We start from the raw sequence: 63,043 nt of genomic DNA, 5'->3' as shown, positions 1-63,043 counted from the left end.
GAACAACATCAGAGCTCTCTGTCCAGAAGAGTGCAGTGCTAGGAACAGCTAAGATACTGCGCAGAACCCTCAAACTCCCAGGCCTTTGGTAGAGGACCCAAGGTTGAGGAAGACACATACCACCCATAGGGGTGAGAGGGGAATTTTTTTTTTTTATGCCAGGGGTGGGCAAACTACATCCAGACCTTTTAATCTGGGCCTCAAACTCCAGCTGGTGAGAGGGGTTGGGGGCTTGCCCCATTCCACGCGGCTCCCAGAAGCAGGGGCATGTCCCCCCTCTGCTCCTATTTGTAGGGGCAGCCAGGGGGCTCTGAATGCTGCCCCCACCCCAACCGCCGGCTCTTCAGCTCCCATTGGCTGGGAAGCATGGCCAAAGGGAGCTGCAGGAGTGGTGCCTAGGGACAGGGCAGCACACAGAGCTGCCTGGCCATGCCTCTGCATCAGACCTGGAAGGGGGGGACATGCTGCTGCTTGAGGTAAGTGCTGCCCAGAGCCTGCACCCCTGACCTCCTCATCCGTGGCCCCAGCCCAGAGCCCGCATCCCCAGTGCAGAGCCCGTAGCCGCTCCCACACCCCAACCCCCTGCCTTAGCCCGGAGCCCCCTCCTGCACCCTGAACTCATCCCTGGCCCCATCCCAGAGCCTGCATCTTCAGCCAGAGCCCTCACCCCCTCCCAGATCCCAACCCTCTGCCCCAGCCTGGAGCCCCCTCCTGCACACTGAACTCATTTCTGGCCCCACCCCAGAGCCCGCACCCCCAGCTGCAGCCCTCACCCCTTCCCACACCCCAACCCCCAGTTTCATGAGCATTCATGGCCCACCATACAATTTCCATACCCAAAAGTATGCCCACCTCTGAGATATGCTTTCTGTTTTGTTAGACCATGCATCTACTTGTTTTTCACTGAGTGTTTCTGGAAAAATACTTCAAACTGTGTGAAGAGATGCTGTTATCAGGACATTTTGACATTCTATACTTAATTCTCGCACACTGTGAAATTCCCTATTCAGTACTCCTCATCAAATTTACTCAGTTTACAGGTTAATTGACTGTTTCTCTTAATTCCAGCCCTGCAGATGTAGCCTGCAATCTGAAAATGTAGTTATTCTTTCTGCATAAGATGTTATCATATGGTAGAGTTAGTATTATTGGCTATTTTCTGTACATTTGACCATTGTTGTCTGTGAGGATCACAGAGTGGAATGGGGGTGATGTGCAGACTGTACCTCTCTCAAGAAACTGGCAGCTCACCAAAGAGTAGCGTCGCAGAATTAAAGGTGTTCTTCATTCCTTTAGCAATTTAGGCAATGGATATGACATTGTAAAAAGGGGAAATTAGGACTTCTTATAAAGGGATGTATGTAAAAACCCTGTGAACCTCACGTAGACAAGTTACCATATATCTTATATCCATTTTCATTCACTTTGTCTGGACGGTGAATGAACAGAAGATTTATGTTTGAAAAAATATCAAAGTATGAATTTTGAAAATAGCTGGTATACAAACCTCCTAGGCTGTCTTTCTAGTAAGCTAACATAGAAAGGGACAGTGAGAAGAAAAATGGAAGCAAACAAATTCATTAAACAAAGAGGAGTCATGGGATAGGGGAGCTCAGTGCCACAGAATCACAATTGTGGGGGTGTTTACTCTCCATGGCTCTGCTAAATCCCAGATGGTGACACTAATTATCATAGCACCATTGAGAGCTGCTCGCCTAATGTACAGACCATGGACCATGCAACTCAGGAGAACTAGATTCTATTCCTGGCTTTGCCACTGGCCTGCTGGGTGAGTCACTTTGCCTCTCTGAACCTCAGTTTCCCTATTTGTAAAATAAGGATAATGATACTGACCTCCATTGTAAAGTGCTTTGAGACATACTAATGACAAATGCTTTATAAGAAGTAAGTATTCTTATGTTTGTTTATTGTTGGAAGACAATACATAGAGAGCCTATCAGCTGATTTATCTACACTTCCTCTTACAGAGACAGGAAAAAGAGACATGTCTGACTACTTCTCAGAATAACTTCCTGAACTAGGACTCCTTCCCAAATAAGAGAAAGTTCAACCAGTTGAGGGATGTTGGTGAGTGGCACACCTATGGCACTATAGCACAAATCCAGTCAGCACAGTATTTAGTTTCCTGACCTTCAGAAAGATGTATCAGAGTGCAAGGCTCATAACCTTTACGCTTGTTTCCCTGAATGACCCAATCAAAAATTTGATGAGTATCCTTCTATCCCATTTCATATATGATGAAAATTGTCCCATTTTTCCTTTAAAAAAACTACTCTTACATATGATTTTACATTAAGGTATTTCATCACAAGATTCCAGACTACTGCAACAGAGGCTATTTACTAAACAGCACAATACAAAAAACCCTATACATTATGGACTTTTTTTTAAAACCCTGGCAGGGCCTGATAAAAGTCCATTTGTAATGCATAGGCACAAGAAGGCAGAGTTACGGTTGCTGTGGGGAACTGTACTCTGAATTTCCTCATTTTGGTACGATTTTCGGTGGCACTGTTTAAATTTCAAGCTGCAGCCACCCAGCTGTTGTATAGAAAACCCGTTTTGCACTCTGTTGGTCGGTCTGTGCCGCTGTCCTGAGCAGGTGAGTGATGGACCCCCGCCGCCTGCAGGGAGTGAAGTAATCTGGGGTGAGAAACCTTGCCGAGAGGAGCGGCTGTCTCACCTCCCGGCCAGCTTGGGACGGGGCTGGCCCCGTGGCGGGACGCTGCTGTGACGCGGGGAAAACCAGGCTGGGGCCGGCAGCCGCTGCTCAGAGGCCCCCCCGTGGTAGGATGCAACGAGGACGGGGCCTACGCGATGTGCGCGTGGCGGACAGGGCCCAGCTTCGCCTTTGGGGTGCTGCTACTGTCTCAGTAGCGGGGGCGTGCACTCTCCGCGGCTCTGCCGAATCCAGCAGGGCGGCCACGGTTGCCATGGCGGCAGCGCGAGTCATTCACCCAAACGAAGGGCGGCTCGGGTTTAAGTTCTGAGGGCAGAGTTCAGCGCAGCCAAGTGACGTCATACCGAGGCGTTGGGAAAGGCGGAAGCCAGGGGGCTGCGGAGAGCTACGTAACACCGCTGGGACGTCTCAGGGCGGGTTTCGCGCGCCTGCCAAGCCCTCTGTCCGCGGCGCGCGCATGTGGTAGCTCGGTAGTCGCCGCCCCGCTGCGGCCGGAGCTGGAAGTGCGGCACCATGAGCAGCGGCCCCGGCACCCCGGGGAAAGCTGCGGGATCCCCGCTGCCCGCCGGCAGGAAACGGGACTCGGTGGGGCTGCCGGCCCACCCCATTATCAAGGGTAAGGAGGGGGCCTGCCCCCGCCCCTGGGGTCTCCGCCTGTCTGTGTCTCCCGCCCGGGCCCGCTGAGCGCCGCGCAACGGCCACTGGGCGAGCGCGAGGGGCAGTGTGCGAGCCCCCCCCGTAGCGCCTCGAACACTGGCGGCGCGAGAGTCTCTCCCTACCCTGTAGCACATTTCGCCCCAGGAGTTTGTGGCGCGAGGCTGAGAGCTCGGCAAGATCGAGGGAAGGGTCGGAGGTGTGCGGCTAAAGCGCACCCGTGATGGCATTACAGAGGGGAGGAGGTGCACGTATTTAACAGCCATGTCTACACTCGAGTTTCAAGCCAGAAAGCCGGTGCTAATCGCCTCATGTTGGGCAGAAACTTCCCTTATGGACAAGTCATTACCTAACTTTTCAGTACAGCGTTTCTTGTACCTTCCTCTGAATTAGCTCATACTTGATTGGTGGCCATCTAGTCCTGTAGCCTGCCTCTGATAGCAGTGTAATCTGGGACGGCAGTTTTGATTATTTAATTTTTTGTATAACACTTGTTTTCTATCTCTTCCTCCTGGTGTCACTCTCCTCTTCTGAGGTTGTCCTATCAAGGATAGCATTGTTAATCACTGGCTGGCATTGCTGCCTTTTCATTTTCTTTGTATCTTCTGCAGCTCAAATGCTAACAATTCATAGACCTGCTTCTTGCCTAGTAGCAAAACCGCTGTGATGGATGGCCTGATCTGTGTCTGATCTCATCTTCATGCCTTTTCTTGCATTGCTTTCCCCCCCTGAAATGACATGATGTTTCTGTGAGGCCCACATTTTCAGATTTAGGTGTCTAACTTTAACTTTAAACCTCTTAATAGTAATTCTGATTTTCAGAAGTGCTGGACACTTACATTTGCTTTGAGTAAGTCAGTTAGAATCTTGGGAGCTCTACACATTGGAAAATTGAGCCACTTATTTAGACCCCTAACTTTAAGCACCCATATCTTCAAAATTTTGATTTAGGGATCCTTGCTCCTCTCCTTTCAATTTCTCTTTGGAAACCACTTCTTTTGCCTTCCTCTACCATGCTGTCCACTATTCTGTTTTTTGTCCTGCTTCAATTTATATATTAAAGTATCCGAACTTACATGAGTCATTCAGTGATACTCTTTTTAGCATTTTACCATACACTCTGTATGTGTTGCGAACTTTGTCCATCTTTTCCATTTTCTCAAACATGAAATAATCTACTTATCTGTGGCAGGTAAGAAGTTTTTGTAGGTGAGTTCCATCAACTGCTGAATCTAAGCTTTCATTTAAGAAAAATATATTTGTAGGCATTATAGTTGCGAAGAAAGCCTTCCAGACTAGTTCTAAACTGATGTAGTACAGTCTTCTAGAGTTGTGGATGTGCTTTCACTGATGTGTATAGCTTTCCCCAACTGTTGCGGAGTAGAAACTGACAAGAATCAAGTTAGTTTCACTCTATTCTGCTTCTTGTCAGTTATATGGAGCAGCAAAGACAAATACTGCAGCTGTCCTTTGGGGATGAGGCCTCCAATAGTGGATGATAGGTGGGGGAATGGAACCCCCTCATGCACCCTCGTAGCAGCCAGGAAGGTCTGGGATGGCAGAATATTCTTTTTTTGTGGCATTTGTTTTAAGATGGGTTTGTTGAATTAGCCAGGAAAGCCATCTGATACTATCATAGCATTAGTTGAAATTTTGTATTAGCTTGCTTGTCCGTTGGATAATGGTGTTTTTTTTTTACTTTTCCTCTTTTTGAAATATTCAGTGCTTCACTGTGTTGTTTTTTACCTAGTATGAATTGTGTTTTTAGAAAATTAAAACTTTGGATTTCATTACTCTTCTAGACATTGGAGAAATTCATTCCCGACTGCTGGATCACAGGCCAGTTATTCAAGGAGAAATACGTTACTTTATTAAAGAATTTGAAGTAAGTATTTGTTTTAAAAGAGAAGATCTAGTATAATTATGAAACTTCATTTAGCGTGCTTTTATATTACCAGTGGCCTGTTATATATACACACTGAGATTTGAAACAGTTTTTTAGCACTTCTTCGAAAATCTTGTTTGACATGCATTTCCTGCCCAGAATAGATGTATACTACTACTTCGAGTGATATCTCTATGGGTGCTCCACTTGTAGGTGCGGCAGCAGCCCCCGCACCTGGGATCAGCGATCTTCATCAGCAGTGCCTGTCAAACTGCACATGCATATCTCCCTGCTCTCACACTGTGAGCAGGACATATAGTGAGAGCTGTGCAGTCCGGCTGCCCCCAGTTCCTTCTCTACCGCCTTTGGTCTTGGATGGAATCTGCAGCCGAGCTGGTAATGGATGGCTACTTGCAGAGTATTCACTGTCTAGGAGAAGGACACATCCCACAAAATTATTCCCACTGCCACGGCCTGACAGCCAGAGCCAGAAAAGACCGGGACATTGAGTTAAAATTTTTCCTCATGGGGAAATTGTTATGACCTGCATCGGATCTGGTCCCGGACTCTCCTCCTGTGAGGCCCTCATGCTCTGCCAGGTTGTCTGCCAATCCTCATTCCCCACATCCCTTGAAGAGAAAGTAATTTCTTTCTTGCTAGGACTAAAAGAAACGGACTCCCTCCTCAAACTTTGAGGCACAGCCTGTCAGAACACAATCCCCTGTGAGGTCAGTTGCTTCAACATCATTCGACAGGAGACATAGCTCCAAAGCCTGTCCAAGTTCCTCTGATAGTGATACGAAGAAATTGTCCAAAGACCATTACTGGGCAGACCTACGGTCCTCAGCCCTGTTTCTCAGCTCTGACCAGCTTCAGGAGCTACAGCACTGACAAAACCGCCGGCACTGGCATTCTGTTCGACACCAGCCAATTCCTCAGCACTGGCCACATTGACACTGACCAATCTCTTGTTCCATCTACGGTATTTGTTGCTATATAAAGAACAAAATAACTTAATTTTCCAGACACCACCAAATGTACAAGTATACTATAGGGTATTATAGGTGAAGTACAAATATTTTATTTATTTATTTGGAAATGTACGCTGGCACTTATCACCAGTGCATCTTAGTCACTCTATATCAATACAAGCAATCAATTAAAAATGATCAAAATATATACAAATATATACAAAATATAACAACTGCTCATTTACAAACACGCACATTCACTGTTATTACAAAGGTCTCTCAAAAGCTTTGGCTGGAGTATAGTGCAGTAATCTAGTCTAATGTTACAAAGTCACTGATGTGGATGAATCATCAGAGGAATGGTTGCAGCCTCCTGGTTGGCTGTAGATGGAAAGGCTCTGTATTGCAGCAGATATCTGAGATTTCAGGAGAGCAGTGGATCCATACTGACTCTGAATGCTGTAAATGAAGAACTTTTTTTAAGATCTAGAAAGTAAGTAGTAAATATATATAGTACTATCGCATTCGTCTGAATCTCCTGGGAGACATATGGAACTTTTGGATGTCTGGGCATTCAGATAAATAGAAGTACTATTTTGAGCCTGGTTCTAGCTGTAGACTGGGAGGCAGTAAACAGCTGGGAAGGGCAGCCTGAAAAGTCACTTGGGCTTTGCTTTACCCTCAGTGATGATTGCAACATCGGTTACATCTCCACCGCACTTTTTACTAGGAAGGGCCATGACCCAGGCTGCGAGGCTCCGTGATGGAAGAGGAACACTGATTCAAGATGCAGCTGTGGTTACAGCTGGTTACAGGAGCTGTGCTTTGAACTGGACACAACTTTGTGTCATGGAACCACTGTGTGAGTGGATACATTGTTATACTGGTGTAGCATGAATGACACATCATGTTTTTTATAAACGGAAGGATATGTATATCTGTCCTTAAGAATTTATTGCTTGTGATTGATAGGGATACATGAGGGATGTGTGGATTCGGATAACTAGGATTTTTCGATAAAAGGAATTCAGATAACTGGGAGTGTAGTGTAGCTGTTTAAAAAATGTGATTAGATCAGGGGTCGCAACCTTTCAGCAGTGGTATGCTGAGTCTTCATTTGTACACTCTAATTTAAGGCTTCGCATGCCGGTAATGCATTTTTACGTTTTTTTAGAAGGTCTTGCTATAATCTATACTATATAACCAAACTACTGTTATATGTAAAGTAAACAAGGTTTTCAAAATGTTTCAGAAGCTTTATTTAAAATTAAATTAAAATGCAGATCTTATTAGTTTAGTGTGATCCTTGCCCTTGCTTTTCCTTGCTGAGTTTTCCAATGTCTGGCGCGTATTTGGATACTTTAAGCTGCACACAGGCTTCTGAGTGATCACTTGTTAACTGGCTCCAAGAGGGACAGAGGACAGATTTCATGTATGAAAATACCTGTTCACACAGGTATGTGGATCCAAATGCTGAAAGCACTGCAAATGCAATTTTCTTCAAACAGTTAAATTTCACTGGCAGAGATGTCCAGCAGGTCAGAGTAGCGGTCCCATGATCTCTCTCGGTGGCCTCAAGTGCGCTCCACAGATCCACAAACTTTGATGTCCACAATTCTGAGCTTTTTAACTGAATGAGTTGCATTTTGAAATCTTCAACACCCATCCACTGAAATACAGACAAATCCAAGTCGCTTTCGTTGAACTTTTCAGGTTTAATTAGAAAAGAAAGCATTGGGCCAAAAAGCTGGAAATCTTGAAATCTGTCAGAAAATTCTGATTCCAGTTCTTGCATGTACTTTCCAATCTCATAGACATTGACAGTGCAACGTGTCGATAGCTCTTTTATGAGTTGGAAATAGCGGAAAGTAGAAGTTTGAATATCCCTGGAAAAAACTGCTAGTTTCACAGCAAATGCTTTCCAGGCTTCATAAAGATCCAGAACTGTTTGCCCTGCACCTTGGAGACAGAAGTTGAGTTCGTTTAGGTGAGCGGTGATATCAGTTAGAAACATGAGCTTACACAGCCATTTGTCATCCAGTTCGGGGTAGTTTTGTTCTTTTTCCGACAAAAAAGCCTTGATTGCATCAAAACAGTTTACAAAGCGCACCAAAACCTTGCCACGACTTAGCCGCCAAATGTTGCTGTGAAGTGGGATGTCATTATAAGCACTGTCCATCTCTTCTAGCAGTGCTTGAAATTGTCCGAGTCAAAGCAGATTGAGCAACAAGGAAATTCACAATTCGAACCACTGTATTCATCACATTATTAAGCTCTGAATTAGAAATTTTAGCACACAGGTTTTCTTGGTGGATGATACAGTGAAATTTGACTGTTGGATGGCCAATTTGATCTTCAAGCAACTTTACAAATCCCTTCTGTTTTCCGACCATGGCAGGAGCACCATCTGTTGTCACACACAATATTTTTCTGATACCAACTCCTCGTTTTTCAAAATGGTTTACAAAACTTTCCAGTATATCTTCCCCCTTTGTTGTGCCATGTACGGGTTTTAGGCAACAAAGTTCCTCTTGGATTTCATCAGAAGCACAGTATCTTGCAACAACAGCCAAACGTGGAACATCGTTTATATCCACACTCTCATCAACTGCAACACTAAACACTGCTGTGTCTTTCAATGCAGTCGTCTGCTTTTCCTTAATGTTTTCTGCCATTTCACTTATGCGTCTCTCAACTGTTCTGGCAGAGATGGGGAATTCTTTTTTTTTTTCTAGTTATGATTGTATCTTTATTTGGCAAATCATTGAACAAAATCTCCGAACTGCTGAGAAAAACTTTTTATATATTCCCCATCTGTAAACGGCTTTCTGACTTTTTTGCAATGCACTGTGCAGTCTTGTAACTTCCTTCTGTAGCTTGATTTTTACTTACACTTAAGCTTTTAAAAACACTACTTTGCTTCTCATAGGCTGCTACTGCCTTTTTTGATTGATTCAGTCTTGTCTGCTTCATCAAGAAAAGTTTTCTCGTGCTTCATTTCAAAATGTCGTCGAACACTTGACGTGCGACAAACAACACTTTCATAACAGAAAGCACAAATAGCACAGTCCTTCTTTTCAATAAACCCAAATATGTCTGTCCAAGCAGGCTGAAAGGATCGGACATCTAGCTTCACTTTCTTAGGAGCTGCCATTTTGTCAAATCCCTTCAACTCTCAGTGGGGAAAAAAATGGCGATAGAAGGCAGGCACAAGGTCAAACACTGTGGTCTGAGATAAGCAATTCTAAGATGGGGGTGTTGAGCTGCACCCTCTCTTCCCTTGCGTGCAGCCCTCACTGTCCCAGGGTGGAAACAGTGGGCCACAGCAGTGAGGCTGCAGAGCAGTGATCCAAGGCCAGGAGAAGAGCCCAGGGTGGCCTGCAAGGACTCCAGGCCAGAAAGCAGGCTGAGCAGGGCTGGAGATCTAGACCGGGCTGGCAGGAGGTCAGCAACTGGAACCCCAGATTGGCAGCTGAGGTGAGTGAGCTGGCCTGGTAGGGCTGAGCAGGGCCGCAGACTTCGACCCTGTCTGGAAAGGCGCCTGCACAAGGTAAGTGGAGCTGCTGCAGGGGGACCCCGGCTGGCAAAGGGCCAGCAGCGGGAATCCCAGAGCGGATGCGGGCTGAGCAGCTCAGCCCGCTGCCGCTCTGGGGTTTCAGCCGTGGGCTCCTGCCAGCTGGGGTCTCAGCCCCCTGCCAGCCTGGGGTACCTTCCCCCCAGCTGGCAATGGGTGCTGAGTGGGACTGGCAGACAGTCCCCGGCTGGCAGGAGCCGGCGGCAGAAGGCGCCAGAGCGGCGGTGTGCTGAGCTGCTGAGCCCGCCCCACGTGCCATTAAAAATTGGCTCGCGTGCCACAGGTTGCCGACCCCTGGATTAGATCTTCTTTCTCCTCCGTCAGCCTCCCTCTCCCCGCCCCCCCTCCAAAAAAAAAAGTTTTTGAGAGAGTTGGGGAGTGAATCAGTGAGTTTTCCTTGATAGTTTGTGCTCATAACTCCCAAACAAACGAAAAGTATTCAATTTATGTTTGGCACATAAAAGGCTATTCTCTTAATGTGTACATCTACTTTTGTGTGCTGGTTAGATCCATCTAGTTATTCGTTTGGTCTAATGGCTATTTAAAAATATCTTTGCACTAGAGTGTGCTATATTTAACCTATGCATAACACCTCATGCTGTGGTCTTACTGGATCTCAAGCTAAACAGGGTCTGACTGGGCCATTAGTTCAATGGAGGAATGTATTGCTAGATAAGATGCAGTATATGACAACCTTAATTCATAGCATAATTTTATGGGGATCATTATGAGAACTAAGGTGTTGAGCCTTAAAAATAACATGAGCATGTGTTGATATAAGTGCTGCAAGATCTTTCAATATTGATGAAGGAGTTAGTTCAGGTATCCTGGCAGAATTCCAACTTGGTTAACTGCTTCTGTACACATACTAAACTTACCCTGCAGTTTTCAAAAAGTACAGTATTCTTTACTTCCAATTCTACTCTGTTGTACAGGTGCTGGTGATTGTTTTTAAACAGCTACTAGTTTCATTGGTGGGTGATATTATCTTGGTTATACTATGACTTATTTTGCAAATGAATCTTTGTGGGAGGACCTCTGCACCTGGTGGGGCTATGTGCCTGTGTGGAGCCCCACTGGTGTCAGTGGAGCTCTTCATGAGTGCAGGGGTCTGTCTGTATGGAGCAGTTTGCAGGTTCAGTGCATGAATATATTTATGAATCTTTCATCATGAAGGATTCCTGACATGCTTTACAGAGGTATTGTGTGTGGAAACTGGTACAGAGCCTAGCTGCATTATGATATTCTAACCAATGCTTTTAGTCATAATTTGACTGGCCATCAAATTTATCTCCATTTTTAAAAAGAAAATGTGTTTTGAAGTAATTTAGTTGTTAGTGTTCTATGATGGAAATGTACTTGTTACTTTCTGTGGATTGTTCGATTTTAAAAACAAATCCAGGCTTAATATATTGTATAGTTATTTATTTGTTTTATGGATGTCAACAATATGATTAACTTCTTGCAGAATACACTGTTGTTGATCTTTTATATTTTACAAAAGGTAAGAGAACAGTTAAAGAATGATGACTTGTATCCAGCTAAGAACAAGGTTGATATATTGTTGAAGGAGAAAATTTTTGCCAACTCGGTTTTGAACGAGTGAAAAATAATTGCCACAAGATGGCAGCAAAAGTAAATAATATTCTGTATTTCTAAAAGATCAATTCTGAGAATAATTGTTTTCACATATATCTAGATTTTGAAGGAAAAGAGTATGGCATTGAAAGGGTAAGATCAACATCGGATTAGGCTGATATAATATGAAGACTTTCTTTAATATTTTTGCTCAATTTTTCCTTTTACAAACATTGTTTAATACAATAATGAAGTTGTCAAGCTGTCTAGAGTAACTAAAGCATAAGCGCCACCTTCAGGGGAGACTGTCAAGGATCAGAGCACAAATCCTAAACTGGTTGTATATGTCCTATAATTAGATTTCTCCAACCAGTTAACAAGTGTGAACTCCTTATGCACTATAACAGCCTTAAGATAGAGTCACAGACAGTCCCCTTTGGCAGTCCAGTCTATCTTGCCATCCACACAAGCCTGCCTTTGTGATAGATGGTCCCTTACACCAAAAATCCCAACTGATCCCCAGTCCCAAAGGACCAGTCACTTTTCCCAGGTCAACTGAACTTCAGATCTCAAAATCAAAGACAAGGTGTGTAGACAACCTTATAATATTAACTAAAGATATATTGAAAAAGAAATATGAGTTATTTTATTTTACTTCTGGGGGAATTCTACGCCAAAAAAATTAAAAATTCTGTGCATGATATTTTAAAATTGTGCAAATTTTGTGTCAAAATAACACTACATAAGCATGCCAGTTTCAATTATTTTGGTAATTTATTTCAAAATACCTGTCAGCAAGTATGTCTGTAACAATACAGACACACACAAATTCCGTCAGGAGTAGAGAATTAAAACAAACCCCTATGACAATCCAGTTCCTATTTCTCTATCCCCTCCAAGCCAACTGGGGGACCAGACATCCACACCCCCTTCTTCCCAGAGCCAAGCCATGGGGGCATCCAAACCCAGATACCTGCACACACACCTAGAGCCCAGCTACAGGGATTCCCCTTGCCCAGATACCTGCAGCCCTTCCCCCAAGAGCCCAGGGATCCAGAGGGAGAAACAGCCTGATACTCAGTCCCACCTTGTGTGGCATTTCCTGCACACCGCCTTCTCCTTCCCTCAGGGCGTGTGGGATCTGTAGCTGCCAGGAACCCTCTAACTCTCTCCCCTGACAGTGTCGTCTATGTGCGAGCTGGGCTCTGTCTGGTCCAGTGGCTCTTACTGGTGACCAGCAGCACTGCAGCCCATTTCTGTGGGGAAAAAGAAATTCTGTGTGCACAATATTTTCTGCAAAATTCTGCATTGCGCAGTGGTGCATAATTCCCCTAGGAGTATTATTTAAACAGTTAAAGTAGGTAAACATACTCACAAATGAGATACAGTTTTCGGTTCTAAAGGGCAACAGTAGCTGCTGTAATATGCAAGCTCTGTATGTGCTTTAGGGTTAACCCAAGCCAAGCAGCTTGGGGATCCCTTTCTTATATTTATAAGTATTGCCCTCTCCAAATTCCTAGCAGCACAGGGATTAAAAATTGCTTGCAAGAAAAATTATCACCTTCCAATAGACCTCAAACTGATGGGACTAGAGTTTATGCACACACCTGCTAGTATGTGTGGAGGGGCAATCAGTCTTTTTTGTTCACTGATGTTCCACAATAGCTTGTCTGATGTCTATTGGCCTTCTTTTATTGGGGAGGAGATGATACCTCTTGTGATAAACTACCCTGACTGTGGGGGTTTTGCAGTTTTCGTTATATAGTTACAAAGCAAACGTGGAAATGTTACCTTATAACATAGGATACAGATATTATAAGTAAGATTAATATATGCAGCATTCTGCAAGCATTTCATGAAGTCTGAACACATTCTTATAACTCTAATATCTATTTTAGCAATACTAAAACAAAGCCGAGGCAGACTGGTTTCCAGCTATGCATATGTCAATGTTCAGTGAAGCCGAGGGGCCTTAGCATGAGCTGGCACCTGGTCTGCCAGCATCACAGAGGTGGTATGCCCTTTAACTTTTATACTCTGATGGAAAAACAAGATGCCATTTTTAGTTACGTTTTAAGTGTATTTAATTTCTCTCCATGCTAGTTTGATAAGGCAAATCTATAAATTTATATCCATTTTTCCTGCCAGGAGAAGCCCACTTTGCTCCACACACACATTTTAAAATTGCTTTTCACCAAAGTTAACTAATAACTATTGTCTCTAATACATAAATATCCTGCGTAGCTCTTCAGAGAATTTATCACTTCAGTTTAAGTTAGGGACTACAAGGATAGGGTGGACTTTCCAGCCTTAGGGCTTGGTCAGAAGCATACTCAACATAGCTGTCGGATTACATCTAAGGTTTCATTGTGCTAATTTCAAGTATCCTTAAATTCTTGCTGGAAGGCTGATTTTTCCATCACTCTTATCCTTCTAGTAAGAATCACCCATTCTTTTATCGAAGCAAAGGATAGTTTACACTTTCACTTTTACTTAAAGCGGTAAGGCTTAGACGTAGGCTATGTCTACACTAGCTCTTTTGTTGGCAGCATAAGTTATGTTGCTCGGGTGGGGGGGGGGAGAAAAACACCTCTGAGTGACATAAGTTTCACCGGTATAAGCACTGGTGTGGACAGAGCTGTATCAATAGGAGACGCTTTTCCGCTGACATAGCTACTGCTTCTCGTTGAGGTTGTCTAATTATGTCAATGGGAGAGCTCTCTCCCATCAGCATAGAGTGGCTACATGAGTGAGCTCACAACAGTGCAGCTGCATTGCTACAGCTGTGCCGCTGTAAGTTCACTAGTATAAACATGGCTTAGTTTAGAGTTTCTCCTCAAAAGCTGACACTTATCTCTAGTTTTGCAGAGTGGTCTAGTGCTTCAGGTGTGAGGGGTGTTTTCTTTAAGTGATAAACTAGCATATGCTAAATAGTGACCTTTGGTGAGAATACTAACATCCCTCTCTGATAAGAGCTTCATATTTGGAGGGATTGTAATCTAGTGAATATTGGACTAAGGATGAGGAAATCTGGTTTCTATTTGTGATTCTTAGAGCAAGTCATGTAACCTGTCTGCATGTCTGTTTCCCAATCTTTAAAATGGGAATAATTATGCTTGACCACATTTATGAGGTACTACGTAAGAATATTATTAGTTGCTGTATTATACTTTATTTTATAGACTGGTGATTGGCAAATTACTATACAGGGATGGTTACTTGCAGTTCTACCTGCCAAAATGTAAAGACCAAGCTACAACAAAGTCCAGGATAACTTTATGTATTTTTGATTTCTTGGGATAGTCCTGTGTTGCAGATCAAGCATAATTAAAAAGAGCAAAACACCATTGGAATAACAAGGCGATAGTGGTGCGGTGTTGCTGGAAGCATTATTTTAAAAAGCTTAAGCAGTAGAGCCTAGGCAGCTCAACTAGTAAAATCCCATTAGCACTGGATTTGCTGATCAGCAATGAGTTCAGAAGGGATGCCACCTGTTTAGTCATTAGCATTACATTATCCTTTAGTTTTGATTTCACCACTGTACTTCAGTGTCAAAATCTTATTTGCCTTGATTTTGGCCCTGGATCTTTGTCAGTTCATGTATGCTGCCAGTATTATCACATTGCTAAACTAAAAGTGAAAGCTATCAAAAGGTAGAACTATTATCATTTAATTGGTCTGTAATCTTTTATTAATCAAATCTGTAAGTGTGATGATTTCAGTTCTGTTGCCCTTATCTTGTTATACCCAACCTTTGTTATAAATCTCAGATATCTAAGTTACTATGTTTTCTCAATCCATCATATGTTGTTATAAATAACTTCAACATTTGTTTCAGGGAACAGCAGTGTTGCTACATTGCACAAGAAAGAAGGGCGCTTTCACGTTTGTTAATAAAGCTTCTTTCATCTGTAGTATAACAGTGGTAAATAAGCAGATGTGATGTTTTAAGTGGCAGCAATCTCTCTCATTCACTGTGATGAACTGTGCTAAACTTAATAGTTTATTAACTTGGGAACCACATTATACTTGCAAAATGGATTTTCATATTAACCCATGATTGCCACCTAATTATCCATTTGATTCCTGTTTGTTTTGTATGCATCACATTAAAGCTAGTGGGGTCTCCAGCTGTAGGTTACTCCAACTAAATAAAATGTTTGAGGCATATTATAGCTATTTAAGAACAGTGTGGTATGTTATTACAAGCCTTAAAAAGTCCAGTTAGAGCTAAATAATTACAAATAGCTTCATATGAGTATCAGTTAATGAAGTATGTAATACATGAAGAGCTTTCCTTTTTCACTTTTCCTAACAGGAAAAACGTGGCCTCCGAGAAGTGAGAGTTCTTGAAAACCTAAACACCATGATCTATGAGACAAATGACCAAATTCTCCCTAAATGTGAGCAGGTGATGCATGGCGATCTGAATGAAGTGTTGAAGAGATGTAAGCAAGAAGCCATTGTGGGTTTTTTTTTATGTAGTATTTTAAAGGAATAATTTGGAATAATTTGAACTCAAAATGATCCTTGCTAAAATTGCTATTGTATAATAAGTCTTAAACATGCAAATGTTTAATTCTCAGCTCTGTGCAACTTTAAAAAAGACTTACAGAACTTTTGGTCTTATCCAGTTACCAGTACCTGTTAATGTTACTTTATAGCCTTTCCACTGACTTTTAAGTGGGCGTTTTCAGATCCTAAGGGTGCAGCCCATCCTACTATGTAAATGGAAGGCAGTGTTGCCTGGTAGATAGATAAAACACAGGACTGGAACTTCAGTGCTCTGAGTTCAATACCAGGCTCTGACATCCTGTGGGATGATCACAGGAAGTCACTTCACTTTTTTATGCCTCATCTTTTCAATCTTTAAAATGGAGATAATGATCTCCTTTGTAAAACAACACTGTGTGTTTATTTTTTAAAAAAAAAGCTCTTAGAGCACTTTTCATCCATAGATCTCAAGGTATGGTTTTACAAAGGAGCCCATTATCTCCATTTTAAAGATTGGGAGATGGAGGTTCAGAGAGATGAAGTGACTTGCCCATGGTAACCCCGCAGGCCAATGTTAGACCCTGGAATTGAACTCAGGGCACTCTTCCAGTATTCTGTCTACCAAGCTTCACTGTCCCCCATTTGTACAGTAAGTTTGGCTGCATTTTTAACGTCTGAAAACTCCCACTGAAGTCGATGGAAGAGCTTTAAAGTAACATAACAGGAATTGGATAGGGCCAAAATGCAGCAAAAATTCACTTTTTGTTTGCAACTTGTTTGAGATGCATACAGATGTGCGCGTTCACATTCTCTCTCTCTCTCTCTCTCTCTCTCTCTCTCTCATATATGTAGATATATAATTATGACAAAAGATCATTTTTGTATGTGGGATACAGTGCTTGTTTCCTAGTCATAACCATCCAATTATATCTTTTTATGGCATAGACTTTATGTAATGTGCTCTCTAAGGTCTATATTTTACTAGCTTTGTCAGTGCCTCTGTATTTTATACTTTAATTTCAGCCAGCAGCACAGCCTTTCTTAGACACAAATTGAGATTAGGTAATTAGGTACAAAATTCAATCTAGCTGTAAAATTAGGTAGTTTAGATATGTTAATAATTATAACAAAGTGAAATATTAACTTGTAATATGTATAAACATGGTCTCTGGCATATACAGAGTAGTACACAGAAGGAGATACTACACACGTGTAGTAAAGATTGTAGAAAAATATTTATCCTTTGCATTCTTTGAGTAGTAGTATACAATCATGTAAGCAAAGCCTGTATCCAAATATATACACACTAGGGGGCATAGCAACCTTGGAATTGTCATTTTCTGACTTCTGAGTGCTTGGCTGTGTAATCTATACAGTAGTACTACTGCTTTAATGATTATAAGAATAAATGAGTGATAAATATTTCAGAAAACTAAGTTTTGTGTTATTAAATGCAAGACACCTGTTGAGGGAAAGACAAGTCTGTTCTATTGTGCAGAGCATGTATGGAATACGATGTCAAACAAGTCTGAAACTGGCTAGAAATACAGTTACCACTGTTGCTAACACATTTTCATAGAGGTAGGATCACAATGTGAGGAGACTAGCTCCAATTTAAAAATGTTCTCCTTGTATAATTTTTTACTAAATCATTTATATTTGGGAAAAAAAAAAAGTAAAGAAATAACCAAAACTTAGTGTTCACCCCATCTGGTTCTAGTTACTGGTTTACAAGACTTTTAGATCATTTCTGCGGTGCTGAGTAGTGCACAGTAACTTGTCAGCAATATTATGGAATATGGGCACAGGAGGACTTGACTGCCTTTCCTGTTTGGCTTCTGGAAAGCCCAAGGGTGCAACTTAGTGCTCTGTGTCCACATCGTTAGCATTGTAGAGTGCTTCCTACAAATACTGGCAAAACTTTTCAATCCAAAGGTAACTGACCCCAAAGGGCAAAACCCACAGTCTTTTTGCATACAGTGATAGTGTCCCAGTAGCGTCATGCGTTTTAAGCCTCTTTCAGTCAGGCTTCTCTTTGAGCTAGGGCAGCTGATTAATAGGGTGCAATTTGTTTGTTTCAGTGCAAGCAGCCAACCATAGGATCCTCACACTCCAGCAGAGGGAGCAGGAAGAAAGAAAGGTAAAGACAGATGGGTGGATTTATAGTTTAACCTAAATATAAGACTCTCAAACTCATCCACAGCAAATCTGCTGGCTACCTAAAAATTCTTCAGTAAAACATGATTTAGGAATACATTTTTACTGTCATTTGCTAAAAATGCAACTTTCTTTGGAATGACATCTGCATATGTAAGAATGAGCTGAATAAAGCAGCCAGCAGTCCGTGTTATAGGAGCACAAGACTGATAGAGCCACCAGCTCCTCCCTCACTCTCCAAACGTATGGAAATGTCTTAAAATTTCTTTTTCAATATTTTCCCCCTCTTTGCTTAGAGTGGTATTTGTCACAGGAGAAATTAAAAAAACAAAACAAAAAACCCCCACCATATTTTCTGTGGAACAAAAAACACTCACGAATCTACCAGAATGGAAATGTAAAGCTTTCCTGGTTAGCTGAAAACAGTGAGCATGTTATTGCTTGTTGAAAAGGAAGCATTTCATGCTTGTGCACTGGTTATTTAATGAAAGGCCATATTATAGGAATATGTGAATCATTGGAATCCCTCAATGGGCTGCACTTTGCTTGTTTGAATTACATATACTCTAAACCTCAAATTTGGAAAATTGTACAAGAAATTAGTTTCCTATGGTACATCTGCATTTTCCCATTTCACCTTTCATGATTGTATTTCAAAATGGTACTTTATAATTCTGTGGAGATGCAGAAAATGCCAGAACTGCCATTCTGGCCCAGTCGCATGAACTAAAATGTGCAGTGATGTGTATCAGCAGGTGTTCAGATTTTTCCTTCTTTTTCCTTGCAATATGTCATGCTTTTCATGATCATCAGAGAAGGCTAATCTAGCTGCAGTAGAGTACTGGCACTGTGTGAATAGTATCATGTCATGGGCCCTGCCAACATTTAGGTTCATTGTATCTAACGCTGAAATGTAGCTAGGAAACTAGATAAACCTACTGCCTCTTGTAGTTCTGCTGTTCTGTCTGAAGTGAAATTGAAAAAGGTGGCTTGCCCTATTTCAGAATGTTCATATTACTGTATCTCCCTAGTCAAGTATCAAGTTTATAGCTGGAGCACTAATCACAGCTACAGTTAAGGTTGTGTGCATGTTTCTTTTAAGGTGTGGTAAAACTTTAACTTCTTGGGTTGAAACTTCCCAAGTCTGCAAACTGTTTTGGCTTTTTCTATCGCTCTAATGTCAAAATGGCTGGTGGTAGCAACTTGAAAGTAGTTGGGGAAATACTTCTCATTGAGGAGGCAAGTGCACTTTGAGTGTTCCAATGAAAACTGGTCTTGTTTGTGGTATTAGAGTTTGAAAATACTCTCTCCACTTGCACAATTCCACTTAGCTGCTATTATGAAACTTCTAAATGAAAGAGTGCTGTACTGTGCATACATATCTGATTAATTTAGGTGTAGAGCAATTTTTTGTGTGCCACCAAAGGTGTCCATTGTACAAGGTAGCGCTATATGGGCTCTCATCCTCATCTGTAACTGGTGGTCTAGTCATATAGTTCCAGGTTGTGGAATGTGGTGTGTTTGGTTTTTTTCCCTGTCCTCAAAGATAGGTAGGAAACCATAAAAATATTCATTAAAAAGTTTTGAGAACATGCCTGTGAATTGCATAATTCTTTTTTCTTTCTAATTTTTTTTTTTGTGTGTATGAGATGGAGCACTGCCTGTAGATAAGGTTACCTAACATTTCCAAGTATAAATCCCCATTTTCAATTGCTTTTAATTTTAAACATTGGGTGAAATTTTCCATGTTTGGTCTCTGCCTTAGTTTGAGTCTTTTTAATAGTTTCAACAAAAATAGTTCAACTGTTTCGAAGAGCAAGGTTAGGGGAAAATGAGTATCTTTGCCAAAGTGTGGGTTTTTTGGTTCATGGCTTTTTTTTCATGTGGTGGTGGTTTTGGCATTGCCAAAAACGTAACACATTCAGAACATGTATCACATGTCTCAACGGTACTCTAGAAGATCTCGATTTTGCTGCTGACATAGCTTTGAATGACAGTTCAGCCAATATGCAAGTGAAGACTGTCCAGCATCGCATAAAACAGGGTTAATACTTACTTATGAAAAGTAAATCTGAGAAACTCAGCAACACCCAACTCAAGTATTTGATTTATGAGGCAAAGGAATACAAGAAGTGAGTTGATTTTCATACCTTGATAGTAAAGTGCAAATCAGTGGCAATGCCCACAAGGAAATAACATCAAAAATTGGCATGGTGGAAGCTGTGTTCACCAGTTTAAACAAGATTTGGTCATAAAGAACAGACTGAATCTTTAACTCAAATGTTGGTTCCATCTTAATGTAAGGATGTGACAACTGGAAATCCACTAAATGGTACAGACAGATATCTAAATGCCATGCAAAACAAATGCCTTAGAAAAACACTAGGTATTAAATGGAATCAGTGTGTAACAAATACCATGATTTGGCACAGAGTTCAGCACCTTTTTATCTGTGAAGTTCCCAGAAAAAAAGATGGATATGTTTGAGACATGTTAAGAATGAAACCAGAGAGTCTACCATGTCGTATGTGCTATTGGACAGCTGGAAGAATATGCAAAAGGAGTTGACCAAAGGAATGCCTCAGGACACCACTCACAGGGAAACTTATGGGACTGAATGACAGCGGACATGCAAAGAGTGAGTCAGGATAGACAGAAATGGCACAGCCTTGTTTGGCCACTAAGCAACGTTTGATGGTGCAGGAAGGGTTCAGAATTGTTAATAATTAAGTGTTTTTTGCAATGTAGAGCAAAACTTAAAATTTCATAAGGGGATAACAAGGTACCTTTTGCTATCCCTGTGAAAATCACTCCAGATTATGCCAAATTAATGAACAGCCAGGAGAAACTGCCATTTCTACAGCATAGTAGAACTTGTTCAACCTGGGTGAAAGTCTATGACCTGTATTATGCAAGAGATCAGACCAGATGATGGTCCGTTCTGGTCTTAAAATCTATTAAAGTATCAATTTCTTCTCTAATGGGTGGTCCACATTGAAGATAACCTATTACTGCTGTCAGAGAAGTTAACTCCTTTAGTTTAAGTGGTTAGAGGTCTATGTTGTTGGTCTTGAAATCCTTTGTCTGAACCCTGATGATGAATGATATGTGATGGCTATTATGATTGCACACAACAGAAATCCTGAGGTTTTTAAAGTTATTTTAATAAATTAAAACTAAGAATGAGGCAAGGGTCCTACAAACAGCCTAACTGATTATGCAACCTTGCATCAGGAACACGCTATCTTAATTCTAGAATTTCTTGTCTTCTGAGTGCTTGGCTTTGCAAACTTTAATGTTTTTATAGTATTTGTTTTATATGGAAAAGAGATATAGATATAACCTCCCTTATCCCATTCATTGCAAACGTTTTTAGAATATGATTTATGTATTCCTCTATTTATTTATTTGCCGATTGGATCCTTATGCCATACCTGTCACTGTGGTACCCAGTCATCTTGAAACCGTGATATCGTCTATGTACAAGGAGCCATAGTGGAGTTGCATATATAACCTTAACTCTGATTTATCTTGACTTCTGAGTTTCTAACAGTGCAACCTTACCACTCTCTTAATGTAGCTTTGCTTATGGAATATCTTTTTCATGTGCCAATGTAGTTGCATTGGTGTGGCTTAATTCACTTCAGCTTCAGAATTTAACAAAGGTCATAACATGGCTTTCTGTTTTTAAATGTCATCTCTTCTCTGCCACTGTCTCTTAAACTGCAAATGGTGCTAATCCAACTGTTTTGGATATTAAAAGACAGCTGAGGATTATTTTATTTAAAAAAATTGGACTTGAAAATTCTTACTCATTCCATCTCTGCGTAAACAAAATGCATCTATATTTTATTCTTCTTATGAGTGTCATTAATTTTTCTGCAGTGCAATGTCACAGAACTTACATAAAAGTGTGTGTCTAATACATTTTCTTTTTAAATGGCTTTTTTCAATTTTTTTTTTTTAATTTTTGCCCAGTACCACATTGCCATGAAATGCTGTGGGCATATTTGAACAGCAGGAAATTATTGGCTTGTCTAATACTTAAGACATAGATTCTTAGTTATAGCTAACCAGGAGTTAAAATATGACTTTGCCTAATGATTCCTGGCTACATATCCTAGTACAGTACTATGAATTATTTAAGACTTCTTTTCTGATCAGGTGTAGTTGTGTGTGCATATATGAACTTGCATTTCAGTTCTTCCACATGTAGGCAGGCATTGGCATGTCATGTAGTATTGTATCCTTGTGTCTAAGATGTCAACACACAACAATTTAGGTCAGGATGCTACTTATTACATATATGATGATGCATTATACTGTGGCCAAATAACATCTGTAAAGAAAATCGTGGAGCTTCTGGTGTGTGGATTCTTTGATCATTGGATTGTGATTAGTAGGTAGTGCCGTCTTATATTTACTTAGGTCTGACTTAATTTGCTTTTTGGAACACTAGAATGTACATTAAAAAATTGGTAAGCGTTCTATTTTAACATGCATTTTTAGGAACTAAGGACTTAAATTATAGAACTTTTTCAAAAAGTTTTTTCCATACAATGAAAGAATTTCTGTACAGGCAGTCTCATGCTGTTGAATTAGGATTGTTGCACAATGACAATACAGAAGTGAAGAGTTAAAATTAGATTATACTTTGAAAAACTACTCTGTAAAAAAACATTAAAGTGAGTTCATTCTTTGTGTTTCTTATCCAGTGTCAAACATTGTCAGTTTTCAAGTTAAAATGTCTTTTCTAACTGGCAGTCCTGTGAACTTATGGTGAGATTTGAAAATCAAGTTGGTTCTTTTTGGTTTATTCATCATTATTTGCAATCCAGAATCTGCAATTGGAAGTTTTTAGAGAAAAAAGTTTTAAAGTACCCCTACTGTCCTTGGGGGGGGGGGGGGGGAGTTTATTCTGCTGGTTGTGTCTGGGCAAGAATATAATCAAGCTCACGTTCCAATAGCTGCATTGGTTCCACAGTGCTAACAGAAATATAAAGTAGTAAAAGCTTATAGAAAAGTAAATAGTTGTTACTGTGACTACATATAAGGAACAAATCTGAGGGTGAAAGGTACTGTTTTCATAGTCACTTTTATTAGTATAACTGCACTTTAAAAATGTAGGCGTCATTTATAACTTTGCAGTAGCAAAGGCTTTGAATTTAACAAGTCAAAAGACGTTTTCTCGATGTGTTGACATTTTTTGAAGATTACAGAAAGTCTAATCCTCCTAGCTCCTAGTACATGACTATGAATTTATTAAAAATGCATCAAGCACTTTGAGTTTTAGTTTTGTTATTTGTAATAGACACTTCACAGCTGGAGTATCTATATGGTAAAGGAACTTCAAGCTAGCAATATCCTAAGTTTTGTATGCTTAGGAATGTGCCACTTCTAATTATCTGTGGAAGTTCCCTGCATTATTATAGACGAGAGTGACTTCCAAAATGCAAACCTCTCATGTTACACATAATTCTGTGATCTGGTGACTATAGATGTTTCAGAAATTACATGACACAGTAACATTACGCACCTCAGCTGGAGAAATAATGAAAAACTAATATGTTTGCGTTCTCATTTACTTCCGCTCCCCTCCAGTACCCATAGCGATTAACTACTAAATCTAATAACTTCACTGCCTAGTAAATCAGTCTGCTGTGTATTAAGATTTTCAGGTACCTTGCCTATATAAAGCCAGTATTTTTATGGTATATGTTCATATTAACATTTTAGAACACTAGTAGATTTTCATTTTTAATTTATTTCCCTTTCCTTTCAGAATATATAGGCAGTGGAAGCGTAAATACCACAACCTTTGTGGGAAGCTGCATGTTAAGCCTGCTCTGTTTTATTATTCTGTGTCCAGAGGCAGCTGAATTTCCATCCAGATCTCCCAGTCTTCAAATATTTATTATCCCTTAAGACAGGAAGAATAAGCTTTGGAAAACATTGGTTTTCATTTGGGCAGTCTATATTTACACATGTGCAGATTTCCATAAAGATCTTTTGGTTTGTTGTTTGAATTTAAATATCTGCAGAAAAATATCAAATGCTTGGGTTATAGTAAATATTTTCGCTTCTGTGGCACTTTAGAACAGATTATAAATTTGTCTATCTAAATTTAACTTTAGCTTTGTAGAAGAGTCAAAAAATAAAACTTGAAAATTCTGGAAACGAAGTATCCAGGATATTTCTTGCTCGCATTGCTGAAATTACAAATTAACATTGTAAGGCTCCCACTCCAGTACCCCAGTTTGTTCAAAGCAGAGATTCCAAAACTGTGGGGTGCACCCTCCCAGGGGGGCACAGAGGAACATTTGGGGGATGCATGGTGGTTGGGCCATCCCCCATTGGAGTCAGAAAGGGAGCGCCATACTTCCAGGCCAGCTCCATCCCCAGCCTCGCTCCTCCCCTAGTCCTCTTCAGACCCCAGTCCTGCTCTGCTTCCAAGCCTTGGCCAGCCCCCAAGGGGCCAGGGAGGGAGCGCAATGCTCCAGCTCCAGTCCAGCTCTGCCCTCATTCTCTCTCTGCCCCTATCCCCGGCTTCTCCCTCATCCCCAGTTCCACCCCCAGCTCCACCGCTGAGGAAGCCTTGGCTGTGCTGTAATGGAGGGGAGCACAGACAGATTCTGTTACTGGTGAGGGAGTAGAGGGAGTGTACTAGAAAAGTCTGAGCACCACTGCCCTATGATATCCACAAACTTCAAAGAGTTGATTTCCACAGACATAAACCAGATTAGCTGAAAGAGTGCTGTGAGGAGCTCAAGCACATGAAGAATGTAAGAGTGCTGTTTTTACAGTGGTTCTAGCTGCTGCTGACCTGAAATGCCTGGCCACCAGACTGCTAGGCTAACGTGTTACTCTTTTTTAAAAAAAAAAAAAAAAAAAGCAGATGACTGAAATTTCAGTCAACATTGGCATTGAACTCTGATGCACATGAGCTTTCCTTCCATAAAATCCAGTTTATACCACCATGTTCACAGTACAGGCTGATTTAGCAGGAGCACTCGGCACATAAATGTGTCTTTAACTGGGTGGGCATTTTGTATTCTTTTTCAGGACTAGGTCCATAGATCCTCAGTGTAGTCTGTCTGTAGCTGTAGGGGTTAGAATCAAAGCTGATTGGACAGTGGAAAGCAGGGACTAGTCCCTTATCAAAAGACCCCCTCAATTTTGTTATGCCTCCTGTAGATACTGGCAGGGAAGTGGAATCTAGCACTAACTACAATGGAGCAAGAGATCTTTTGTTAATTAGCAATTTGGATAATCTTTGGTCTAATTTGGATGTATTGGTCAGCTGCTGGACATCAAAAAATCTTCCACAAGATATTTCTACTCTATGAAGTATGCCTGCATCTGGGCAAGATAAAGGTTCTGGTCCTTACCAGTCTATCATGCTCTTTATTCTATACTGCCTTCATCTCAGACAATCATTTCTCTCCCTCAGCTCTGTAGAGAGTTTTCCTGGCTGCAGTCTCAGCCTTTTATCCTTACATTAAATCCTGAACTGATTTTCTCATGTGCTATAGTTCCAGGATTCTCAAAGTCTGCTTCATGTGTTGTCTTCCATCTGGGAGCTAATGTTGTCTTGGGACTTAAATGGGTTTGCCAAACTAATGGAAACACCACTTGACACGTGGTTTGATTTGCTCTCTCTACCATATCTTACGAAAGACTGTTCTTAATGATAATCACATTGGTCCAAAGAGCTTATGAGATGTAGACACTAATGATTGACCTACCGTATACCATGTTCTTTCTCATCTGAAGTTTCCTTTTTTACATGACTTCTGACTTCCGCTTAAAATCAGTCTGTTAAAATGCTTGTGATGAACCTCTGCTTCCACTTGTTTCCCAGCTACATGTGGGAACAGTAGGTTGCGTTGTCTAAATGTCAAGAAGACTCCAAATTCGTATCTGAGTAAGATTAACCTGTTCTGTAAATCACCCAGAGTATGTGTAGCACATGGAGATTATGCCAGGGGCCAGTGAACTTCCATTCCAAGACTGTCAAATTGGCTCAGACTCTGCATCCACACTTGAGTAAGCAGGGATGCTAATGCCAACTGGTCTGATGATGTATTCCTCCATGTCTAAGGCGATCTGTATTGCATGTCTCAAATGTCTCCCAACATACAGGGTATATGCAAAGCTGCTACCTGGAATTCTGTCCATATTTTACAGCATTACTCCTGGAGTTAGCATTTCGATTTGTGTACTCTATTTGGGAGAGTTAGACCTAAAATCTCTTTCAGGCAGTCCTCAGATCCTCCTCATTGTGGTCTAGGGAGCTGCTAGTCACTCACCTACTTGCATGCATTTTCAAAGAAGGAAAAAATAGATACTATACTAATCTGGTTCTTTGAGAAAATTGAGTGCCTGGGTCCACAATTCCCATCCTCCTTCCCCACTATTTCAGAGTTTTACAATAGATTCTTTAGTGAATGGAAGAAAGCGAGTGGCATTTGGTGCTATGCTGGTATATTCTCAAGTGGGGAAAAATAAAGACAAACATATGGATACCCAGCTCCAATGGACACTGCTATTGGAAAGTTTTGAAATTGCATGTATGAATGTACATATTCCTACACCATGCAACTGTGCAGGTAGGAACTACAGTCATACTGGTAAGTAACCATCTTGTATCCTCTGTTACTGGGTGTAAGCCGGTCGGTTCGGGCCTCGTCCCCTTCGTGCGGTGGGGAGCCAGGGCACCTCCTTCTATGCAGCAGGACGGGTCCCACGCCGGTCCTGTACTCAAGGGTCGAGCAAATGAGGTCTGTAGGCCCTGGCCTTTAGGCAGGGCGGGGCACCAAACAGTTCAGGCTCCGGCCCTTTGGGACAGGGCAGAGCGGTAGCAAAGTCTAGAGGCCCTGGCCCTTAGGCAGGGCGGGCACCAAACAAACTGTAGCACAGCTCAGGGGCTCTGGGTGAAGGGAGAATTCTGCCACCCGGTTACGGGTGGCAGGGGGAACGCAGGCCCACCCACTCCTCTGCGTTCCAGCCCGGGGCCCTGGTAGCGGCGGTCACCGCTAAGGCGGTCAGTGGGGATCCGGACCGAAACACACTGACAGGGTGGTCAGTAGGGCTCTCAACCGAAACACACTGACAGGGTGGTCAGTGGGGATCCTGGCCGATCACACGGCCATAGGCTCAGGGCCTTCTGCGGCCTGACTGTAGTCAGCCGCCCCCGGGCTACTTCCAACTTCCCCCTCCCCCGGTACCTGTCCTCCGTCGGCGTAACTCGGCAGGTCCCAGACCATAGGTTCCTCGGAGAACTGGGGGGAAGCAGGCTCTGGCGGCTCCTCCAGCCAGCGGGCGCAGGGTAGTCCAGGCTGAGGGTCCTCAGGATACCCGGCATGGGGCAGGTCCGGCCAGCGCTCCTCTGGATAGTGAGCACAAGGCAAGCTAGGCCAAGCGGGAGCTCGGGCCTCCACGTCTGTGCTCTTCAGCGTCCTGGGCTTAACTGAGCTCTGGGCCCTGGCTTTTATACTTCCTGTCCCGCCCCTTGACTTCCGGGGGGCGGGAACAGGTGGTACTGGCTCCGCCCATGGAGGTGCCTGCTCTGGCTCTTCCCCCTCAGGTGCGGCGGGGAGCCAGGGCGCCTCCTTACACAGGGGTTCTTTCAACCCAAAGCTCTTGGTAACTTTTACTCTGTGCTAGGAGGTGTCGGGAAATAAATCAGGGGAGACATGGCCGTCTGACTGATTGATGGCTGGCACAAAGAGGACAACATAAGAGTGCTTTCACTTAAAACTACACTTTACTTAGTCTTAAGCACTTACGCATGTCTGCAACAAGATTAGTAAAACACCTCCAACCCTTGATAATTAGCAAAGCTCAGTGTGGCTTTTGAGTGACCCAGCGGCAGGCTTCAAGTGGCCAAATCTTCTGTCTGCCGGTGGGGACCGCGAGATGTATCCAAAAAGAGTCCCCAAACGAGTCTAACTATCTCAAGCTTTTCCTCCTTATTTATACATTAGTAATAGAATGACATGTCCCGTAAAGAAACCTTGTTAAGTAAGCAGTTTTAATGATCAAGCAAGAGGCTGTTCTGATTATTGATTAAGCAGGTGTGGATCTTTCCAGAGTTTGCATCTTTGAGACCCCAACAGACATTCCTGAGGGTACATCCTGCTCTTTTAAAATGCATGTATCAGCAACTTCAACACAGTTCTTATCAGGAAGGACGTGGGGTCAAACTGTCCTTCTGTGGCACCCAAAACTCCCTCCTCTCCTGTCTTGGTCAAGCTGAGATTGCTGAATGGCCAATTTACAGCATGCTGACTAGGCCACCTTTAACAATAAGCTACAGTGGTTTTAGGAACTTTACTGGTTTGCCAAAGTCTCCCCGTACACTGTAGTATATTCTTGTTTTAATTGTAATATTCTTTATTTTAAACAACCTAGGCTAGTTTTTCGTTGTTGGCCATTTATTTCTGGTAACAAACAGTAAGGTATTTCTTCAACACATGGATCTACGTACAAGTAACAATACACATTGACAAAGGATAGTTTATTTGAGCTATCTTTATCCTTTCTACAGTGACATCTTTTCTTAACTAGCTTTCCAGCTGACATGACCGAAGCACGGGGAAGTGGTGATGTATTCAGGTTCCACAGTGAGCTAGTAAACGTTTCCTGAATCTCAGACTTCCTAGTATTTCTGAGAAACTATAGCAATTGCAGAATGAAACATTAAAACATCTGACATTTTTATTCATCACAGTTTTGTTTTAACTCATAAGAGAACTCAAGTAAGTGCTCATATAAACAAACTGAGATGTTTTAAATGTCTGGACATAAAGCTTAGCCTGCCTGATGTCATACCTGTGTCAATAAACTCTAGTATACAAACACTCTCTGGTTTTTTTATTATTTATTTTTTAAATTTGTAGCTTACATTAGCAATAGGAAAGGCTATATTTGTCTGGGAGATTATTGCATATCTTGAGTAATCAGTCACCTTTTAATGATATGCACTGTAAAATCCTTGTGCTCTGTAGCTTTTACTCAGTATGTGAAAATCAACTAGTGCTTCACAACAGGGAGTCTTAATTGTCAGCACTAAGAGGTTAGTGCTTTGTCTATCTTATACATTAATACGTATGGTTAAGGTTCTGCCCTAGGCTTGCAAGTGGTTTGACTTTGAGGTGTGAGAAATATAAAGTGAGGGTGTGGGGTATGGAAGGTTCCCAAGAAGAGAATATCTGAGTTGGAAATAACCTGAAATAACATTCCTTTAAGATGAAAACAACTTAGTACTTTTCCACAATCTTGCAAATTGTCATGAAAATTTACCAGGAGATGCACAAAATGGACTTGTGCCTAGGCTGTTAACACAAAAATATTTTATTTTTGTGGCCATCAAATTAACTTGCCTTAAATCTTAAAATATGGTAATGATTTTGTATAATGTTTTGTTGTATCTAGAATTCATGGTATCGCCTAATAACATTGACTTGAATTCACTTGTTTATTCTAAGAGTCACTCAAGTATGCCTTATAGATGAGATAATTGGAGGTGGTGTGGGTGTGGGGCAGTGTATTTTTGAAGAAAATTCATGTGTATATCTCTAGTATGGTATATGATTGATCATGTCTATTTTGAAAAGCTTTTAAATCTCTCTGGTTACTTAAAGATGTTGTTGGAAAGTGTGAAGTGGATTTTCACATTTTTAATAAACTACTTTACTTGCTGTTTCCCTCCTTTAGGGATTAGGTGTTTTTAATGGTAATGTACTTAAGTATTTTGGTTAAGGATGATATAGGGAATAATATAACCCTTATCTGCAAGCTAATATTTTTTGCATATAGTACAGTACTAAAGGGAGCTAGTGTACTAATCACTCTAGTTTGTTAGTATAGAATGTATCAGTTATTTCTAAATTCTACGGAGAGAGCCTCCTAGTGTTTGTTATCTATGCAGTGACTGTGTTTAGCGAAAGATTCTCCCTCCCTTCTGGTTCTTTTGAAACATAGTGTTTAGTTAACAAGGCTGGAAAATTTCCATAACAATCATTAAGAGGAAAATAAACTCCCAGCATCTCTCCTTTCTCTCTTGGCCCTGGTCTACACTACGAGTTTAGGTCAAATTTAGCAGAGTTAGATTGATTTTTAACCCTGCACCCGTCCACACAACGAAGCCATTTTTGTCGACTTAAAGGGCTCTTAAAATTGATTTCTGTACTCCTCCCTGACGAGGGGATTAGTGCTGAAATTGACTCTGCTGGGTCAAATTTGGGATAGTGTGGATGCAATTCGACGGTATTGGCCTCCGGGAGCTATCCCAGAGTGCTCCATTGTGACCACTCTGGACAGCACTCTCAGCTCAGATGCACTGGCCAGGTAGACAGGAAAAGCCCCGCAAACTTCTGAATTTCATTTCCTGTTTGGCCAGTGTGACGAGCTCATCAGCACAGGTGACTATGCAGAGCTCATCAACACATGTGACCATGAGGTCCCAGAATCACAAAAGAGCTTCCGCGTGAACCAAACAGGAAGTACTGGATCTGATTGCTGTATGGGCAGACGAATCTGTGCTATCAGAATTCAGTTTTAAAAGACGAAATGCTGGAATATTTGAAAAAATCTCCAAGGGCATGAAGGACAAAGGCTTTAACAGGGACCCGCAGCACAGCCATGTGAAACTTAAGGAGCTCAGGCAAGCCTACCAAAGATGCAAACGGCCGCTCCGGGTCAGAGCGCCAGACAGGCCGCTTCTATGATGAGCTGCATGGCATTCTAGGAGGTGCCCCTACAACTCCCCAGCCCTGTGTATGAACTCCGTCAATGGATTCTCACACAACAGGGATGTGGATTTTGGGAACCAGGAAGATAGCGCACAGCAAGCAAGCGGAGAAACCGTTTTCCCTGACAGCCAAGAACTGTTTTTCACCCTGGATCTAGTACCCTCTCAAGGCATCCAACGTGGGCTTCCAGACCTTGAAGGCAGAGAAGAGACCTCTGGTGACTGTACCTTTTTGTAAATGTAATACATGGTTTAAAAGCAAGCGTGTTTAATGATTGATTTGCCCTGAAGACTTGGGATGAATTGGTGGCAGTACAGCTACTGGAAAAGTCTGTTTAATGTGTATGTGGATGGAGTGGAAATCCTCCAGGGACATCTTAGTAAAGCTCTCCTGGATGTACTCCCAGGGTTACCTGGTTGAAATAGGGGAGTTTTATTAAGGGGGCATTCAGAGGTGGACGTTCCTGCTGGGCTGTTTGCCTGTGGCTGAACAGAAATCATCCCCACTGTTAGCCATGTGGTGCGGGGAGGGGTGAAGCGATCATCCCAGAGAATTGGGAGTGCGGGGGTTTTAGCTGGGTTTGTGCTGCATGTTAACTCGAAAACCACAGCCCCTCCTTTTAAATGGCCACACAACAGCCAAATTCTGTTGGCCACTGGCCCTGCGTGTGTGATCTCTCACACTAAACTGGCAGGCCCTCAATATAAGAGGCAAAATGCAACCTTGTAAAGAGAGCGCACGTTCTATGTAATGTTAACAGCTTGGTTCACCATGAGTCTCCCCATTGTTCCCTAAAATGTGTCTCTTTAAATACTACCCCCTTTTTTCCTCCCACAGCTCCAAATGTTTCAACGCTCCCCGTATCATCTCCATCCCAGAGGCTAGCGAAGATTAGAAGGCAAAAAAAATGCACTCGCAACAAAATGTTCTCTGAGCTCATGTAGTCCTCCTACACTGAAAGAGCCCAGCAGAATGCCTGGAGGCAGACACTGTCAGAGTGCAGGAAAGCACAAAATGAACGGGGACAGGTGACAGGAGCAAGAGGAGAGATGGTGGGATCGTGATGAGAGGCGGCAGGAAGCAATGCTTAGGCTACTAGAGGATCAAACCAATATTCTCCAGCGTATTGTTGAGGTGCAGGGAAGTCAGCAGAAGCACAGATCACTGTTGTAGCCCCTTTGTAACCAACCGCCCTCCTCCCCAAGTTCCATAGCCGCCTCACCCAGACGCCAATGAACGCGGTGGGGGAGCCTCCGGCCACCCAACCACTCCCCCGCACCACAAGGAATTCCCAAGCAACAGAAAGCTGGCATTCAGTAAGTTTTGAAGTGCAATGTGGCCTTGTCCTTCCGTCCTCCACCACCCCACCTGGTGCTTCCCTCCTCCCCCACCCTTCCCGGGCTACCTTGGCAATTATCCCCCCATTTGTGTGACGAATTAATAAAGAATCCATGAATTTGAAACAACAATGACTTTATTGCCTCTGCAAGCGGAGATCAAAGTGAGGAGGGGAGGGCAGTTGGCTTACAGGGAAGTAGAGTGAACCAAGGGAGAAATCAAGGAGAAACAAACCGAACTTTCACACCGTGGCCTGGCCAGCGATGAAACTGGTTTTCAAAGCTTCTCTGATGCGCAGCGCGCCCTACTGTGCTCTTCTAACCGCCCTGGTGTCTGGCTACACGTAATCAGAAGCCAGGCAATTTGCCTCAACCTCCCACTCTGCCATAAATGTCTCCCCCTTACTCTCACAGATATTGTGGAGCACACAGCAAGCAGTAATAACGATGGGAATATTGGTTTCGCTGAGGTCTAACTAAGTCAGTAAACTGTGCCAGTGAGCTTTTAAATGTCCAAAGGCACATTCTACCACCATTATGCACTTGCTCAGCCTGTAGTTGAACTGCTCCTTACTACTGTCCAGGCTTCATGAGCCATGGAATCAAGGAGCAGGCTGGGGTAGGTGCAACTGCATGGTACTGCCAACTGGGAGAGCAGCCTGAGGCAGAAGCCTCCAGCTGACATGATATTCCAGGCAGGACTGAATCTCCATTAGACGAAACGTAAAGAAGAGAATGACCTAGAGTCATTCCCATTTTTGTTTAGGCGCCCCTGACTGACCTCCCCGAGGTCAGCCAGGAGCACCCATGTGTGCCCACAGACCCTCGACCAAAGTTGACCAGGAGCACTCACAGGACGATGACGACGGTTAGCAGTCGTATTGCAGTCTGCCGTCCGCAAGGCAAGGCAAGGAGATGCTGCAGTGTAGCACCGCAGTACTGCATCTGCTGGCAGCACCCAGGAGACACACGGTGACAGTGAGCTGAGTGGGCTCCATGCTTGCCGTGGTATGTCGTCTGCACAGGTAACCCAGGAGAAAAAGCAAGAAACTATTTTTTGCCTTTGCTTTCACAGAGGGAGACTGATGACATGTACCCAGAACCACTTGCGACAATGTTTTTGCTCCATCAAGCATTGGGAGCTCAACTCAGAATTCCAGGGGGCGGTGGAGACTGCGGGAACTGTGGGATAGCAGCCCACAGTGCAATGCTCTGAAAGTCGATGCTAGCCTCGGTACTGTCGACACACTCCAGCGACTTAATGCGCTTAGTGGGGAAACACAATTGACTGTATAAAATCAATTTCTATAAAATTGACCTAATTTCATAGTTTAGACATACCCTTGGAAGCTGTGAGATAAAAGCCATCTTGTTGTGTAATCTTTTTTTTTTTTTTTTTGCTGCTTCACTTGATATATGAACAGAGTAGTTTCAAGTTGCTATATGTGACTTATAGTATACCTTAAGGTTGTGCAGTCCTTTTGGATTTTTCACCACAGGTGAATATCGATTTACCTAGTAAATTTAAGTCAAGTACCGAAGAACAACCACCTTATTGCTCATGCTGTCATTCTTAAAGTCCAGCTGCATAGACAAGAAGCTTCCTGTTAAGGCTTAGTAATGTACATAGTCCTGTTGTGTTTTTATGTTGAGATTAATGTTGAAATCCTGGCCAGAAGTGAGAATGTTAATGACAGAACTAGCAGTTGGGTAAATTAGAATATAATTTTGTAGGTGCATTGATGGGGATGGTTTTGGGTATCAGTGAATAAAATGTTAGACTTAAGGCTGAGGGAGTCATGTAGCTACCTCTTGGTAATGCAGACATTTGGGGGGAGGGAGGGAACTCCCCTGAGACAGTAGGAGAGAACATGGGCTATGTACTGTTTAAAATTGTAGCATGTGTCAAATGTGCAGGACTGACAGCTCTGGAGACCCAAACCCTGCATTCACAGGAGACAGCAATGCAAGCTTCTGCATACATCCCCACCTTGTGTGCTTGGGCCTTCAAATAGAGGGGAAAGAGGAGAGTTCACTCTTCGTGCCCAGGACTTACCTTTGGCAGTCTCAGCAGGTAAAAATGTATGTCAAGGCAGTGTTCTTTATGGTCTCAAGAGGACAGGTACCCATATCACAAACTCATTTTATACAGGCTACTCAACAGTCATCAAATAGCATTGATTTAAGGGTTTTACTGAGTTAGGCCAGTGCTTGAACCTGTGATCTAGAAGTGAAAGGCTCAATACCCCCAAACCACTGAGTCTTTCTTTTTTTGGGGGTTGAAATTTCCACAGCACTATATGTCTGGAGAGAATGAACACACTACTGTGTACTGTTCGTCACTCGATCATTCCTGCTTGTTTGCTGTGGCATAAGCTAGTGTTAATGTCATCTTTGCTTTCTGATTTTTAATATGTATAGTATTCATTCAAGTCTCCGTTTGTATTGCGGATCAGTTTACAACCCTGTGGACTCATTTTTATTTTGTGCATAAAATCATTACTCTATGGAAATTAGGACAATTCTGTTAAGATACATTTTACTTTCTCATTAGTACACTGCCTGTATTTATTTAAAGGGTAAAAATTACAGTAATTGTTTTTCAGCATTAAATTGTTTAATCCTATTTGATCATATTTTTGAGGAACCCAAAGAGCCTGGCTGTTAATATCGCATTGTCAATGTCTTTCTTTTGGGTCAAGACAAACTAGAAAGGCTGTTTTGGAGCAGAAGAAAAAAGGGTAGGGAAGAAAGCAACCTTCTGCCTTTTGACCAGTGGTTTTTAATATCCTAAATCATTTGGGGAGCCTTAGATATAATAATATATGTATCTAAGGCTCCCCAAATGTCCAGTGGTTTTATCAGCTCAGTGACTTTATACATGGGTGAAAGTGGTACTGCAGAACATGGTAGTACTTGCTGTTTTCCCTGCAAACCATTCATGTTGTCAGGGGTGCAGTCTAGTCCAGTCTGAACTGTGGTTACTTACAGGTAGGCACTTTATAATCATTCAGATACAGTATTAATAACTGCATAAACAATTCATTAACACTTCAAAAATTGAAAAGGTATAGAAATTCCAGCTCTCTAGTGGGACTATAGGTACATATTTTTTTTAAAGCTGCTCTGTTTTGTATAGAAGATACGCAGAACTTTTCAATGAGTGATACTGTAACAGTACTTTTGAGTGCTATGTGGTAAAATTAGCATGTTCACACCATGATTTATTTTTGCATGAAAAAGCTAAATCCATAATATGGAGAAATAAAAACAAGCTAGACATCATGTAGTGTCAATCCATCTTAATTTGCTAAAATATTGGATAAATATGAGTTTGCATAATTATACTACTCCTATGCTGAACTACTCTATGTAGAAAATAGTAGCTGATGGATAGAAAATGCTGATGTACCTTCACCCATGGAGGATCAACAGAACTGAAGTGCTGTACAGAGTTATTGTGATTTCTGTGTTCTTGGAATAAAACACTAGAAGTTCAGACTATTACTGTTGCTTACAATTATTTGGTAAAAGCTCATCTTTTAATGTCTGTACACCTTTATTTAGAGCTGTCTTCCTTTCAAGACAAGGAGGTGAACAGAATCCTATTTGCCAGAAACAATGAATAATGTGGAAGCTTGAGGAAAAATTACTGATAGTAAATATGTATAAAAACCATTAGGCACAGTGAGAACTTCTTGGCTAAGAGAGAGAAACAATCTACTAATTCCCAAAAGTCAAAATATGAAAATAAGGACTACAAAGATGGTCTGTCTTTTCTTTTGACTTTAGAGGTTCCTTCATCAAGACTTGTTTCTGGTGGTAATATAGAACCTTACCATTATAGTGTTCTTTAGACATTTTTTTTGTTACTAGTTTTAAAATGTCCATTGAGATATGTAAACATGTTCTTGTTTCAATTAACAAAATACTAATTTTTATACTGAGTTCTATTTTTCTGTTGGTCATTACCTTGCACACCAACCTAACCCAATGAAGGAGGGACTGAAGTATACTATATGTACACCTCTACCCCGATATAACGGAACCCGATATAACAAGAATTCGGATATAACGCGGAAAAGCAGTACTCTGGAGGGGCGGGGCTGTGCACTCCGGGAGATCAATGCAAGTATGATATAATGCGGTTTCACCTATAACGTGGTAAGATTTATTGGCTCCCGAGGACAGCGTTATATTGGGGTAGAGGTGTATAGTACACACTATTTTGTTACCCATCTTGGTCTGTTGTACTACATTTTGAGGCACTCAGTATTTATAGTTGTGATGGGATATCAGCCATTATAAGAGGCAACGATTTTGCACTTGTCCTTGTGATGTTTGAAGAACAACCTCTGTTTTTAGCTTCCACTGCTGGAAGTCAGGAATCTTCAGTGCCAGTGCACACAGTAAGTGAACACACTTGACTCCCTAAAATTGTACTTTTTTATGTTTCTCAGATGGGAAATCTAGTGGGCACAATATTTTCCAATATCAGCCTTTTGTAACACAAAGTAGATGTATTTTGAAAGCATTGTTAAACCATAGAATCACCTATCTTTAGCTTTGCTGCGTCAGGCATAGCTCCATGGCTGGTCAGAAAGAACTGGGCTAAGACATTTTTTAAAAAATGAGCTGGAGTTTACTTAAACAATTCCCCTCCCAAACTCTAAGCCATGCTGAAATAGCCAAAAAATTCTTGCTTAAATGATGAATTTCTCTGTCTGAGGGTCTGGCCATTTCTTTCAACATGAACAAGATAATGCTGTGTCCATGTCCACTCTAGGTATCTGCAGTGTACGTAACCAAAGTGGAGACTACAAACAATAAATAGCATATTCATGTGATCAAAAGTGCTTTTTTAAAACAAAATGTGGGCAAGTGGAGTAGGCCATATTAAGATCAGGAGTAGTGTTAGGAATAGTTCTTCTAACATCAGATAACAGAAATTACTTGGACTGTAGCTGAATAGAAGTGTTAGCTTTAGAGTTTGATTATTTTTTTCTTTTTCTGGTGACTAGTCTAGAATGGAGGTGCCATTAGTTATGTGGTGAGGCTGCATGGTTATCACTTTTTTCTTTTGATCTGTGCAGTGTGACTAGATGAATATAACTTACTTTCTGATGCTGGAATGAAAGTTGGACTCTTTAATATGTTTGCTTTTGTAAGGTCATCAAATCTGCATTAACCCACTGTCGTCATCTAGAAACAGTTTCTATAACTTCCCTTTCTCCTCTCAGCTTCAGATTGACACGCTAATGGCTGGTGAAAAGCAGCGTCTAGCCCATTGGGAAGTGTTCATGAAAGACCAACACAACAAACGAGCAGAAGTGGATGAAGAGCACAGAAAAGCTATGGAGCGCCTTAAAGAACAATATGCTGAGATGGAGAAGGACCTGGCTAAATATTCTTCTTTTTAAGACCTTTTTCGTTGTTGTTGTTGTTTGGGTTTTTTTGTATGCCAGTACTCTCTTGCTTCAGACTTATCCGAACAACACTGAGGTTCCTTCAGAAAGCCTAATCAAAATAGAGGTTAAAAAAAACAACCACATCCTACTGTAACTATATGTAAAAGTTTGATTTAGCAAGAAGAGTTTTGCATACCTCCAACTTTAAGTGCCTCTAAAGCTTGTTTTGTTCAAGGTGATTGGTGTTATCACTATTTTAGTTTGTAAGACAGGCAGGTCTAGAAATGGAGTTCTGCCTTTATACCATGGTTACATCAATTTAGGGAGTTGCAAACGAGAATTCCTTGGCTTGTGAAGACAGCCTTGTCTGCGGGGAAGAAAACAAAAACTAAATTATCTCTGTATAAGGCCACAGTCCTGCCATAGAGAGCAGGCATTATAAATGCAAGCCATGCTTGGCTGAATTTAGGATGTACACACACTCATTAACAGTTATTTTGAGAAAACCAGCATGTCTTGCAAAACGGTGGATTCTGAAAGGCTAGAATGCATTACTCAGGTGCAGTTACAGCTGCACTGTTATGAAGTCGAGTTGAGATATTGATTGCTCTCTAAAATAGGCACCACAAGAGTGGTTGTGAGGTCACAGGAAACAATGATTTTTCTCTCTATGTAACTGGTTCATGGCATTCTTGTAGCTTTACACTCCTAAGAATACCTTCCCCACCCAAACCACCTAAAAGTAACTTTTTAAAGTATATCAGTCCTTCCATTAACCTTTTATCAGGTACGATATTTACCTTAAGTATTTGTCCTGCCATTGGTGCACTCAGTAGGATGAGCAGTGCCCACCTTATTGGGACTTACTTGATTGCCATGCTGACCAAAACAAAGAGATCTTTCCTCAACTGTATTAAGGTTATCACAACAGATTTTAGGTAAGTGGCATTAAAAGTGAAGCATCTACAGTATTAATTTGTGTTCTGATTTAACAGGAGTATTTGAACTCCTGTGATCACCGTGGTCTTTTCTTTTTATTTAAAATGTTCATGTAATAGCAATATAAGTGAATGACTAGCTTAATTATCCTTTTGTAAACCAAGTGAAATTAAATGCAATAACAGAATGAAACTTGATGCAAGCTAATCTGAGGGATTGGAAGATCTTTCAAATATTATTTTAAGTACTATGCAAATAATATAAAAATAAACAGAAGTTGCTCATTATCTGTGTTGGAATTGCACTATGCAGACAATGGTTGTCTGTGTAAATTTATGGCTTGGTGTCAAGGCTCCATTCCTGGCAGCATGTTGATAATGTGATTAAAGTTAGCAGAGGAGATGGAATAAGTATTTGAGATTTCTTTCAATAACACTGAATTCCTGCCAAACTGCTCTGTCTGCTACTGTAAGCCTGACAGCTTCATCAATCATCATCAGGTACCTGAACTGAAAAGAGCACTTGCTGACACTGGAGCATGGTGGAATGTTGTTAATTTTGTTGTGGATGGAAAAAACATAGATGGCTTCAAAGTATTCCACATATAAAAAGTGAGGAGAACCTACTAACGAAAACCCCTGTTGAATGGAAGATGATTTCTGGAATATCTCTAAGCTTATGTACCCATTCATGAATGGATGCTGTAACTAAGAGCCTGATTTATGTGCTTTATCAGAAAAACAGAAGATAATGTTGCCTGTCTTTAGGGTCCAGAGTCTCAAAAGCATTTGTTCATTTTAAGGATAAACTGAAAACACTCCCTCTTCCACAAGAGGTTTTAAGTATGAATGGCCTCAAAACCAAAATAACTTTCAGAAAAATGTACTTTAAGTCTCATTTGGTACTGAATGAGTTAGATTTGTGTTTTTTTCCTATAAAATAATACAGAATATCAGATCCACTCAGTTTTGAACAAAAGTAAACCCACCTGCGTCTCTATGTCCCACTTGAGGGCTGATAAAAATGATATAGATGTTGCAATGCTAGTGTATGCTAAACAATCTGCACAAGAGTAAGAATTTTAAGCCTAGAACTGCACTTCATTGGCCAAGAAAGCCCAAAATAAATTAAATGAATGATACTACCTAAGGTTAACTCTTTTCAAAAGCCAGTGGTACTTTGCGTTTTTGAAAATTCGCCCTCAATACTCATTTTGGGAATTTATGCATTTAGGAAATATTTTGAAGAAAAGTGTTTAAAGTTGATCTTTAACATATAAACAAACTTCGGTCTGTTTGTTGGCCCACTTCACTGGGAGACTACAAGAAAAATATTTATCACTATTAAGTTATTCAGTAGTCTTTATTAATTTTTAAAAATATATATTGTGCTGTAGTTCTTGAAATAAATTAACAGTACATACAACTTGACTTTAGAGTAGTTTAGCAAGGTGGATGGAAAAAATAATGCTTGGTTCTAAAACTTGAAAGGAAAACCGTGGTGCTTAGTTATAACTTTAGATACATACATACATACATCATACATACAAGATGCACTTATTTAGCTATGATATTTTTTTTTACCTGTCACTTTCAGTATTTGTTTAGTGAATGAGGCTGTGGTCTATCAGGAGACTAATGATACTTCAAATCCTACACTATCATTTTCCAGTACAGCCCCTGCTGAGAAGTATCTGTTTTACCCATTTGAAGAAGAAATGCATATGAAGGGAGTTTCAAAGTTGGGTGGTAAGCTACATAAAAGCAATTACATGTTTTTAGCCTCACTTAAAATGTTTAAATTCTTAACAATTAAATTTTCCAAAATCGCTTGAGTACTGATACAACTCCCATTAAAGTTGGTTATAAAAAAAAAAATTCCGGTGGACTCTAATGGGAGTTGGATCAGGCCTTTGACTTTTGCTACATTTGAATGTTGAAGCTGATGTTTGCAATCCTGCTTTGTATCAGACTAAGATGGTAGCTTTCTGCTTGATTATAAACACTTTTATATTTAGTAGTCGGAGTCTAAACTGTATTAATTTATTCTTCTATGCAACTAGAAGTAGTGGGTAGACTATCCTATACTCGCTCAAATTTTCCTTAAATTTTAATATGAGCTTTCTGTTTTGACACCTACACAACAAGAAGGCAATATTCCTACTTGAAGGATGGTGGGGAAGAACTGCTTCTGCAGTGGTAATAGCCTGCTTAAAAGTATTACTTCGACCAATGATAGAATAGTCATACTTTTTATTTTTGTAATATTGATCAACGCCTTGTTTAAAAAATAAAATTTAAAAATCCTCTGTTCAGCTGTTCTGGGCCTCTAATTTCGTTGATGCCTAAAGCAGACTTTTTATTTTTAGTAGGGGGAAGAGGAAGTGAGACTCGCTTAGGTTCTCCTCCCACCTATACCAACCTTGGATGATACCTCTTAAGAGAAATTCCACATCCAATGACTTGTGGTTGGAATATCACATCTTCATGGACTTTTTATTTATGAAATATTTTAAAAAACTTTTCCTTGACCAAATTTTGTCTCTCTCAAATAACTTATATTAAAATAGAGAAAATAGATGAAAACATTATCACCCATGATTCATTTCATTAAAAGGAGTTAATTCTCCAGTTGAAAAGGGTGTTTTACCTCTATATAAACCTTGGGCTCCGAAGTTTGCAGTATTCAGTTGTAGATGACAATGTGAGTATGACTGCTTTCAAACAGAGAGGCAAACAGTCCTTAATTATACTAGCACACTCACATGGATAAGCTAGAGAATGATATATAGCAGGTATCACTTATTTAAAGAAGAAAAAGCATAAAATATTGTATTTGGTGCTATTAGCCCTTCCTATATTAAGGCACTTCCAGGTACAGTAGCAGCTGCTTAGATTTTTTGCTCCCATTAATCTCGGCTGTCCTTTATTTTCAGCAGTCTCTTTACAGTACTGTCCTGCTTCCTTGTTCCACACGAGAGAGGCTGTTTGGGGCCTGAGGGAGCTGGAGCCAGCTCTGCTGATTAAATATGGCCTGGAAATCCATGGGTTTGAGATATTACCCAATGCCAGGGACCTCCAAAACCCTGCCCTGGGAGGAATTGCTTCTTACAAAGCTCAGTAAGGTGAGCCTTAGGAAAGATCCTGGTCCTTTTGCCAATTTTTCTGTAGAAGGGGAAGGTCCCAGTGTGACTATCTGAGCAGGAGGAATGGTGGTCAAATTTGGTAAGATTCAGACTTGTGGTCCTGGGAATCTATGCATTTCAAACTGGATGTTTTGGCAACTCAACCATTCCATCTCACAAATAACTGTATGAATGTGTGTCCAGTGGAGAGGAACTGCAAATAAGAGAGATTTGCACCATTAGTATGACCTAATGGAGCAAACAGTTGAAAGTGGGTGGATAATATTATGTTTTGAATACCTGCAAACTTAAATTTACTAGTCTACTGGAATTCACAACCTGAGCCCACAAAGTATCAATCTTTTTAAAATTACATCTTTAAATAAATAGGGTGGGAAGGAACCATATCACCCTCTGGCACTATTTTAAGAGATGCATCTAACTCTCACCTTCCAAACAGAGCTAATACTTTGAGAGGAGTATGGAGTAGAAACCATTTTCCAGTCTGACACATGAGCTCCCATTCTGTGATCTAAAGAATTAAATTATTGTTCTTTGAGCAGATCTACATATTTCTACTTAGGGGTACTGCACTGCCTTGTGGTGCCTTATGGTAAAAACCTCTCTAGCAGTGTCAAAACACTTACGTGCCCCTCTGCCTCTCCCCTCAGCGTTACAATGCACTGAGAGCAATGCTATAAAGGCAGCAGAGCACCCGTCCCCAACCCAGTTCCTTCCAACTGGATGCATGTGAAGCCATAGTTTCTTTCTGCTCAGAAATAGTGTTAAGCTCGTTCAGTACAGTTAGTATATAACATTTTTCCTGGTTCTGGTTTATGGAGCTACTTAAATCCTAGCTTCCTCTGTTTCTTCAGAAGTGCTCTTCCTCCCAGCATTCAGTGACTACATGTTCCTTGGAGAAGAATGCCTCTGGGGAGACTCACTTGCAGCTCTTCCTTCCAAAGGAAGGCCTTAAGGTTAAACCTTCTGGACCCAATCAGGCCTCAGATCATTGGTCTAACAGACCAGTCTCTGTCCCTGTGGCTATTTGCACCAACTGGCTGTAAGATTCCAAGAAGCCGCAACCCCTGTTGTGGTGGAATTCAGTTCCTGTGGCTCCTCAGTCAAGCCCCCAAGACTATGCATGTCAAAACCAAGGGCTATGTGGTGGTCAGATGTAACTGTCCTAGTTCCAGAAGAGTGATCAACAGAGTTTGACCACCCTTACCAGTGCCATACCTTGTTCCTCCCAGTTATCTGACCCCGATGAAACCCTTGCAGCTGCAGGACTAGGGCCAGTTCTGATGTCCACTTCCAAATCCAGGAAGATGGATTTGATCGATGTATCAGAATCTGGGCCATCTGTGACTTTGGTTCTGTCTGTCACAGCACAGAGACAAAATGACTGCTGTTAGCAGTGCTGGTTCATGTGCATCGTTTGACAAGACTGCTAAAGCTCTGGAATGCAGATCCATCTTTGGTAGCAAAGGAAATGGATTTGTGTCAAATGTTGGCTCTGATGTCACTTTTTTGGATCAGTTGTTCCCAACTCAATTCCAGCTACATCCTTGGTTCTGGAGAGCTCTGTCACTATGGCAGCTCAAGTTCACTTTCTGGCTCTACTTGCTTCATTGCTTCTGACTGGGGAAACACAGGGTTTCTAAAAGGAGACATTTTCCCACTGGTCCCAAGATCATCTTCCTTGTCCCCTGTTATAAAGTAGAGGCCAGAAAACACTGTGGGTCTTTTCCCGTAACACCTTTTGCTTCCTCTTCCTAGAACCCCTGTACAGGGTCTCCACAAAGTGCCAGATCCCCATTCTTCCCTTCAGTTCCACTGCTATCACCATTTTACTCTATATTTGATCCAGACCTGGATTCTTGCTAGGAGGAAGATAGAAGAAGAATACAGAGCTGTGGCTCACTTTCTATCATCCTGTGGTCTGCCTCCTGCATGTTGCCAAACCCTAGTTGCTGGGGAGACTAGCAATCCTGGGGCCCATGGCCTTATTGGAGGCCAACTCAGCTATTTTTTAATTACCTCTCCATCCACTGGGAGAGCAACATTTCATCTGTTAAGGATCTGGCAATCCAGAGAGATTCATATCTGACTCCTCTGGATCTATTGTCATTATTGAAAGTGATGTCTGAAATGCTGCCTGAGGAAGATGATGAGGAGGTAGATCTTGTCTTTTGAACTGGAACATGTGGAAACTGACTATGAACCAGATTTATCACTGGATGGTCATGTGGTGGGGGTTTCAGTCTCCTTCTGAGGATGCTACACAGTTCCATGACTTGATGGACCAAGTCTTCATGCAGTGTCTGTGGAAGAGATTTCTCACCTGGTATTTGATATCCTTGGGGATATTTGGAGGAACAGAGTATCCCAACCCATTTTAGATGGTTTGCTACAGCCAGCTAAATCCATGTGAGCTATGCCTGTTTCTTGTCAATCTCTTTCTAAGAAAGATGACAATTGTGTCTCTGTTCTCCTTTGTGAGTAGATAAGTCTATGAGATTGGTGTATTTGTTTTTCCCTCCCAGATACACATCCACAGAATAGATGTTGTGACAATGTAGATGCGGACCATCTCAGCAGAGAGAGCTCTTAAATGCACCAGTGGTCCCTAAAGGATCAATTGGTTCAGACTGTATTCTCTGTTTGGGTCAACTAAAGGTGGACCTGTCTGCAGTGAGTGACAACAAAGTGTCACCCCTTCTGTTCCAGAGAGGGTAGGGACAGTCACTCCCTGTTGGATGCCTTCCTTTTGCACTGGGGAAAGGGTTTGATGTACAATTTCCCCCAGCTTTCCATTAGACACCATCGGGACAGTAAGGATGATATTGCCCCGGCTTGGTCATGTCAGCAGTGATTTACTGATCTCCTTCAACTGTCTGAAGTCTGTGTTTTTCCTCTGTCTCCAGATCCCCTGTCCCAACAGGAGAGCAGTATCTCTCAAACTTTTCACCTGGTGGTGTGGGTGATAGGACTCCTGACTATGTATGCTCTTGAACAGTCATGTTCTGAGTCTGCGCAGGATACTAATTAACTCTTGAAAACAATCTACTAGAAACTTACCATCTGAAGTGGTCCAGATTTCAAATTTAAATGAAAGGACGATCTGATTCCCCTGTATCTGCTTCTATACCTTGTGTTCTGGAATATGTAATGTACTTAAAGAATTAGGGTTATCTAACTCGTTAAAAGTTAATTTGACAGCCATCTTCACGTAGCACATTCTAGCTGATGGCAGATTCAATCTTTTAACTGAACAAACAGCAAAGTGTTATCAAATGTGTAACCCTCAGCTAGGGATCCTGTCTCTTCTTGGGACCTCAACTTGATGTTGGCTACTCTGGTAAAATTACCCTTTGTGGCCCTTGGCTGACTGTTCTTTCTACCATTTATCTAGCAAGATGACTTTCATTATTGCCATCCCATTGTCCAAGAGAGTGAGTGAATTGAATGTCCTTATGGCTGACCCACATTTCACTTCTTTTCATAAGGACAAGGTAGTTCTCAGGCTAGATCCAAGATTTTTACTTAAGGTAGTATCTGATTGGTGTGGAAATCAGTCGATTAATTGGCCATCTCCCTCCCTTAACCGCATTCTAATAAGGGGAATCAGTTCTACACACTTTTTGGATGTTAGAAGGGCTATTATCCTGACAGAACTAAGTTTTTTCATAAATCATCTAAGTTGTTTGTGTCTTGTACGCAGTGTGGTTCTTGGGATATAGTTTCATCCCACATTGTTTCCCTGTGGATTAAACAATGTGTTGTTGAATGCTACATGCTGGCAAAAGTCCCCGCACCTGTTGTAATTTGACTGTATTCTACTAGAGCTGTAACAACGTCCTGCACTTGTCTTAGGCAGATGCCAGTTGCTGAAGTTCACAAAGCTGCAACCTGGACTTTGGTGCATACCTTCTCTAAGTACAGAAACTCCTTACTTAACGTAGTAGTTATAGTCCTGAAAAATGTGACTTTAAGCAAAATGATGTAAAGCGAATCCAATTTCCCCATAAGATTTAATGTAAATGAGGGGGTTAGGTTGCAGGGAAATTTTTTCACCAGACAAAAGACACATACACACACTATTAGTTTTAAACAAACAATTTAATACTGCTACACAGTGATGATGATTGTGAAGCTTGTTTGAGTTGGAGGGTGGGATATTTCCCAGGGAATGCCTTACTGCTAAATGTTGAACTAGCAATTGGCTGAGCCCTCAAGGGTTAACTCTCCCACTCTACAAGGCAGCAGGAATGGAGGGAGAGGAGACAGCATGGCAGACAGAGAGAGACACTGTGTGTGTGTGTGTGAGAGAGAGAGATGTGCATTTCCCCTTTAAGTATGTTGACCCTACTCTTAAGTACACTGCCTTGTTAATTAGATCAGCTTGCTGAGACTGTAGCTGCTGCAAGCTCCTTCCATCCTGAGCCCTGTCGTGTGTCCCCCCTGCTCTATGGAAGATGGGGTAAGCAGGGTGCAGGAGCAAGGGGACACCCTGACAGCCCCCCTCTTCCTCTCCACCCCCCACACAGCAAGCAGGAGTCTTCGGGAGCAGCACATGGCAGTGAGGGGAGGGACAGCTGAACTGCCGGCGATTGCTAGCCTGCTGGGCAGCTACTGCACAGGGAACTTAAGCTAGTGGGGAGCTGATGGGGGGCTGCTGCTCCACCCTGGTTCCAAGTCCCCACCAGCTAGCTGCAACGGGCTGCTCTTCCTGCAAGTAGTGAACAAAGCAGGTGGCTGCCAAGCAACGTTAGAAGGGAGCATTGCAGCACTTTAAATGAGCATGTTCCTTAACTGATCAGCAACATAACAATGAAACAACGTTAAGCGAGACAACTTTAAATGAGTTACTGTACTGTTCTCTGAACTTGGCTTCTAGGGCAAATGCTGGATTTGGCAGAGTGGTGTTTTGGTCTCTATTCAACTATGACTGTGCCCACCTCCAGTTATCTTCAGCACTGCAGATCAGTCTATCTCTTAAGATAGACGAAGATGTAGAGCCACTCAAGGAAGAAATTAAGGGTATTTATTTTGTAATCAGAGTTCTTCTAGATGGCTCTGCATATTTATACTTCCCACCTGTCTTCCCCTCTCTGTCAGCATCTTTGTTGTTCTGTGTCTCTGGCTTCGGAGTGGAGGAACTGAGGTGGCGAGGGCATTCTACACCTTTTATAGCCTTAGTCTCAGTGCATTGTGATGCTGGGGGAGGTTGGAAGCAAGCACTCTAGCTGACACTGCTAGAAGAGGTTTTTACCATAAGACACCACATGGCAGCACAGTACCCATAAGTGTAAATATGCAGAACCATTTTAAAGAACTCCAATTACAGGAAAGTAACAATTTTCATTCTTCCATGAGCTGAAACATTCATTGTGGGACTAGAACATTTTTTGTTGTCCCTCTAAATTAGATGATGAAGACATTTTTCACCTTTCCTTTGTAGTGCTTGAGTACTTTACAGCCTAGATGGCTTCACTGAGCAAGGATAGATAGGCGGTAAGACAATGGTGGTGGTCATACACATTCCTAAGGTGCCCATCATGATGTTCCAGATTGTTTTGAAAAATTAGTTCTGGATTACTCAAGGTCATAGGAAGACCTTTGAGTGGACCAGGTTTGTCCTTTCCAGATGATGTTAGCGCTCACTAAATTGATTCCAGTTCCCAAAAATCCCCTCTCCGTATGGTTCAAAAACCTGTTCCAATATTTATTGCTTTCTGTGATCAAGAACCACTCAGGAGGTTTTACTATAAAATCTTTTGCTGCAGATGCAGTTTCCTATGGAACAACCATTAAAATGAATGGAATAGGTAGATATTTATACAATAAAGTTATTTTTTACTGGATATTAAAGTAAGGAGGAAACGGATGCAGTCTTTTACATTGGGCTCCATAGCACAGTAAGGCAGCCACCACCAACAGAAGGCTCAGAAAATATGAAGTTTTTCTTTCTTAAATTTTTTTAGCAAATATAGGTGCTAGAGAAAGGTGCCAGAGCGGTCACTGTGGCACCTTTTATTCATAGGGAAGTCACTGGAGAGGTAGTGCAAGCTTCCTCAAACTTCCCCTCAGCCCTTGCATAGATTACTTAAGGCTGCCAGTATGGGCTCCAGGTAGCTCCAGTTACAGTGGCAATTTTTGCACTATAGATGACTGTTCCCTGGGAATAGTGAGGCCACCTAACTTTCTTCACAGAGGCCATCCAACGGCTATTGAATGGTTGCTGCTTTAGGTCATTATCATCCTGGACTCCCTTTGGAATGGTTGCCTGAAGGAGAAATCTTAACAGAAAACTATTCCAAATACATTTCATATAATAATTTATTATTCTTAACAGATTGTGATTTCTGAATGCACCCTCCCTGTGCCCTTAAGTTCCCAGGCTAGTTTGTCCACTGTGATCAAATAAATAAGTTTAACTTCCCCAGAGGCCTTTTCTGGTTGTGTTTGATATCACTTAACATAATGTGGCGTCTGCTGCCACATCATAAAGGGTTTTGTTTTAGGTTTCTTTTTTCCTGAAAACATAATGGTGCTTACATACCTTCTCAAGAATGCCTTCAGTTATGTGAAACGTGGACAGTCTGGGGCCAACCTCTTATCTAGACCAGATTCAGAAAGTCTGGATTCAATGCAGTGACTAGACTGCATGTTTTTGTTTGTTTCTTTTAAAAATATATATGTATGCTCCTTGCTAAAAAACACTGCTGCCCCCATCTAGGAACAATGCAACACTCACATCATTTCCTGAAAGAGCAGAGTTGGAAGGCAATTATCTACTCACCAAATACGCAGAAAAAACAGTTCCTGATATTCTTCTCAAATATTTCAACTTCCCAGGAATCCGGAAAAAATAATTCCATGAGACGGTGTTATGAATGAAGGTATGACATTTCAGTTTCCTCCACTTGGAATCCAACATTCAGAGGTAATAAATTACTGTGCACTTGGCACTGTTGAGAGGCGGGTCTGGCTGTGACAAATTGTTTTTCTTCAGAGCAGGAACAATGAACTGCTTTTACATCCTCCTTTGTATGGTGACAGGCATGGTTTCTTTCTCAATGGGCTTTCAGCAGCAATCACAAGAAATAGAAACCTGACAGCAAAGTATTTTAAACCTGACTTGTTTCTTGGGTAGGAAGCCTTAACAGGAACAGTCAGTCTCCTGGCCGTTTTACCTCTGCACACTTACATCAGTGAAATAGGTTGTGAACTGCACTCCTAAGGGAAAAATAATTGAATGAAAGAAAGGTCAGAAGTGAGAGTGCATGTTCAGTACCTTTTTATTTTTCCTTTTGAGGGAATACTGCTTTTCCCATCAATAGCTTGGTCTCATTCCAACCTGCTGTCAAGTATAGCACCATCCACTACATTGGTGAACTTGTGGCACTTTTTAGTAAGCATAAGGGAAAAAGGAATAGAATATATTGAGAAAGATTCAGATATCGCTTCCACAGATTCACTTGTGATTATAATCACCATCTTTATTTGTTCATTAACTAGTTTTCATTTGAATAGTTTTTAAGTGGGACTATGACTTTTAATCAAATGTGATGTATTAAATAAGAACATAAGAAATAAAAATGCTGCAATTAAACTCCCCTCCCCCCCACCTCTTTAACCTAGCATGACAGTTCAACTATAGAGCTTTATATCTATAGATTGGAGGTTTGCATTTTGTCTGGATCAACAGTGGACAAATGTTGCTTGGTGGCTTTTGTAACTTTGATTTTAGTGATCTTGACTTAAAGCTTTGTGATCACGGTGACTACATCACAAAAAATAACACTGCATGCAGGCAATCTTAGTAGAAAGGCCTGGGATTTAGTGGGCAGAAAGACTGTAAATACCATCTTGTTTCCTAGAGAGAGTTTCTTCAAATCAGGGTTAAGGCACACTGGTGAGGCAGCATGGGGAAGCTATCACTACTCATGCTTTATACTGCATCTGTTCTGGGAATTGAGGATTTCAGTTTCCAGGGCAGTCAGTCCACCTGTAGAAATACTAAGTCTACCTCAATTAAAAAGCAAATATTAAAACCTCCAGTCTTACAAGGCCAATAGCAAATCACTGTATATCAAAAACATATCTCAGCTTCCCAGTGCCCCTTAATGAGACCAGCACTCATCCTTGCCTCTGGTTAAAACTTGAAGACCAAGGTATAAATAATATACAAAATTTGTTAAAAACCCATGCAGAAAAGAGACAGCACTGATTTAATTAATATACTTGCGTATCATAGCCATTCTTAGGGCTAGCCTTTGCAATTGTTAGTCATATTAGTAATCACTTACCTGAGTCATCCTGTTACCTTCATTGAGACTCCTAGTGTAAATGTGTACAAAGGTGAGTAAGGATTGTACAATCTACTTCTTTATTGGGAATCCTTTTGAAGAATTAGATTGAGCATTTACAGTAGATCACTTGGCCAGCAGGAACCTAACTCTGGAGTTGTATCTACATATATCCTCAACCCATTCCATCTGTGCCAGGATGAACACCAAGAGTGAAATTCTGGTCCCATGAAATCAAGGGCAAAATTCCCATTGACTTCAATGGGGCCAGGATTTCACCCAAGTCTATAAAATCAATAGAGCTGAAAGAACCCTTCTTAAAGGGTAAAGATGAAACAGTATTCTATAAACATTTGGCACTTTGGAAGTCAAAAATGTATTTAGATTGACTTGTAGTTTTATCATTATGTAAGATTGGTATTTCTAACTTTCACACCCAAAATCATTTAGAGATTTAAAAATGGATTTTTTTAAAGTTAAAAAGTAATTTGTCATTTCTGAGTTATGGAATGGTGCAAAAATATGTTTTTATTTGCTACACTAAGTTGTAAATGTTTCATCACATAACTCAGAGCTGGATTTGTTTCAAGACTTCACAGTTGCCACACAGTCGGTAATGAGGACAAGCGCCTTTGACATATTTTACAGTTCATAAATAAACATACTCATGTTTGAAGTAAATATCAAAGAATATAGTGATATTCTAAAAGTTTAAAGTTTGGTTCTGTTCTGAAAAGGGATCCTGCAAAAATAGTATTGTAGGTTTCCATTGTCATCTCTGTTATTTCTATGTTAAATATCTTCTGCTTACTAGTTTAAAAAAAATTCCCCCCTAGCTGCCAGCCCTGCAAACTCAATCTGGAATCTGAAAGTCAAGATGTTCTTGCATTCCTTCTGGCTTGTGTACCATCACTCTTGATAAAGATGCTACAGGCCAAATACTGTCCTTAGTTACATTTGTGCAACCTAATAGTGTTCAGTACAATATCATTGTTTTCAGAGGGTCTCAGTTGTGATGGACAACAAGATATGATCCTACAATGGAAGCTTATGGCCTGGTTTTCAAAGGTACTGAGTACCTGTATTGTCTCATTGACTTCTTTTCTTAAAGGAGTAAAAAGTAGTAAAAACTACTATTAAAGTAATCAAATATGACTTACAATACCCACAGGGATAGTATCTGTGTAGTTATGAGGTGCCATATTTAGTCACTTTACAGAGTAGAACTTCATTTCAGGCACCACAGTTTCAGAGTTTCAAATATATGTGTGTTTGCATGTGCCTATCAACTGCATTTGGAATACCGTGTGTGTGCATGCGCACAGATCAGAGATTGGCAAGCCTGCTTCCAGGCACATGTGCAAATGCACATGCCTAACTGAAAATCAGATCCTACATCTCTGACAGTGCATAGGATTACATAGAGTTGAAAATTTAAAATGACACAAAACATAGCTATTGTTCCAATAGTTCAGATTCTCCATCCTTGCATTCCAGGATATCCCATATCTACTGCAGCTTTATTAAGCCTTTTGATTTGAAAACATTGTACCTTTGTGGTGATGGTAATCTAAATATCAGACCAGCATGTTGAACCTACACTTTAGTTAAATATGTCACTGCATAGGATATTTAGCCCTGAAGCCTTAGATATCTATTTTCATTCCTGACAAAGGCCAACATTTTCAGGAGAAGAGCGGGGATTGTAGTCTAATTACAAGGTTATCTTAATGGCCTGGATAAAACAGAATTCTTATGGCTTCTTGCACTGCAGAGAGTTTGGTCATAATGCTCCAAAACAAAGCATCCTCTGAAAACATGAAAGAGAGAATAAATTCAGAAATGGCATCTCCTTCCACTAAGTAGCTGAAGTATTCATGCAAACAACCCATTCTTATGTCATGTCTAGGATTGTCCAAATTTTGTATCATCTCTTACTTCCTCTAGGACAGTCTCCTTTGTAATCTTACATATCGTCTGCAAGAAAGGGGCAAAGCCAAAGAGCAGTAGTGGTGTCTCTGCTGCACAATACAGAGCAGACATGACATTTACATTAATTTATTTAGTATTAGCTATTAATTGTTACAAACATTTTACATTTGCCACCAACATGCAGTAACGTCCCCTTTGTTTTAATTAGTCATTTTTTACTTTAGCAACAGAGACACTCTTGGCCATTTCAGCTGCAAGGGCAGTAAATCAGATAGTTGCAAGTGGTTGGCTTCAGCATTAACAACCTCACAATTTGAAGGTACTCATTGTGGAGGGCAAATCACTGCAGCTGATGGCCGATCTGGTCAGGCAAAAAGTAGCATACATGGTTCTGCTTATTAATTTAATAAGACTAAGACCCTGGTCATTACCATCATGTAGCCTTCAGCTCCAGATTACAACTAGCTAGCTCAGTATTAACCTGTCTGGAGAGGCCGTGGAGCAGCTGGTCACTGTCAAATACTTGGAAAGTGTCAGACAGTTCTGGAGGAAGCTTGAAAGTTATGGACAACTGTATAGCAACAGCTACTGCTGCTGCCATGTTTTCGGCCCTTCAGCAGCCTCTGTGAGGACATCTTGACATCAAGCTTGCTACCAGAGTTATACCAACTCCGTTACTTGGCAGCGAAATATGGACACTGGGCAAGGCTGAAGAGCAACAGGTTGATGTCTTTGAGTCTTGTCTTCATCAGCTGTTCCTTATTAAGTAGAGGGTCAAGATCAGAAATTAGGATGTTTGAATCTGAACGTATTTATTCTCCTGTTTTATCTTGCTGTGACAGTGGTAAGATCAAGGAAGTGGACATCAAAACTGGTCTTCCATGTGTGCTATATGTAAGGCCCTACAAAATTGAAGGCTGTGAAAAATGTGTCACAGACCATGAAATCTGGTCCTTGGTCTTTTGCCCTCAGGTAAAAGTACACACAGGTACACAGCATTTCTCAAACTGGGAGTCCTGACCCAAAAGCCTATTGTAGGGGGGTCACAGTGTTGTGTCTCTTGCTTCTGCGCTGCCTTCAGAGCTAAGTGGCCAGAGAGCAGCAGCTGCTGGCCAGGTACCCAGCTCTGAATGCACACAAGGAAAGGTGGCATGGTATGGTATTGCCACCCTTACTTCTGTGCTACTGCTGCTGGCAGCATTGCCTTCAGAGCTGGGTGGTCAGAGAGCGGTGGCTGCTGACGGGAAACCAAGCTCTGATGGCTGCTCTGGTGGTGGTGGTGGCGCTGTCTCCAGACCTGGGCACCTGGCCTGCAGCCACTGCTTTCTGGCACCCAGGACTGAAGGCAGCACAGAAGTAAGGGTGGCAATACCACAACCCCACTACAATAGTTTTGCAATCCCCTTCTGGGTCAGGACCCCTAGTTTGAGAAATACAGTACTTGACTTAAGGGTTTTACATGTTTATATTTTACTGTTTTTAAATATGTATTCATGCTTTGTTATAAAACCATTAAATTTAAGATTTAAAAATCTGAAATCATGAAATTCAAGATTTTTAAAATATGACCATGAAATTTACAAAAATGGACCATGAATTTGGTAGGGTGCTATCTGTGTGACTACCTTTAAAATTTAGAAACATATTTACTCCTTGCCTTTCCCTTCTTTCATTTCTGCTACCTTTCATAGAGAAGAATGATATCCTCTAAGCTCTAATATTCCTCATTTACCCTGCTCATCTCTGACTATGTTCTCATTTAACAAGTCTAAATCAGAGGTTGGACAATTTATTTATTTTTTAGTGTGAAAAGATTAGATTTTCTTTTTTACTTTGATTGTAAATGGAAAAGGTGGATGTGGAGTTAGTTTTCATAGAGTTTAGGTAAGGTTAAATAGAGTTCCCCCAAGATTTGTAAGAAGAGGGGCACTGTTTAATATATTTACTAATGAATTGGCGGAAGGTGCAAACAGTAGGGGTAGTAAAACCTCAAGCTGACAAAAATTATATAGAGAATTAGGAGGAAATTAAGAAGGTCCTAACAAAGACTAGGCAATTGGACAACATAATGGAGTTGAGATTGTAATTCAGTTGTTCTTTCCAACTTAAACTATTTGTACAAACTGGATTCTAAATTAAGTGTAGCCACACAGGAACAACCCCAAAAACAGACTCCGTTGTCATTGTGGATGGCTCAATGAAAATAACTGATTTGCAGTGTTGGCCCAAAAACAAACTCTCACAAAGTTAGGTTGTATTAAGAAAGGATTGGAGAATACTAAAAATAAAGTGTCATTTTATAAATAGATGGTGTGCCTTTCCTTGAATACCCAGTGCAGCTTTAGTTATCCAAGCTCAAAAAAGAAAAAAAAAGAAGCAGAAATAGAAAAGATGGGGAGTGAAAATGCATAGAGCCATGAAAAGACATGCATATGAGGAGAAATTTTAAAAGATTAAGACAATTTAGTTTAGAGAGCAGATAAGAGGGGATGTGATAATATTGAAAAACAGTAAATGGTGTAGAGAAGATAAATTTTGTTTCTAGTTTTCTTTTTTTGTGATTCACGAATAAGGGGACGCCCAGTAAAATGAAGATAACCCATTTAAAACTGATGAAAGGAATACTTTTTTACATAACATATAATTGACTTGTTGAATAAATAATATTTTGTGGTAACATGATCAAGTCCTTACTAGAGTGAAATTCTCTGCAGGAGGCTGATCTTCATTCCTGGAGGTCCAGTAGGAAATAGAATATGATTATATAATTAAAGACCTGATCTTAATGCTTATGCACATGGAGACCAAATTAAAATTGTCTGTGCTACCTTAATGCTGGCATTTCCTAACTTTAGAGTGGTTTGCTTTGCAGTAATAATTTTCTTTCCATGTAGATGGATTTTATGGTATGGCATTCATTTCACAATGCACAATCATACACAATTAATCTGCTCTATGCATATTTGTGATAACTTGTGAATTATAATTAACATTCTTAATATTTGTCATCATACAGTTTATGTAACAGGTTTGTTTTCTATTTCTGATAAATTGTATAGCTCCAGTGGTATGTTTGGTAAGTTTTATGAAAAGCATGTCAGTCTAATTTTAAGGACAGTTTCCCACCCTCTCCTTTAATTCATGCTTGCCATTTTCCCAGCTATGTGCTACATGGTGGGACTGCACAAAATACTGCATGAGAGAAGATGTATATTGGACATCATTTGGCTTATCTCTAATGTTATTGACGTTTCATCAATACTAATGGTTGTGAATAGAAGATAGGAAGGAGCGTTGTCCATCATAATATTGCTTATTGGTCATCCCTGTTTGGAAGCCGAGGTGAAGCAGATACCATAATGCTTTTGTAATATGGTATAAAAGGTGTACTACTTGGACATGGTGGCTGTGGAAAGAAGGAGGGTTCCTTCTGAGATAAACAAAGGAATCTATTTTTCCTATATAGCAAAAATACTCATGCTATCAGACAAGACTTCCTGGGTCTTGAGACAGACATCTTCTTGGAACACTGAAGGACAAGCTGGTGGCAGCTGGCTATACCAAAGTAGTTTCCTTTATGTAGGGTGTTCATCATGCTTAGCAGATATTCCTTGTAAGTTAGCTTTGTGCCTAGCTAGCTCCGTTTTGCAGAAGAGTGTTTGCTTACTGTTTGTCTAGTTTGACTTTTTTCTCTTTGTCTAACATGCAAAATAAGTATTGCTTTTATTTTAAGGTAACAATTGACACTGTCCTATCACTTATGTGAAGGTATTTGCTGTTGGAGTTCCTCTTTGTGAAGGAAGCTGGATTGTGATAATGCCTTGAGCACTTGGTCACAAACAAGGGAATTGTGAGTCTTCTCATCAAAGCTGCTGTGAGAAAGCTATCCAGCATCAGCTTTGGGAGTCAGACAACCTGTGGCGTGCACTTGCTAGGCTTTGTTACAATTATTGGTAACATAGTTGTACTTCTGAGCCTAAGTCCTGATCCAAATGGAATCTTTCTACTGACTTTGGCGGTGGGGGTGGGCTTTGGATCAGGCTCCTTCTGTGGTGGATAAAACCAAGAAATCCTTTTATAACAACTACTGAGTTTCCAATCCAGGATCTGAATACATACTTCCACAGGACAGAGAAAAATTTCACAATAATTTGACATTTCACTCCTGAGCTTTCAGTACAGCACAGCAGCTGAATTGGACTGTTTGATTGTGTTTAATAGTGATAGGGTAAGCAATCCGATACAGTAGGTGTTTCAGTTAACAATGAGACCTTCTATACAACAAAGGCAGGTGCAAAAACATGGTAAAAAATGTCATTTAATTAAAAATAAACCACCAGGAACAATACACAAAAATACTTTCCATGCTATGTAAGTGATACATAAATATTTAAGCTGATTAAAATTTGATAAACTATTAACTTCCCCACTTCTTTAATAGGAAAGCTGTGGAGTGAGATAAAACAGTGTCATGCTGGGGAGAACAAACATCACAGCATCCAATAAACTTTTTATACATGTATTTTTTTAAGACGGGTTCCCATTTCCTTTGTGACTTTGTTTATTAATGAGTTGACTCATCCAGAGTCAAACAGCTTGTTTCCACACTAGTGAGGTGGATTTTCACTTCTGCCAAGTAGAGTCCGAGGCAGAGATAACAGCCAGCAACAACAATAGTCTTCCTCGGTCCATTTGCCAAGAACAATTGGCAGAAAGGACTTGGGGAATAACTTAACACCAGTGCACTGAAAGTTTCTGAAGCTCTGGAAGCACAGGGTTGCTATTTGCCAGCCACAGATAAACCGCAGGATACAGTAAAGAGCCAAGCTCATGCTGAAAATTTTACGTGACTTATACAGAGTTCAGTAAACAGGTGCCGTGTTCACGGGTTCATTCAAGTCAGGATTTAATAGGCTAATACAGTAGATTATTTTCACTCAATAAACCAAATTTAGGTCAAGTGGCTCTCACGTTTTTTAAAAGATGGTGTGGTCTTGTGGTATATTGTTCCCAGAAACTCAGAATAAAAATGTATCTTTGTATTGGTTTAGGTTAATTTGTGTGTGTGTGTGTGTGTGTGTATACATGGAATGGTTTTGTTTTAAAAGTGTGGCAGCCATATGGCATCTACAGGATTCTGCATTATGAGAATAAAGAAATCCTGTCATAATACCTTGCATTTGCCGTTTTGGAGCTACTTCTCTAAGGATCTCACTCTGCAAAGTTGAGTACCCATTTAAATCAAAAGTTAGTTGTGTTCAAAGTTCTTGGCTTTTTTTTGCACTTTAAATAAAGGAAAATCAAGGCAAATGCTCTTCTCAACTATATCACAGTGAATGTTCTAAAATGACATCATTGCCACTCAATTTTTCTGAAAGCAAATCCTACTGCCAGCTAATGAAGAAATCTGTATTTCACAAATATGGTAGAATCCCAGAGTCCTAGGCAATTACAGCTGTTTCATTATAATTTGTGTGGCTTCCTGTAGCAAGCAGGCTTTATATTAAATAGGATTTAGAACCTAATTTAAAAACGGGATAGTGTTCATGTGACACTCACAAAATTTGACTATTAATGAAAATATCCAATATCTTTAATTTAACACGTGGCAAAGCCGCCTGCTGTCCCTTCTTTTTCACGCCACTTTAATAGATCCTTTGCCCCAAAATATTCAAAATACTCCAAATATCAGGCGCATAGGAGTGGAAACAAATGATCATAAAATAAGCCCATTGCTGATGACATATTAAAAGCCTGCTTTAAGATGGGGGAAATTTAGCTTAAAAAGTATCTCATCTGCTTTCTCAAAACCACCTCCACTTCCCCTCTTTATCATTTTAACAATATTACCCTCTATTGCTCAATGTGGGGGTTATTTTTTTACTGCTTCCTCTCTTTTGGTCCTCAGCATCTCCAAGAGCCATCATTTCCTTTCTATCACCACACCCAAACGTCTTAATCAGCCCCTCATTATACATACCCCCTCAACTAGTACAGCATTCTCCTTAAAACAGCCTTAAAGTCAAGTTCTTTGCCCATCCTTTTGATCATGTCATTCTCCTATTTGAATCCTTCTGCTGATTCCCCTTCCACTATAACATCCAGGTTTAGCTTCTTGTCACCATCTTCAAAAATTACATAACTCTCTCCCTCTTTAGTTATCCTCCTTTGTCAAGCATTGCATTACTCCTTGGCCTTTTGCTCCACCAGGGTTCTCGTGTTTCTATGCAAATTAAAAGTTGCTTTTTGAACTTTTGATTTTAAGATATCAGGAACTTTAGAGTTAAGAGTTTAATACTGCACTGACATATGATTGTTTCTCTCCTGAAAATAGGAAAACTATTAATAATTTAAAAAAAAAAAAAAAGGAAGATGGGTTGAAAGGTGCTCAGAACCATTATACCAGGGTTGTACAGGAGATGAAATAGCTGTTGTATTCTGGTGCACATCAGAGTGTATAGTGGCAAGATAGTGATGACTTCTTGTGACTCACCAATATCTTAACTCTTGACCCATTAAGATGTCTGCATTTCTATACTGAGTAATCCACATGATCTTTCACATTTGTCCTTCCTCAGCCCATTCTATCCTTTTGTCTTGTTGCTCCCATTTGTCACATCACATCTAAAATTAGATTATCAACTCTTATAGGAAGAGACCACTTCTTTTGCATCTCTATTTTTAAGGTGCCTAGCACATGCTTGGGTGCTCTATAAATAAATAATAATAGCCAATAAAGCCCTAGGGAAAGTGTTTTGTTGTTTGTTTGTTTGTTTGTTTAAGCTACATTCTAGAACACTTTCAGTAGATCACGAGGCAATACATCAAATGGACAATCTTTTTATTATTAATGCAGCCATTCTTGACATTAAGAATCAACAGGTTCTGAAACTGTGGGTGAAATTCTCACCCCCGCTGAAGCCCCTATATTTGAGTAAATAGAGCAAAGAGGCACAGCACAGAATCTCACCCCAGGTATTTCTATGAGGTATTTCTAACATCTAAGCACTAACTAAGCTCATCTGTTTGATATTTGGAGTCTGACCCTGTAATAAGAGGCTATGAAGGAACTGCTGAGGCAGGACACCTATGGTCCAACTGTAGGGTTTTTTCTTATACAAAGGTAAGAGTTGGTAAAAGTGTCTCTATATTACAGTGATGGGCATTTCAAAGATATGTATAGTAATACTTTAGAATTGTAATAAGGTCTATTCAACCCAATGAAGCCTTCTACATACATTCCATCTTGAATAGAAAAGTGGGAGGTGGAATTTTGAAAAGTTGGATGTAGCTTCCTGCTGTATAAAAGATTTGAAGACATTGCAAAATGAAGCTGTTTATGCTAATGAATGTAAACCTACTAAGTGTATGTCTGGAATTCTGACTGTACAGAAATAATTTGCTGATGGAAAATTGTTCTTTCTTTAAAAACAAAAACAAAACTCAACTAACCCCATTAAAATAGAGGGCCTGATGCACTGTTGCTTATTTCCCAAATGGCACATGCAGAATCTGATGGAAAACATGGAAAAACCCATCATCTGCTTTGCAAAATGCACACTGAAACTATTTTATTCTAAAGCACAACTATTCCCTCCTGTGCCTCTCTCATCCACAGTCAGGTCTCTCTATTATTCCCACCTCTTACACACCCAGCAGCAAGCTTCACCTTCATCTCAGAGCCTGTACAAAAAGAGTTCTTTCAGATACAGGCCTAAGACAAAACAACCTTCTGCCTTCTCTTTTTGCCTTCTTTGAACACCAGATCTCATATTTGATGTGAGGGTCAAGAGTCACAAACCAGTCAGTGAGGCTCATTTCCTTCCTTTATATGGAGACAAGCTAGCCCTTTTCTTCCACTGGAGGCTTATTATATCAGACAAGTGGTTCCAGAAGTTATAGTGGAAGGCTATATCATACAATTTTTAAAAAAATTACCTCCTTTCAATTCTCCCATCCTTCCCTTTTCAAGGAACCTTCTCATGTGCCTTTTCTTCTGTAATAGGCTAAAAATTGTTTCTGATAAGTGCTATTGAACAAGTGCCCAAACATCTTTAGGGTTAGGGATTTTATTCAAAATACTTCCTGGTACAGAAGAAAGATGAGGGATTCCGTCCAATTTTCGATCTTGGAAAATTGAACAAATAGATTCACAAGTTCCAGTTTTGAATGCTAACAACACTGGCCTCCTTAATCCCCTTGCTTTCAATTATGGATTGATTCACAGCTGTCCATTTAAAGGATGCAAATTTTCATATTTCAGTCTGGCTGAGTGATAGGAAATACTTTCATTCTTTAATGGCCCAGGGACATTTCCAGTACAGGGTACTGCCGTTTGGTCTTTCTACAGTGTCAAGAGTCTTTTCTGTACTAGTGGTACTTTTGAGATAGCAGGGTAGTTTTGTTTGCTCATATTTGGACAATTGGTTGATGAAGCTCCCTACATGTGAGAAGTTGCTACTTCATAGCAACTCCATAATCTCCCTACTTTTACAGAGCTGGGCTGCTTCTGAACATTAAAAGTCAAATCCTGCCCAAATCAGATATTCATTTCAAAGATTCTGTATTGACTTGGTAGCAGGAAGGGCTTTTCTCAGAAAGGAAATTTCTGAAGCTAGCTGAATGTGCAAAATAAAGTGTTCTATGTCTAACTCAGAGGTGACTTTCTTGGTCTCATGGACTTTATGGCAGCAACAACTTTTGTGATTCAGTTTGCTTGTCTCAGATTAAGTTCAATGCAGCAGTGACATCATTCTCAGGTTTACAGACCTAATATGGACAGTCTTCAGATGTTTCCCACCATGCCTCAAGATGTCCTTAAAATTTGTTGATGTGATGGACAAACAGATCAAATGTCTTCAGAGGAGTCTTGTTCAATCCTTCTTTTGTTCACAATAACCTCCAATGCATCTAACAACGAATAGGGAACTCATCTGGGTCATTTTACAATTTGGAGCCGCTGGCTTTCTCAATAAAAAAAACTTGCATATAAATATGCTGGAATTAAGAGTCATTTGCTTGGCTCTCATGTCCTTTCTTTCTCACAGAAAGGGGAAGGTTGTTCCAGTGGAGATGGAGAATACAGCCTCTATATGTTACATCAACAAGCATGGATGTGCTCATTCTTCCCTAGTATGTGTTAAGGCCCTCAATTTATGGGATTGATGTGCTCTTCATAGTGGCCCTGCATCTAACAGGGAAGAGCTGCATGCTAGCAGACCATTTAATCAGAGACAGTACACAGATGCAAAGTGGTCTTTGAAAGATCAGATAGCACAAGAGATTTTCTCTAACGGGTCAGTTCATTATAGACCTGTTTGAAACCATGTTCAACAAGAAATGTTCCCATTTTCTGTTCAAGAGCAGGAAGAGACTCTGTCTGTCTTGAACACATTCCTGTTCCAGTGAGGAAAGGGCCTTCAGTATTCTTTCCCATCCTTTCCCTTCAGAAAGTGGTCAGGAGAGTATGGGAGGAGGAGGCAAGGATAATTGATTGCCCCTCCCTGGCCAAGGCAGCAGTGGTACATGGAACTGCTTCAGCTGTCTGGTAGAATACAGCAACAGGGCAGGATCCTTCATCTGGATTCGTAGTTTCTTTGTAGGATGGCCTGTGGGGGGAGGGGTGGGCGTGCTATCAAACTTTGGCTGATATTGAATAATCCTGTTCCTTGTCAGTCCATGATGTATTGTTTAATTCAAGGAGGCTGCCCACAAGAAAGCATTATTATTTGAAATGAGCTAGATTTGTGTCTTGGGTGCAGGGAAGATCTGATTCTCCAATCTCAGCTTTTATTCCCTCTGTATTTAGAGTATTTAATGTTTTAAAAGTCTGAATGTTTAAGAGTTTGTTTGGAGGCTATTTCCATTTACCATGTCTTGACTGATGGTAGATCACTGTTAAAAGATGCATGATTCAATTAAAAGGTTTATGAAGGGGTTGTCCAATCTATATCCCTCACTGATGGATTTTGTCCCTCTTTGGGATCTCAGTTTAGTTTTTTCCATGTTTATGAAACCACCATTTGAACCCTTGGTGGAGTGTTCCTTATTTTATTTATCTATTAAGATGGTATGTATTATTGCTGCATCAGCCAGAAGGGTGAACAAGTTACAAGCTGTGATGATGGATGTGCCATTTACTATTTTTCATAAAGACATGATCTCAGGTTTCTACCAAAAATAGTATCAGAAGTTCACAACAATCAAACTTAATTTACTGTTCCCAAGCCCTCCCCCACCAAGCTGCTTGCTAATAAAGGGGAGTCAATATTACATACTTAGCTGCTAAATGCATTCTGGCACATTATTTAAATGGAACTAAGAGTTTTAGAAAGTCATCTAGATTATTTGTCCCTTATGCTAAGAACCATATGAGTAATAGTGGATTTATTCACACTGTTTCCAGATGGGTTAAACAATATTTCACTGAATGTTCTAAGATAGCAGCAGTTCCTGTTGTTGCTTTTGTAAAGTATTCTACTAGAGCAGTGGCAGCATCTCTTGCTTGCCTTAAACATGTTCCTAGTGGGAAAATCTGTAAGGCTGCTACTTGGAGGTCAGTCCATACCTTTACCATACCAAACATTATGTTTTGGATTTTTCTTCAGAAGCGGATGCCAAAGGTGGTAGAATGGTGCTTCAATCATTATTTGATGAGGGCTCTGTTCCCTCCTCCTGAGTTTTCAGCACTGTTTGCCAAACTACTCGTAAGTGGGAACATGCAGAGCCACTCAAAGAAGAAATAAAGGTTACTTTTAAGTGGAGTTTAGGATGACTGTTCCCACTCACTTTCCTCTCTTTCTCAGAGTCCTACCTTGGTTCTCCGGGTTAGTGGAGGTAGGAACTTGTGGTAGAGAACACGTGACCCCCTTATATAGCCTCCCTTTCAGACTGTTCAAGGACATTGAGGGGAAGGATAGAAGGGGGCGCATATGCCCTAATGAACACTATTGAAGAATGTTCTGCCATTAAACACCATCTGGCAGTGCATAACCCATAACTGAATATGTAGAGTCATCTTGAAGAACTCCAGTTACAAGTAACTTTTGTTTTTAAATTGTCTCCCTTGAGTTGGCTCTTTCTTTTATTTTTCTCCATCTTTCTGAAGGACATGATTGAACTATATGGCATTCCCCAGGTGAAGTTTCTAGAGGTGGAGGATGTTTCCCATAATAACTCATCAGCTTTGTCTGAAAAGGAGTCAAACCATTTTCAGGTGT

The 63,043-nt window shown here is 40.9% G+C and overlaps 1 protein-coding gene across 1 annotated transcript; it reads left to right on the top strand.

Annotated features, from left to right (window-relative positions):
- The first annotated feature begins 3,032 nt into the window (after positions 1–3,032).
- On the top strand, positions 3,033–40,761 carry BLOC1S5 (biogenesis of lysosomal organelles complex 1 subunit 5). Its single transcript, XM_032768614.2, has 5 exons — positions 3,033–3,317; positions 5,158–5,240; positions 15,682–15,811; positions 17,939–17,997; positions 37,347–40,761. The coding sequence occupies exons 1-5, from the start codon at positions 3,215–3,217 to the stop codon at positions 37,524–37,526; spliced, it is 555 nt and encodes a 184-aa protein (XP_032624505.1). The 5' UTR covers positions 3,033–3,214; the 3' UTR covers positions 37,527–40,761.
- Positions 40,762–63,043: the final 22,282 nt, after the last annotated feature.

This window comes from Chelonoidis abingdonii, chromosome 2 (genome assembly GCF_003597395.2).
Source record: "Chelonoidis abingdonii isolate Lonesome George chromosome 2, CheloAbing_2.0, whole genome shotgun sequence".
Taxonomy (NCBI): Eukaryota; Metazoa; Chordata; order Testudines; family Testudinidae; genus Chelonoidis; species Chelonoidis abingdonii.
Note: the sequence above shows the minus strand (reverse complement) of the source record. Positions and strands in the feature narration are given on the sequence as shown.

Bases quoted from the DNA above. Each gene is read 5' to 3' on its own strand.
- BLOC1S5 (XM_032768614.2), top strand. From the start codon at position 3,215: ATGAGCAGCGGCCCCGGCACCCCGGGGAAAGCTGCGGGATCCCCGCTG. The intron at 5,241-15,681 runs GTAAGTATTTGT...TTTTCCTAACAG, and splicing joins ACTTTATTAAAGAATTTGAA to GAAAAACGTGGCCTCCGAGA. The intron at 17,998-37,346 runs GTAAAGACAGAT...TTCTCCTCTCAG, and splicing joins GGGAGCAGGAAGAAAGAAAG to CTTCAGATTGACACGCTAAT.